The 72,089-nt window shown below is 36.0% G+C and overlaps 2 protein-coding genes across 3 annotated transcripts; both read right to left on the bottom strand.

Annotated features, from left to right (window-relative positions):
* Nucleotides 1-2,621: 2,621 nt before the first annotated feature.
* On the bottom strand, nt 2,622-49,255 carry LOC142345902 (uncharacterized). 2 transcript variants are annotated; one of them, XM_075398352.1, is made up of 3 exons: nt 49,078-49,255; nt 5,257-5,458; nt 2,622-2,899 (listed from the first exon to the last, which is right to left on the bottom strand). In XM_075398352.1, exons 1-3 carry the CDS (start codon nt 49,149-49,151, stop codon nt 2,645-2,647), a joined length of 531 nt encoding a protein of 176 aa, XP_075254467.1. In that variant the 5' UTR covers nt 49,152-49,255; the 3' UTR covers nt 2,622-2,644. The 2 variants fall into 2 exon arrangements, with proteins under 2 accessions (XP_075254467.1, XP_075254474.1); XM_075398359.1 differs by lacking the exon at nt 49,078-49,255 and adding an exon at nt 5,665-5,740.
* Nucleotides 49,256-55,339: 6,084 nt separating this feature from the next.
* LOC142345917 (protein SLC31A2-like) lies at nt 55,340-62,398 on the bottom strand. The gene is made up of 4 exons (XM_075398371.1): nt 61,933-62,398; nt 60,388-60,448; nt 59,704-59,851; nt 55,340-55,657 (listed from the first exon to the last, which is right to left on the bottom strand). Exons 1-4 carry the CDS (start codon nt 62,008-62,010, stop codon nt 55,462-55,464), a joined length of 483 nt encoding a protein of 160 aa, XP_075254486.1. The 5' UTR covers nt 62,011-62,398; the 3' UTR covers nt 55,340-55,461.
* Nucleotides 62,399-72,089: the final 9,691 nt, after the last annotated feature.

A 72,089-nucleotide genomic window follows, 5' to 3' on the forward strand; every position in this document is an offset into this window, starting at 1 on the left:
TCTTCTTGACATACTTCACAATGTCTTATATAAAAAAGTGGTGGTAATTGAAATATATTAATTCCAGTTGTTAATTCCAGTTTTCATATCAAGGCCGTAATTCTGGTACATGATCTTAACCTGATCCTCGCGTATGCAATTTAGAAGTAGCGCCGTCAGGTAGTAGGTGGTCCTCCAGGACTCCGCTGGGCATTCAACCCTTTTGGTAACAATTAACACGTGAACCACGGCTACAAGGCGAAAAGTGGAAGATGAATGACAACATAGGGTCACTTGTTAAACATAGCCGGCAGATTGCCGGAAAATAGCCGCGATAGACGCTCGTGGCCTTCCAGGAATTGAAACACCTAAAGAAATAAGATAGACAGATCGACCACCAGTCCTTCAATAGACCACTAGACTTTTCGGGTTAGCTTCGGACTGTCAATTTTTGACACATACGTTCTATAAGGAAAACGCCCTTAAAGAGCGATTTCAAAATTGATATTCGAAATCAAAAACTCAAGACTAATAATCACAAATTAGGGCATATAAGATTGGCACAACTTAGATGCACACTATTAACTAGTAAATCTTCATTAAAAAGTAAAGTTCCCAAAGTGAGTTCAGAAGTCAATTTTTTGAGTGAGGTAAGTCACGCAATTGACCTAAAAGCAGAAACAACGTCACGTACACAAATTTTAACTGCAAAGCAATAGAAGTCACTGAAGTCAATTCCAAGAAGTCAATTCCAAGAAGTCAGGTCGTAAGAATCATCGATGGAGACGACGAATTAAAAAAACATAGCAGGACAAGTCCTGAAATACAATCCAAAGAATTAAAAGAAAAACAGACCTAATGTACCTGACCAGCAGATCAATTGAACAATCCCAACCTTAAAGACCAAATCTCAAAAGTTGAGAACCCAAAAAAATCAAACAAACTAAACAAATAAATGATCATTGCTAAAACTCTTGAAGCTTTTAACCTGAAGGCCATAAATCACACAATTTGAAATTATCATTAGTTCACGCAGAAGCTTTGAAAGAGATTATTTTGCCACTAAAGATAGATAAACTCGAGAGATATGACAAATGCTTCAAAAAAACTGAGAAAATCAAAATTTAAAGAAAGTTTCTAAATATCGCTGGTTTCTAAAAAATTTCTAGTTTCAAAAAAATTAAAAACCAATTTTTTTATCTCTGGAAGTCTGTCATGTAACACATCTGCAAGACATAGAAAAGCTTCATGGGACAGTAAAGGTCGTTAAACTCAGAAAATGACAAAGAATTCTAAACATTTAAAAAAATAAAATTTTTAAAAAATATTTTTAATATCTTTAAAAAATAAAACAAAATCTTGCTAAAAACGTGATATTATAATCTTCAGAACCCTTTCATTTTCTCCGGAGACTATCCCTTATTCCTATTGCAAGCCTTGAATAGCTTCACTGGCTGAAAAAGGTCCACAAAATTGTAACATGATAATAATTTTCAGAAAATTGAAATTTTTTTTTAATTTTGTCAAGATATTGCTGAAATTCGTGTTATTAACGTTTTGATAACCATTCCATTACCTCTATCAACTATGCAGTAACTTATAATCAAACTCCAAGTAGCTTCAACACTCTAAGCACTTGAAGGACAACTAAACGCGGCTAAGGGACTCTAATGAAACTTGATGCCCGCTGAGCTTTACCTGTTTATCCCGTTTTGACAGCTCAAAGTCAAGAAAAGATGTGAAAACATCTTACAAAAATAAAAAAAAAAGACAGAGCACCAATACAATCCAAATATTGGATTGTAAAAAAAACCACGATGTCCCCAATAATAGCCGCTATCGCTTCGCGGCTATTAATAAGAACAATTATTGAGAGATAATACTTGGGCAAACACAACCCAAATTTTTACTTTGCCAACTTACGACAAATATTTCATTCGAAAACTCGCGTATGCAGTTTGAAACTAGCGTATTACAAAATCAATAAAAAAACGGACTGCTTTTTCACCATCAATTTCAGATTCTGCGACTCTTATAACCCTTTTGAAACAATTCGGTTTTGAGAATTTTTGCGTTTTTTACCCAACATTTGCGAACAGGTCACAAGAAAGGGTTAACTGTCATGCAGTAACTTTGCATTAAACTCAGAGCATGTGTTATATTTCTACTTTATTTTGAAGTTGAAGCACCTTTGATGTCAAATCTGAGAGAGAATTAGGAAAATAAACATACAAAACAACACAGAAATTTAATGAATTTTGCAGGACCTATTAATTTTCTTCCAATTTTTTCAACTTTTTTCATATGTTATAGAACTCGGAACCTCTATCGTTGTTAGATTTTGCAATATTGTGCGAAGTAATATAATGCATATATAACTTTTTACTAACAGTCTTTGCCCGTCTGGATACAAAAGTATTTTAATTGTTCGCAAAAATATTTTATTAAGTTCTTAATTAAGTGTAAATCTTATCTTGTTCATGCCGCTTGTAAGAAGGAGCAAAGATACTATCATGTCAAAAAGTATATTTTACACAATTCTTGTAAATCCACAATATAACAATCAGAATTAAAATTGACTCTTTAAAAAAGACAGATTTAATGCTAATATCATGCATATACATATTTCAAGTCATCCAGTTTTCGCTTTCGTTATAAGCTGTCATCAATATTTAGACCTGTCTTTCCCTACAAAGAACAGAATGAGGATGAAAACGAAGATAAAACCCAGTAAGTAGATGATGACTGTTGCTATATCTCTTTGTACGTTCATTGGAGTTTTACAAAAGCTGTTCTTCTCCAGCGTGTAATAGAAAAGCTCCACAGTATCTGAGCAAGTTGCGTATAATTCGGAGTTGAGGTCTGTTTTATTTTGCATTTCCAAGCACGTCCATTTCGTCAAAAAATGCTGCTCATTTTGCTAAAACAAGATTGACCTCATAAAAAATACAATTCTGTTACCCGATTTGCGAGGTTGGCCTTTTGAAAATACTAATTATGTTGAAATGAGGATAATTTCCCCAACTTAATTATATGGTGGAGAGCGCAAGTAATATCGAACCAAAAGACTTCATACCCCTAGTCGATTCAGGATGGTAACTTTGCAATATCTTTCAAGAAAAACACACTGTCTCGACTAAGGACATCGACCCACGGTCTTTCCATGCCCCCTATCGGTCGGTGATTGTCTTTTAATGAAGGTATATCTCAACCACTGATCAGACCAGATTCGAAGGTTTTCGCACAAAAATTCAGGTAATGCAGACCCTATCTGGACTCTTTTTACAGCCTTAAGATTTATCAGCTTATGACTACTTATTTCTGCGCGCGAAGACTTACTTAACTCTGATTGCAAACCGACTCAGGAACACGCCGAAGGTAAACATCAATTATTTCTGTGGTTAGAAAACACAACACCTGACTGAGTCAATAACATACACGTAGTGTATTCCCAGACACTAGTGTCAGAGCATTTCGATACTGATTCATCTGAATCCAAAGATAAAAAGTTAAATCAGCACTGAATCATGGTAACCTGAGCGTTAAGTTACTTAGCATTATACCCAGAAAAAACAAAGAATCAAATTTGTCCATGAATTTTCTCTGATTAGTTTGATTTTTTATGTTCTTCATGCTGTTAATAGAAAACTCTGAACAAAAATTGATATTTTTGAAATCATTTTTGAAATTTCAATTGAGGCATCACTGTGCATGATATAACTTTCTCTCCCTTTTCAAGGCATTTCAGGTCAAAAACCAAAGAAATAACAGATAAAAAACCTTTAAGATAGTGGTATTAGAATTGTCCATTCACGGTCAGTATTAGACTTGTCCATTCATCGTATTTTTAAAGGTGTGGGAGGTGGGGGGGTTGGTTTTGTTACCACATTCTTTTAATCTTTGGGAGTGAGGGTTGGGTAATGAAGGGCGAGTAGATGGAGAAGTCAACGAGTGGGTGGTGTTGGACCTGTTTCAGAGGTATGGTGATCACATTGGACGATTTGACGAACATACAGGTGTCTGGGCTCGATTTCAGGACAATTTGACAGCAGGTGGTGATGGCTCTGGTGGCCACTGGTCTACTTCCAGCTATGCAACAGGGATTCAGACACCGCAAATTTTCACCAAATAACCTAATCAGTTTCAGTGCAAACGTCAGAGTCTCCAGAAGGTTCCAAATATCCTCTCAGATAGCAAATCACGTTGCAGATCAAGATGGCAGATCAAAGTTGCCAGTTAGATACGCGCGTCAGAGTCTCTTGTTCAGAGTCATCGGTCAGAGTCTCCGATTCAGGTTCGCCAAAAAACTGCTAAAACTTTTAACCAGAAACAAATCCGTTGAAGCTATATATAATCTTGAAGTTTGCCAATTTGAAATTCTGTTTTTTATTGCTTTCAAATAGGTATTCATCATTAGGGATTGTTCTGTTTTTCATCAAAGATGAGTTCCAATCATAATGCTCAGTAAAAATCAGTGAAATTTTCATGTTAATCAGAGAACATTCAGCTTATGAGTCCTATATTTTTAATTTAGCTCAATGAATTTTTTTTTCATACAGAATTAATGCAGAAAGACACTATGAGTTTATCATGATCAGTCCGAAAAGTGACCTGATCAGAACACTTGGCCAAAAAAAATACAGAGCGAAAAGATTCTGATCCATTACTGAAGTTGTCTGGACGAAGGTCCGGGTTAATCTAAGAGACTGAATATCAAAGGGTCTCATGCTCTATTTAGAAGAGAATAGAATCTTCTCAGTCCGTGATTCGTGGAGAATACGCATAAAAGATTTTCATCAGCTGCACAGGGTCTGAATTTCAGGGTTATAATTGGGTGTTTTCATGGTAGTCAAACATTTTTGCAGGAATTTTTCATTGCTATCGGGAAATCACAAAATTCATATATGATAATGTTTGAATGAAAATTTATGAAAAGTCAAAAGGTCAGACAAAAAATCGGTCAAGCGAAAATTTTTTTCACCGCAGGACTAATACAATTGCTGAACAAACTTTGTTTGAGAGCAATTAAACAGCTCTCAAAAATTTCATGGTAGCTGCACTAATTGGTCAGCTTTTTAGGTAACTCGCTAATGAAACTTAAATTAAACACAGACAGCTCAAGAGGACTCGCTAATTTTTCTTGTTGATCTCGCTCATTTGTCTTGTTGAATATCACCGCATGAACAATTAGAACTTCGGATAAAAAGAGAGAATCCGTTGGAAACCTCTAATCGACGAACAATTGCATGTAAGTTAGAATCATACATACGATTTTACCAGATATATTTTAGTTTGATTCCAGCATTCGGGGAACCAAATGGTGTTCTCATATATCATCATGACATTTCTGCAGCAGAGGTAGAACAGTTTCATCTGGTACATCTGCATTTTGGTCGCTTGCTTTGTCATCTCTATCTGCTGCAGAGGAAAATTAAGCAACTCGTCCATGCTCTTCACTTCAGGGCACAATGCTTTAAGGCTAAAATAACTAACCTATGAAAAAAACATAGAAGATAATTATTTGATAAAGTTATTTGGAAAAGCATATCTTATCACAATTTCACAAAATTGTTCAACAATTATCGTCTGTTTCGCAACGACTGTCCAATTTTTTAAAATATTTTTCTCTAGCCCAAAAATGCAAAAGCACATTCACTTTTATTTGATGAAACGTGAACAAGCAACCTTATTTGAAATTGCTTTCCTTTGCCAAAGAAAATCATTAGTAGTCCACCAGATCGCTCAGATAACAGTTGTTCTGCTATTTTTTTCAGATAAACAGATGTTAGAAATAGTGCCTGCAAAATGCCCTTGTATTTTAAGCGATAATAATTCCGATAATATTTTAATATTTTCAAAGAGCAAACTTTACACTGCAGGTCACCAACATTTGCTTAGCAATAGTTTGTTCTGCCAGGTTAGTAAGAGCACAATCAACGATGATGATTTTCTCAACTCAAAGAGAATTAAATTTCTCGTTTAGATCAAGTAACAGCATCAAAAACCTGTAAACGCTACCGAATTATTTTGACAAAAAAAGCATTAAGAAAACGACGATAACTCACTCACAATTTTACCTGTCGATTTAATTCTTCCAATCCACTATTAGGAAGAACCTCGTGGAAGATGACTCAAGAAAAAGCAGAGAAAAATTATACTTTTGAAATTGAGAAATGAAGAAAATGACGCGTCCACTATTTTCTTTGTACCACTATTTATATACTTGAAAAATATTTGCAAGAAATCCTTTGTGTCGTTAGAAGAGTCTAAATGTTTTTTTCTACTCAATTGTTTGAGCTAACGGAGGCTAACCTTAAATAGATCGAATAACAAGTAACTGTATTTTCCTCGCAAAATTTGTGCATGGTTTTACACTTTGATTTAACAACTTTGCTTGTAATTTTCAAAGGATAGCACGCACGCATCGGTCTGTTTAAACAGGCTCATAAAAGTGATAATAAATATTGAAATCGAGTTCCAAAAAATGAAAAACTTCTCTTCGCTAAACTAATTCAACTCTTTGCCAGACGCTTTAATGCAAAAATAGCAAAACTCAATAGCCCTAGACATTTGGGAATATTTATTGTGTAGATCTTATAAATTTCTTACAAAACTGTCGCATAAGTTCTTATAAGATTATGCGTCGCCTGACTAAGACCTCGTAAGACAATTTATCAGGTCTTGCACGATAAAAATTCTGTCTGACAATAAATGTTTATCGTGTAAGATCTTATAAGAATCTTATAAGATCTTGTAAAATAAACATTCGAAAAGCTATGACTCATCTTATTGATAAGAATTTTTTGTCAGATCTCATACAATAAAAATTCTTGAAGTATGACATGTTCCTCATATTGAAGACAATTCAGAGATGCTTTCAAGCAGTAGCCAAAAACCGACAGCATGCAACACTTAAGTGTCAGGGCAACAAAGAGAAAAGTATCTTATATCGTCTTTTGAGATATTGTGATAAAGATTATTCGAGTGTCAGGGGCTTTCTCTGAAGCGGTGATTATCAAACTAGGCTGAAAATTTTTTTCAAAGACCACAACTATCTTTGACTGCAAACTTAAGCCATAGTACCTAGTTAAGACTCAAAATAAAACTGCCGTCAAAATAGAAACAGTCTCAGCTTCAGATACGCAAACATCAGTTAGCGGTAATAATTTAAGACAATAACAGAGACATTCCAATCAAATCGAAAACTTGTGTAAGAACTAACTAATTAAATAACTAACACTAATTCGTACGAGTGTGTAGATCCTCTAAGGAACACCACCAACAACCCTATCGTTAAACAAACTATCAGACAAAACAACAATTTGAACATATGCGCCATTCTTTCCACTAAGTTTATTATTAAGTTTACTCATTAAGTTTATTAAGAATCAATTGGTTGCAGCAAGGTCAGTTGTGATTTTTAGGAGAGTACTCAAGAATTTGTGTGAAAACTGAGGGTTGATGTCTGATAAAGAATTTAGAGCCCATTCATCCTCGACCTGCTGTGTAAGACGAAAGTGTAACAAACAGAACTAATTTGCAAGAGTGTGCAGATCCTCAAAAGAACACTACAAAAAACTCTATCAGTAAACGAACTAACAGAAAAAAAAACAACAACTCCAACGGAAGCGACGTTCTTTTCACTAAGTTTAATGAGGAATGCCTATCAGTTATACCATCCTCGGACAAAACTTCAGTTGTTTGTACTGCGGAAAATAACACGACACAAAAATCTTTTAAAGTGGAAATTAAAATTAATAACACCAAGTCCAGTATCCGTATATGATCAGGAAGTTCGCAGATCATTAACTATTAATAACCTAATCTTGGAAAAGGCAAACGCTAGTCGTACGAAAACCGATCCTGGAACTCCGATGAGAGCATTAAACTCAAATCAATTGCACAAGTTTGTTGTATCACCAGTCAAAAGTCAATGGTGGAGAATAAAATCAGGAAAAATCTAAGTGGCATTAGACTATCATCAACCGTTTGCCGAGCGAGACATAATCCCAAACATTCGAATTCATACATCAGAGATCAAGTTTCAAAATTAGTCCGTATTCAGTATATCGGGAAACTGTTCTTTAGTTTCTCGAATAGGTAAAACAAAAAACCATGTTTTAAAATCCATATTCCAAAGAATTTGCTGCAATGAGTCAGAAAAGTAGAGAATTTTCATCCTTCACAAATTGCAAGTTCAACAAGACATTTCAAAATTAAATGCAGACGGACTTATTGAAAAATTATTATAACTGCAAAGTCGTTCAGAAAATTTTTCTGGCAGTCGTCAACATAATCAAGGTCGACAGATAAGTCGGAAAGTTCACATAATTCTAAAGTTCTAGATAGACCAAGCCGTAAAGGCAAGTGCTAAATTACCAATATTGACGTCCTCACGTACAATATTAGTAATTTCATTGCAATTATCAAAACTGTAAAGACGAGTTGTTTAGTACATTAGAACTGAAACGTGTGTACAGTCCACCTAAACTTGTTCCTAGAACGGCTAATTGCTGTAACTTCATTACTATCGGAACCATTTTCACGGGAACTTACAGATTCAAAAACAAAACTTTACTGTCTCGCTATCTTGCCGACGAATTTCAAACACCAAGGATATTAGATTTGCACTTTTGTATCACATTTTTTTTCACAAAGAGAACAAGTAGTCAAAACCAGATCATTAAAAAGATCTAATCGCGTGCTGGGAGTTGTTACACAATTTGAATCTTGAAAAAAATAGCCAAAGTGTCAACTTCCAGCAATAAATCAAATGGTTAGGTTATTCATTTACTAATTAAAACATCACTCTATTAGCGTCAAAAAATCAACAACTTGGAATCAATCGGACCCAAAAAGATTGAGATTTTTGATGTAATCAGTTCATCGTATCACAGCAGCTCTATAGCATTCACTCAAAACTCCTCCCAGGAACTGATCCAGATAAGTAAAGACAGCTTAAAACCAATTGAATTTCAACACAATTGAGCCGAAAATCTAAAAGATTAGGAAAACGTCTCACTGTGAATCAATTGCTTACAGCAAAGTCAGTTGTGATTTTAGGAGAGTACTCAAGAATTTGTGTGAAAACTGCGGGTTGACGTCTGATAAGGAATTTAGAGCCCATTCATCCTCGACCTGCAGTGTAAGACGAAAGTGTAACAAACAGAACTAATTTGCAAGAGTGTGCAGATCCTCAAAAGAACACTACAAAAAACTCTATCAGTAAACGAACTATCAGAAAAAAACAACAATTCCAACGTAAGCGACGTTCTTTTCACTAAGTTTAATGAGGATTGCCTATCAGTTATGCCATTCTCGGACAAGACTTCGGTTGTTTGCACTGCGGAAAAATAGAACACGACACAAGAATCTGTTAAACTGGAAATTAAATTTAGTAAACCAAGTTCAGTATCCCTATATGATCAGGGAGTTCGCAGATCATAATTATTAATACTTCTAATCTTGGAAAGGGCAAATGCTAGTCGTATGCAAACACATCCTGGAATCCCAATGAGAGCACTAAACTCAAAACAATTGCACAAGTTTATTGCATCATCAGTCGAAATTCAATGGTGGAGAACAAAATCAGGAGAAATCTAAGTGGCATTAGACTATCACCAACCGCTTACCGAGAGAGACATAAACCCATTCATTGGAATTCACACATCAGAGAAGAAGTGCAAATTAATTATATAGGCAAACTGCTCTTTATTTTCCTGGATAGGTAAAACAAAAAACCATGCTTTCAAGCCCATTTTCCAAGGAAGTTGTTGCAATGGGTCAAAAATGCAGAGAATTCACATTCATCACAAATTTGCCAGTTCAACAAGAATTTTCAAAATTAAAAGCACACGAATTTAATGATTAATTATTTCAACTGCAAAATCGTTCAGAAAATTTATCTGGCAGTCGTCACCATAGTTAATGTCGACAAATAAATCGGAATGTTCACATAATTCTAAAGTTCTAGATAGACCAAGCCGCAAGGGCAATTGCTAAATTACCAATATTGACGTCCTCACGTACAATATTAGTAATTTCATTGCAATTAGCAAAATTGCAAAGACGAGTTGTTTAGTACATTAGAACTGAAAAGTGTGTAAGGTTAACCTACACTTGTTCCTAAAAGGGCTAAATACTGTAACTTCATTATTATTGGAGGCTTTTCCACTGGAAACTTACAGATTCAAAAACAGAACTTTGCTATCTCACAATCATGCCGCCAATTTCAAAGACCGCGGATATTACATTTGAATAACACGTAAGTTTTCTCAGAAGGACCACTTGTAGTCAAAACCATATCATTACGAATATCTATACGCGTGCTTAGAATTTTTAGATAAGTTTAATCTTAGAATAAAATTTGCAAAGTATCAACTTGCAGCAGTAGATCAAATGATAATCAGAACCAAAATATTGTGATATCTCATGTAATCAGTTCATCGTATCAGTGCAGCTTTATGGCATTCACTCAAAACTCTACCCAGGAACAGATCCAGATATTTGTCGACAGCTTAAAACCAATTGCACTTCAATTCTCTTGAGTCGGAAATCTAAAATGTCACGGAAACGTCTCACTGCAAATCAGATGCTAACACCAGGGTAAGGTCTGATATTCAGGAGATACTCAGAAGCTGTTTTTGAGCAAATAGCTTCATTAGGTTGGAGAATTATTTCTTGTGCATCTCTCTTTTAGATATGCAAAGAAAATTACAGTATTAATGAACTGTAATATCTTATGTGTTTTCTGGAGTATGGAGCACTATAAAAAGTAATTATATGAAAAACACTTTTAGAGCTGTAACGGAGCATTAACTTCTGTTTTAAAGAGCTTGCAAAGCCTAATAGAGCGCAAAACACATACTAAAGTAGACTAACGAAAAGATTGACTACCCAATCACGTTTCATTTTAAATTTAAAATCTTTTCAGCTTCTAATATGGGATTACCAAACATTAGATCGAAAAATTCATCAGCACCAGTTCCTCAAGTCTCAAAGTACAACTACAAATTTTTGTTGCCTAATTAAATAAATTTAAAGTTTCGGTTAATCGCAAAGTTTCATCTAACGAACTACGAATAAGGTTTTTAAGTCTTGCAAAAGCGATTGTTAGGTCTTATTTACAGGCGCTAAATTGGATAAATCAACCAAACCAAACCAATTTTCTTACATACGGTAATCTTTCATATCCACCTTGGGCCAATTTTCTCTCTACGGTCAGTTATTCCGGAGTTCAACTTCCTTGACAAACAATTTCCTTGACTACGTACTATCTAAATCTAGCATATCACTTAACCAAATTTACTAATCACTTCATTATCTTCTCAATATCAATTCACAGGACGAGCAAAATAACGTTTCACCAATAGAGTCCCAAATCCGTACTCAAGTAACAACTCCACAAAAAATTTACAGTTGAGTGTAACTCTAATTCTCTATGAACAAAAACCAAACTGATAGGTTAAATTCAACATTAAATTTTTCAACAGATATCGTTTTTATTGAAACTACCGATAGTGTGTTCACGAAAAATTTAATTGCCAGCCATATTTCCAAGGTCGCGGTCCCTAAAGAGGTATGTGATGCGTAATTGGTGATACAAGAAAAGTTTTTAAGCCCCATCTGTTTACATGGCTTCATACTGGAGAAATTTGCATGTATCTGAAATGTGTGTCTGCATATGAAAACCTGTGTGTCGACGACAAAGTTGCAAACCCTATACATTTAAAGACGCGGTGGGGGATTCGCTTCTTTCAGCTCAGCGATGAAGCGGTTATATAACGGACATTTCCTCACACGCTTGGTGGCCCTACATAAATCGAGGTTGTGTTAACTAAAGCAAACTAAATGTAGTTTGTGCAATTCACTTGGCAAGATAATTCAAAACCGTCAAAATCATTCAATAATTATTTAAACGCACTTGCAAAGAATCTAACAATGAAGTACAAATAGATTTTGGGGTTCCTATATTGAATGATTCAGGCCAAGATTTTTTGAGCAAAATTTCACTGATCGGTTTAGTAATGACCCCACATTTAAAATCTTATGCCAGTTCCGAGTGAAAATAAAACAAAACTTATCAAAAATTGTTTTAAAACACAAAGCTGGCCACGAAACAAAGTTTTGACTAACCACCTGGCGTCTCGAGCAACCAGTTTAAACTGTTCTGCAAAACCATAAAACAAATATAATTGAACACCCACCAAATGACCATAGGGCAATCGCTCTAGTTGAACGCTTCATTCAAACCTTGGAACTTAGATTATTTACTAAGCGACAGAATTAAATGTTTCAAGAAGAAAACGCACTCTTCAAATTTTTTAGAGACAAAACTTTATTACCTTAAAATTTGCAAACAGCTTTCTGTTGTAATATCACATTGAATGACCATTTTCGTAGACCAGCTAACGCACCACAAAATAGTTAATCAAATTTACCCGATATTCATATCCTCGATTTTTTTCCAAACATGTAAATTAAAAATATAAATGAAAGATTAAAGTTTACATGCCTTCAGAATAATCACGAATATTTATTGAAATAATCAAAATTATACATCAAACTTCTGGTTATTAATTGATGTTACTCATTAAGCTGTTCGTTCTACTATATAAAAAATAAGACGCGAATGATCCTAACTGTCTTTCTATTGGAAAACTTTCAATCTGACGTTGCAAAAACTCTGTTAAATTTCTTTTGAAAAAAAGTTTGTTCTCCGTCGCTCTTACTTTGGAGGGTAACTTATTCCATTTTTGTATGCTCTTCAAAATCAAAAATTTTTTAAACGGTCTTGTATACATTTGCGTTCTTATTATCAGTTGTTTTGTCCGTTTGTTCTGTTTTAACTGACAAACCCGGTCAAACAAAACCTTTTTACCTGGTGACAATAACATCAGCAAAGCTTCTGAATGATGACACACTGAACAATTTTGACCGGAGGAGTGACGAGAAAGCTGAGGCTAGTACTGAAAGCATTTCGAGTAAAAGACGCAGTTGCTCAAAACAGCAAGACTCAAGCATCGGTAACCATTGTGTATACTTCTTGGACAAAAGTCAATTCAATACCAGTACCAAACAAGGAGGCTCGGTAATGTGCGATAGCACATAAGGTTCCGATCCCGCTCATCCACAATTTTGGCATAATTGTCTACCAAATGAGGAAAAGATAGAAAAACCCAAAAATTCAAGTATTTTTCAAAAAAAAATTGGTGTCTGAACGAAAAGATAGCCTCCAAAGCAAATAACTCAGTGGAGTCAACTATGACGCATCAAGGCATCAATTCTCATATAATGCAAATAAGAGCATACGACGCAATATTAACAAAGCGAGTCAAGACGAACAGCAAAATCAAACAACAACAACAACAACAACAACAACAACAACAACAACAACAACAACAACAACAACAACAACAACAACAACAACAACAAATGGTGATTACATCAAAAATTTTATGTCCGTTTTAAAAAACAAAACTTAATAACAGAGTCAAAATAGCGTCAGATAAAACTGAAACTAAGAAAAATCTTTCCAGAAAAGTAAAAAACTCACCAGAAAAGATATGGGACCAGTCCATAATAAGGCCTCGTAACAATTAGACAATAAAGAACAAAATCAGTAAAATTGAAAAATTCGCTTAATTCTTTAAAAACAGTTAATTCAAATTAATGAAAACCATTCGAAATCAACTAAAAAATCCTAAAAGTATACAATTGCCAACGTTGCTATAAAAAGGAAATAGGAACTGTCGGCATTCCATTTTTTATGCGGTTACAAAAAGAACAACAAATAGATAACAAACAAAAAATCAATTAAAACTTTTCGGAAAACGCTTTCAAAGCCTTAAAGCCATACTTTGGCTCTCTAAATATGTTTGAATGCACCTTCTTCAAACACGACAAAAAGTATTATTGGATCTCTCTTTAATAAAACTAGGTAACACGTAGATAAAAAAGAAAAGAAAAGTCAAAATTAGGCAATGATTGTTTTTTTTTTCGAAAAAAAATTATTTCCAAATACATGAAAGCCATTAATAACAAAATTTAATAATTAAATAGGTTCCTTTATTCTTCCACAGGAAGCCTTTGAGACCCTGCATTTATCCAGAATATATCTTATGTCTACAAAAAAAACGTCAAATTAGACAAAAGCAAAAATTAATTTACTTTTTTTTTGTGAATAACTCGTGTCGAAGCCAGTAAAGTTATAATGAAATCTAAATAACCATTAGATTTTGTGACAGCAATCTCTCTTGACACCGTCGCTTAACAACTCTAATTAACTAGGTAACAAACAAACAATAAAAAGTACAAAATTTCGAAGTGTTTTCTATTATTTTGGAAAACAATTGTTTTCAAAGTCATAGAAGTCATCAACTGTCTACTAATATCAGAATATTGGCTTATCTACTCATCCATGAAAAGCCAATGGAATCGGATCATGGTACATGAAATTTCAAACGACTAAAAAGACAAAGTAAAAACGACAGCTAGTGATAAAATTAAGAATTTCACATAAATTTTTCGATAAAGTAGTGTCGAAGCCGTAAAAACCATAACCTATATCTTTAAGGATTTTAATATTATCAATTGTGGCTTATTTTAATACTATCAATGAACGCCAATAATGTTATATATGAAATGTCAATAACGTGATAATGTAACAAAACTAGAAAACATGAAAAGGGGCAAAGACCTAAAAATTAAAAGGTGTGTAAAATCTAGTAGCATTAAAGCCAGAAAACAATAATTTAAGGTTTAAAACTGCAAGAGAGATTAAAAATTAAATCAGTAGAGAAAAGAACTATTCATTCTTTGCTGACACTAAGCTTCAAGTTGACAAAATTAAGAAAAATAGCCTAAGTTCAATAAGCCATTATTTCAATAAGCCATTATTTCATTATTTAAAAGTCAAAACAACCATAAGCTTTCAAATAGAAATCTAGTTGCATTTGGAGCTGATTAAGAAGCCAGTTGGACCAATCACTACTCAGCTTTGATTTTAAAATATTCTGTTCTTTAATTAAAATAAAATATCGACAAATTTAATTTAAAAAAAAATACAGACTGTGTTACGTAGTAAATATTAGCCAATCAGAATCGAGTATTTCTAAATAACAAATACGCAAATAAATCGTTCCAAATAAGATTTAAATACGTTCTAATATACGTAGAAAGTTCTGAAAAAGTTCATTTAACCTAATTTTAAGTAAATATAACCACTATACGTATCGATTAAGCTGGTTTTCGGCTTAATATATTTTAGGTTTTCTAGACAATTGTCGATTGAATAGGAACTGATTTGACGTCAATAACATCAGACAAAAAACCAGTAAAAGAGCATCAAAAAACCTTGCCGTCTAAGCTTTCACTTGTTGCTATGATCATCGTTAATGCTTGTACGTGGTCTTGATCGTTACTTTGTACGTTTACAGCTAATCCGTTGCTTGATATCTTATACATGATCTGAATTAAAACTTTCCGAACTACAGTTATTTACTGAGTTTATATTGGTGCCGAAACCCGGGACCGGCTTTTAGCCTAATTTTTGTGATAAACCTATTAAATAGATTGTGCTGAACTCTAAATTACTGCGCTTGAGACGAATAGCGAGAGAAAAGGATTCACCCGTGATAAGGTGTCAGCGACCTGTGAGAAGTTTCTCCTGTTTAGCGGAACAATTGAAGTCCTGCCTTGGAGGCGATACCGATCGCTGGACACCAAGCAAATCTGTTCGATATCAATATGGCCGCAACGAGAGCCATGTTGTGCATTCACCCTATCCCTATTTCGTTGCATTTCCTAATTTAACGCAGGAAGTTTCAAATATTTTGAAATTATTCAACTAGAATTTGATAATTGTGGTACCTTTTGGGACTGGAACGGGGTTGGATGATCCGAAGGCGGAGTGACGTCCCGAGCATCAAAAGAGACCCAAACTTTCTTTGAGCACAACAAATATGGCCGAAATAACCGCTTTGATCGTGGAGGATTTCGATGTTACAGTTCAACCTGGCAGCTGCAGGGTTGCGTGCAACAAGGTTTCAAAACTGTAAGACAGAACAATAGTTTTCAAAATATCGAGCCATAAATTAGATATTGGAATTTAGACGACAATAAACCCAACCCGTGAGTTATTTTTTTGACATCGCAGGGGGGGGGGGAATTAGACAATTCTTTGTACAAAATATTGGTACGGGGAGTCCGCAAACATAATTTTTGATACAAAAAAACATGGATTTCGAATTTTTTGGGTCGAATTGTCGAAAACTTGTAAAAAGTGATAAAGTCGGTTCGTATATCAAAAACAATTTCTGATATAGAGGAAATTGATAGAAAATAATTCTAAATTGTTCAATTTTGAAAATTTTTGGTCAATTTTAAGGCAATTCTGAAAATTTTAGAAAATCAATAAGGAGTATTGATAAACCGTGTTTTCGAGATTAAATCCGACCGCTTTACTGGATTACCGTTCCGTAATCAAGAATTTGCAAAAAATTGACCAAAACATTAAAAAATTGGACAAAAGCATAAAAATTTTGACAAATTTGTCAAAACAAAATGAATTTTCCAGCAAGATGGTTCGTAAATTGAGTGAAACTCAATTAACACAAAAAAAGTTGTGAAAAATTTCACAAGATCCGGCCTGCGAAAAAAAAATTATCGAACTCCCATGATTTTTCTTGTCAATCGTTTATGAACCGTTTTGCCCGCGTCCTTTTTCGTCCTTTCGCTCTTCAGTTTTCCGTGTTACATTTTTTTTTCAATGACGTCGCTCTCCCAAAACTTCGCCATTTGTTTTTTCCGCTACTTTTCCGGATTTCAGTGTAGTATGTCATATGTGATGAAGCATGTTGCTGTTTTGCTGTAGTATGTTGAGTATGCTAGTATGCTGGTTTGTTGTTTAGGTCTTATAGCTTTCTAGGGTGTGACTTAAGTTTATTTTCGAGTTACGGCTGGATTGTCTTTTGACTTTTCAACTTTACTGATTTACTAGCCTTCCTGTTGTAGTATATTCATTTTGCTGCAGTATGTTTGTGTACCTGTATGATTGCTAGATGGTTTGGTCTCGTTGCCTTCTAGGGTGTGACTTAAGTTTATTCTCGAGTTACGGCTGGATTGTTTCTTGACTTTTCCAACTGTCTTCGTCTACAAAAACACTATTGTAATTTATTTAAATTTGCTGTAGTTTGTTTAATACCGTTAGTATGCTGATTGTTTGTTTTGGTTTTGGTTTTGATAGGATGTGACTTAAGTTTATTCTGGAGCTACGGCTAAATTTTTTGACCTTTGCATCCTTTTAGTGTACTATTGCATTGCCGTAAATTATTTTGTCGGTAAATTTGTCGTTATAGCCCCATAATGAACTATATTAGATTCTCGTGCAGTAACTCTCCTTCTTCCTAGGGTGTGACTTAAGTTTGTTCTGGAGTTACGGCTAGGTTGATCGGTTGAGTTTTTGCTGTGGTCTGCTAAAATAGTTCTTTGCAACCTCATTTCCCGCCCATTCTTTCCCACAGTCCCGTTTCGTTTCGTTGCGTGTTTTTCGCTCGCTTTGCCGTATGCCCGTTTCCGTTGAGTCGCGCGTTGCTCGCTCGACTTCTCGTCCGTAAGGTCTCCGTTTGGTCGCGCGTTGCTCGCTCGACTTCCCGTGTGTCCCTTGTCTCCCTCTGCGTTGAGCGCATAGCGTTCAGCGCTCCACTTCTGTTTTTGTCGGGCACTGTGTGCTCGACTACATTTTCTGCTCTTTGGGCGGTTTGTCTGGCAGACTGTATACAGTGTGCTGTGTTTGGTGTCTTTTGCGTTGGGTTTAATTTGCGTGGGTTTGATTTGTTTGGAGTGTGCTTACAAAGATAACCATGTGCAGTGGTAGTTTTGTTGGTATTTTGAAATAACAACATCGTGATGTCTAATAGTCTTGATCAAAAAGTCAAAAAGTTGTACGCTGCCAGGTCAAAGCGTGAAGCTGAATTGCATGCTATACATGAAGATATTCTTCATTGTATAAATAGTCAAAGTAGGCGAGTGAAAGTTGAACGCCTAGTAACAAAGTGCAACGAAGCATTTATGACTGTTTTAGACAAAAATGAGGACCTAATTGCATTTGCTGGAAAAACAGAGGATCCAAGTGCACCTGTGCCTTCATTAGAGTCTTACTTGGAGGCAATGACAACTAAGAATGACAAGATACTCACTTCAGCACGAAACTACATCAACTCTGCTGATGATAAAGTGAGTGAGTTCCAGGAACCAAGGGCTCCCATTCTTTCTAGACTTCCCTCAATTATGACCTCGTCAAAAACATCTAGTCAGCGTAAACATGATTACGTAATTGCTAAAATGAAGCGCGAAGAAATTGAAAAACAGAATGAGGCAGCCATTCGCCTTGCTAAACAGAAAAAGCAAATGGAATTAGATGAACTGGAGGAAAACAACAGGAAACGTTTGGCAGAGGCAACTCTGCAAGAATTTGAATTGCTGGACGCCGTTTCTAAAGGTAGCCAATCTGAAAAACCTGCAAGTGCTAAGAGCTCAATGAGAAGTGAAAAGGCTGTCCAAGACTGGATCAACACCTCACTTGCTTTAAGTTTTCACAATGAGGAGAAAACTAGTGAACCACAGGTTATTATTGACCCTCCAAAATGTCCTAGCCACAACAACGACAAAACAGTGGAAGATCAGCACACTGAAATTTCTATTCAAAAAAATTGTCGAGGCACTTACATTTTAAGCAATGAGACCTTGGAGCAACTCGACCCCTATTATACTCCACCTGAAAATTTTTTGGCTGCTGCTAACACACAGGCGTTGTACCAGGCGCACCTAAGGGCGCAAACGAATCAAACAGGCCAGCAAGGCACGGCGTTCCCAAGCATAACTAACCAAGGGACCGCGGATATTCAGCCGCCTTCTGTACACGCCCCAGGGGCTTCTCCACCTCCCACTCATCAGCCCATTCCACCACAGACGTTCGCACCACAAGAAAATCAGAATATTGCAACCGAGTTTTTTCCCAACGCACAACTTCAAATTCCGCAATTCAGGGGATCTGAAACATCAAGTCTGCCCGATAATAATTCGGCCCAGCGTATATGTTTACGACAACAATATAATTTTGTCCCCCGAACACCAAACGCCACTCTTCCTCCTTTTCCGACAACAAATCATCCAGCCCCCGCAATAAACGTTCCCTTGCACCCAAGCGCCCCACCAAGTCCAAACATTCAACAGCATAACTCCGAACCCGCTCATCCTAACGTCCTTCCCATTCCGAACCCAGTCTTCGCACCTAACCTCACTCCTCCAATCCCACACGCCCCTTTGATTAATCCTCCTCTCGTCAACAACACTTTCCAGAATAATAATAACCCAGTACACAAAGCTGTACGTTCCGTTGCTGCTCCTGTCCCAAAATATGCACAATATCGCATTTGGCCAAAACTTTGTGCCAAATATGAGTCATTGGCGGTTTCCACAGCAAAGACCGTCAATAGTCAACCAAGACACAACCACCGTGAATAGTCTGCCTCCAAATGTACACACCCATATCGCATCATCAAGTACTTATGTTCCACTACGAATTTATCAGAATTCGCCCTCTTTGATTGATATGCAATCACCATCGTGCAGAGCAGGAAAACCTGATCGCGACTACTAGTAATGTTGTACCTGGTTTAGCCACTCCGGTTTTTCAACCAACATACCCCTATGTTGGTCCCACTCCGTTGAGTTTGAGCGGTCCGCAGGTGTCTGCACCTGCCCCTCCGATACCGGACAATGCGTCATTTATTAAGGAATTAGCTGATGCAATAACAAGCAAGAGAAACGACCCTTTGCCCGAGTGGAAACTTGCAGAGTTTAATAGCGACCCATTAAAGTGGCATGAGTGGTATGGTCAATTCAAAAGCGCGATTGACTCGCAGTCGCTCACTGATGACGTTAAATTGACATACCTTAAAACACTCGTCACCGGTAAAGCAAAGATTGCAATAGCCGAGTTTGCTTACTGTGGTTTAATGTACAAGGATGCACTAAGGACTTTGGAACGTAAATTTGGCCAGCCACAGGCAGTCGTAACTGCACACTTGGATAAACTAAGCAACTTTCCGCCTCTTAAAATGCACAATCGTGATAACATCATTAACTATTCTGCAGCCATATCCAGCCTCGTTGGGGTTTTCAAGTCACTATCATATGATGCTGACTTGAAGAGCGCTTCCCTACTTAACCAAGTTGTACAGAAGTTACCACCAAACATGAAAAAGCCATGATCACTCTTTACGGTTAAGAAGCACTGGGTTAAGCTTACCCTCCTTGACTTTAACGATTGGCTTAAAGAAAAGGCTGAGGCCCATGATCTTATGAAACAAAGCGCAACCAAGGCTAAACCTGAAGAGAACATCACTTCAGTAACAAAGATCAAAACAGCCTCAAAAGTGTTTGCATCAAACTCACAACAAAGGGACACAAAGAAGCAAATTCCATCTTCTTCCACAAACACTAACTCTTTGTGCATTGTATGCAAAGGTAACCACCGGCTATGGGAGTGTCGAGTTTTTAAGGAAAAGACTCCAACCCAGAGAGCTAAGTTGGTGGCGGATAACAAACTTTGCTTTTCGTGCTTAAGGGACAAGTACACGTTCCGCCAGTGCCCTCAGCCAAGAAAGTGCCGAGCAGAGGGGTGTAATAGTTCGCATAACTCATTATTGCATGGAGCAGATAGGGTTTTCCCAACAAAACAGTCAACAAATCCCAAAACTATCCAGTCTTCTGGCAACACAGGTCAAAGTAAAGCAACTACTAGTGAACAGCCGTCTAATAAGACCACAACAATGTCATCTGTTACTGATGTTAAGGGGCTCCTTCAGGTAACGGAATTTCAGTTGGTCAACTCGTCCGGTTTAGATACCAAGGCTTTAGTATTGTGTGATACCGCCTGCAGTAACTCTTGGGTGGCCGGTAGTCTCGCAGATAGACTCGGTTTGCACAGTAAAGCACTAAAGCTAACTGTCAAGGGTATTAATACCGAAGAAAGAGTTGACACTAGGATTTTTGAAGTTACTGTGAAACCAAGAGAACATCAAGATTTCGAACCATTTACCATCAACCCTTTCGTTAAAGAGAGTCTGAACGTCGGCTCTGATATAATTAATGTACAGGCCCTGCAAGAGACTTACCCACACTTGGCGGTCCTTGATCCCGTGACATATTCCTATAAAGACATTGAGATGATACTCGGACAAGATGTCTATCATGCAATCCCCCCGTTAGAATACTTCTCTGCCGATGAGAAGCGTTCACCCGTTGCCGTACGCTTACCCAAAGGTCTTACCCATAAAGGCTTACCCATCAAGTTCTTGTTTAACCTCAACGTGCTTTAAAGTGAATACCGAACATGACAATGAGTTAGCAAGCCAAGTAAAATAATGGTACGACATTGATTCATTCGGGGCAAACAAGCAGGTCGACTCCAGATCTGCAGCAGACGCAAGGGCTCACCAGATCCATGAAAGTACCACCATACACAATGGCCTGAGATACGATGTCGGAATGCTGTGGGCAGCAGACAACATCCAGCTCCCAAATAGTTACTTCTCCTCCCTTGTGCAACTGAAATCGCTCGAAAAACGTTTGGCCAAGGATGAAGACATCAGAGAGAAGTATACTAGTACCATCAAGGAAGACCTGAAAAAGGGGTATGTAATTGAGGTTCCGGACGCTCACAAGGTTGAGAGCCGGTCTGATAAAGAGTGGTACCTACCCCACCATCCGGTTGGGTAGGTACCAGGTAAGAACAAACCAGGTAAGGTGCGTAGGGTGCTCAATGGAGCAGCAAAGTTTCATGGCGGCTCACTGAAAAAATCTTTGCTCACTGCCGCTGATCTGCTCCAAAATCTTATTTACGTACTTCTTCGCTTCCGACAACATCCATATTCCGTCTCCGCCGACATCGAGGGAATGTTTCTATAGGTTGGCGTGTTACCATCAGATCAACCATCACTTCGCTTTCTGTGGCGGGAGGACCTCACAACTAACGTTGTTGTGTATCAATAGAAGCGCCATATTTTCGGGGCTAAAGACTCGCCCACATGCGCCAACTATGCATTACAAAGCACTGCGAGAGACAATGCTAAGTTTTACCCCGAAGCTGCAAAAGCCGTCTTTGAAAATTTCTACTTGGACGATTATCTTGACTCAGTGGAGTCTCCAGAGACAGCCATCAATAGATCGAAGGAATTGGTACATCTTCTCGGTGGGTTCAAGCTTACAAAGTTCGTAAGCAATGTATCAAATCTGGCTGACCGAATTGATGGTTCCTCTCAATCTACTGAGCCCAAGGTTATTGTTTCATGTCAGGAGGATTCATCGCATGTGCTAGGGTTAAAGTGGGATCACACTAACGACACTTTAGTTGTGAGTTGCGCTATCACCAAATGACACTCAAGCTGCGCTATCACCAAGTCCCTCACGCAACGCTTGGTCCTAAGTCCTGTCTCGAAAGTCTTTGACCCCATTGGTCTTGTCGCACCGTTTACCGTCGGTGCGCGACTGCTCTTAAAAGACATCTGGCGTGTCACAGGACAACAATGGGATGACGAGCTCTCACAGGACATGGTTCAAAGTTTTTGGTTTGGAGTGCGGATTTACCAACGCTTGAAACCATCAAAACTCCCCGAAGTTACTTTAGTGGACCCTTTGATAATATAGAGTTGCATATGTTCGGTGACAGTTCGCAGGATATTTTCAGTGCGATCGCATTCTTGCGAGTCCGTGTAAAAACACCTACGGGCCAAGAAAAAACAGAGCTTGCGTTTGTTTTAGGGAAAACGCGCGTGGCGCCAATGAAAATAATGACTGTCCCAAAACTCGAATTACAAGCAGCTCTACTTGCCGCTCGACTTAAAAGAGAAATTACACAAGCAATTACCGTAATAGTTAACCAAGTATTCATGTGGACAGATTGCACGACCGTTCTCCAATGGATTAACTCTAATGAAAAGCAACCAATATTTGTTGCAAACCGCGTTTGTGAAATTTTCGAGTATACCAGCGTTGACCAATGGAACCACGTCACAACTAAGGATAATCCAGCTGACGCTGGCACGCGTGGAATGTCCGCTGAGGTGTTGCAACTAAGCAGTTGGGTCAATGGTCCACATTTCTTAACTAACTCAAGTTTCCCTTTCGTGCCGAACAAAGACGTCATTAATAACATCAAACTTGGCGTCAACCAAGCAGTCATTATAGAAGATACTGTTTCTTTTGCTACATCTGTTAACAAACAGGCAACTCCCATTCCGTCGTTATTCCCATTTGATAAGTTTAGTTCTTATCAAAAGTACTTGCGCATTGCCGCATACGTTCTCCGGCTTTTGCCGAAACATGCCGGCTACCGTAACCCCGATTGTAGCATTACCGACCCTACTTAGCTTGACGAAGCCGAGCGTCATCTACAGTATTTGGTGCAAGGAGAGTCTTTTGAAGCCGAAAGAAAAGATCTTCTTGACAATAAATTCGTTAAACGGAGTAGCCGAATTGCTCCACATTCACCGTTTATTATTCCAAATGGGCTAATCCGTTCCTCGGGCCGCATCAAGCGGTTAATTGAAGTTGGGTTTAACGTAAAGTACTCAATCATCTTAGATGCACGTCATCCGTTTGTAAAACTGTTCCTTGAACCAACGCACGTAAAGCATTATCATCAGGCCATTGAATACCTAAGATCAATTGTGCAGGAACACTACACAGTACTGAAACTAAGATCATCCTTGCGTTCCATCAAAGCACACTGCCTGAGATGCCGAGAAATCCAAGCTGTAACTATGCAACCAATCATGTATGACTTACCTTAGGAGAGACTTGCTTACCAGTCTCTTCCTTTCAAGCACACTGGCGTTGACTACTTTGGGCCATTCTATGTTACTGTCCGCCGCACTACTGAGAAAAGGTGGGGCTTCCTCTTCACCTGTCTCACTACTTGCGCTGTCCATGTCGAGATAGTTACATCCATGGACACCAGTTCTTTTGTTATGAGAGTTGAGCGGTTTGTGTCACGTAGGGGTACACCTGCCACGATTTGGTCGGACAATGGCACTAACTTTATTGGAGCGGAGAAAGAACTCCGAGAAAGTATTGAAAAGTGGAACGTTGTCAACATTGCAGCTGAGCTCGCTCACAAAGGTATTAAGTGGAGGTTCAATCCACCCAGCGCACAACATCAAGGTGGTATCTGGGAATGGTTGGTACGCAGCTTCAAACCCGTGTTGTATACTATTCTTGGCACGCGTCGCCTCACGGATGAGGTACTGCATACTACCTTTTGTCTCGTGGAGAATGCTCTCAATCGCGTCCTTTAACACCCGTAAGCGCTGATCCGTGCAATTTGAACGCTTTAACGCCCAACCACTTTCTTTTAGGAGAATACTCTACCGGCAATCCGTCTGTTGTCGGCAATAATGAGCCTGACCATCGTAAACGTTACGCCGGTGCGCAGTCGTACGCTAATGCGATCTGGTCCCGTTGTATCAGAGAGTACGTGCCGATGCTGAACCGACGATCTAAGTGGCAGACGCCTGCCGAGCATTATCTTAAGACCGGTGACTTGGTTTGGATAGTTGAGGAAACCAACCCTAGGGGTTACTACCCAACCGCTCAAATTGTGGAACTCCGTTACGGCTACGATAGCGTCGCGCGCTCCGCCGTTTTACGTACGTCGACCGGTTCACTCGTCCGCCCGCTTGTAAAATTTGTACCAGTTTTCCCAACATCTTCTTCCGGGCCGGAGGATGTTACGTAGTAAATTTTAGTCAATCAGAATCGAGTATTTCTAAATACCAAATACGCATATAAATCGTTCCAAATAAGATTTAAATACGTTCTAATAAACGCAGAAAGTTCAGAAAAAGTTCATTTGACCTAATTTTAAGTAAATATAACCACTATACGTATCGATTAAGCTGGTTTTCGGCTTAATATTTTAGGTTTTCTAGACAATTGCCGATTGAATACGAACTGATTTGACGTCAATAACATCAGACAAAAAACCAGTAAAAGAGCATCAAAAAACCTTGCCGTCTAAGCTTTCACTTGTTGCTATGATCATCGTTAATGCTTGTACGTGGTCTTGATCGTTACTTTGTACGTTTACAGCTAATCTGTTGCTTGATATCTTATACATGATCGAAATTGAAACTTTCCGAACTACAGTGTTTTACTGAGTTTATAGACTGATTGCAATCCGAAAAATTTTTTGATTGTAACAGTCCAAGATTGGTCCAAAACTAGCCCTGCTAATGCTGATCATCAATTAGGAACACTTAGTTTTTTGAATTTCATAGATATAGATAATTTGTTTGTTAAAAAATCAAAAAATTGCTGTGTTTTTGATAATCAACGAGTAAAGTTGGCAAAAAACGGCAAAATTTTAATTACGGAGCAATTGCAACGGAAGTTGAGGTAGAACTGGCCCCTTTTTGAGTCTCCAAAGTTTGTGTTAGTGTTGTTTATGTGTGCACTTCCTGCAAATTTAACCAAATTGGACTAAACAAATTTATTGCGTGCTGTTTTTGATGAAAAAGTCTGAATTTTGAAATATTTAGCCAGAATTGTAGACAAAAAAAATTAAATAAAAAGCGTCCACAGTATTTTTTCTCTCTAAAACCAAAATTTTGGAAAAGTTGAATAAAATCAATGGAATTCATTCTATTTTGTCAAAAGTTTAATCCTTGATAACTCCCTGTAAAAACTAAAACAAAAAAAAGCTTTTTAATTCCATATTCTACACTAGACAAGCTTTCTAATGATACCAGCTTCGACTCTCTACTATGAATGTATCGATTGGTCAAAATTGTCTGAACAAAAAACTCAAGAGGGGTCGGAACAATTATCAGCCTGCATTTCAGTTGAACGTAAAATAAACTGATAGAGGGGGAGCATCAAACACGTAAGTAGTAACATTTACACCATAGAAAATGGGGGGGGTGGTCCTCCCACGTAAGAGATAGGGTTGTCCTGAGGACAACCCAACCTTTTCCATTGGCAAGGACAACCCAACCCCTTACATGCGCTTTGACAACCCAACCTTTTGCATCGGATAGGACAACCCAACATTTTACAAGCAAGGACCGCCGAATTATTATTCAAACTTTTTCCCCTCCATTTCCCGCTTTTGAAGGAATTATTCAGTTTATGCCGAATTATTATCCAAACATTTCCCCTCCTTTGAGGGAATGATTTATTCTTATCACAGAGTGAAATATTTAGTCTTATCAGAAATACTGGATATAAACTGTGAATTTACTGTAGAACCAAACCACGAAATTTGCTCAAATCCAGCAATTGAAATTTAGCTAAACAACACAAACTTGGGTTGAGAAATTGAAACAAAACTTAACACAAAATCTGTACAATCGAAAGGTTACAAAACACGATAAAAAGCGTTGTTTCTGAAGCCAGTGTAAAGCACGGGTAGGTTAGAGTTTTAAAATGGGTTTTGAACAAAAATTGAGCAATTTTTAACAAAAAAATACAAAAAACTTAGCAGGAACTGGAAAAAAAGTTCAAATATTTAAATCTCTTCAATTGTTTTAGGGAAAATGTATACAAATGGGGATATTATGGAGTAGGTTAAACAGTTTTAATTGAAATATAAGACATAAAACACAATTCTTAACAGTTACAGACGTAAATATAAGGCTGAAAATTGCTGTTTTTTATGTGGCCCCCTTTTAAGCACCCCCTTTTACGCGGTGGTATCGCTTCTTCCTCCTCCGAATCAGTTATTTCCATTCCGTCCTCAGATCAACAGCTTCATAATCTATGAATGGACAATTGATTGGAGATTCTTCGTCAATTACAGCTTCGAAATCGACATTATCGTCACTATCCAAATCCGATTTGTTTATTAGTCTGTTCAATCCGGTATTAGGTGCCTCCTAATTTTCAAGGACGTGATCGGGTGGCTGCCAACTTTCAGTGGAGGCAGTGAATGTGCTGTCCGACTCATTATCAGTTTCCCATTCTTCCGCAAACAGATCCTCGATTTCATCTTGTGTCGGTGCATCCCACTCTGGATCAGTTTCGAGATCAGTGGCTTCAATTGTTTCTGCATGACCGTACGGCAAAGTTTTTATACCGCCCCTAAGAATGAAACGTTTGTCATCGAAGGGACTCTGTTACAATTCTGTTGTTCTGTGTTCGTAGCGTGGATGACAGGAACAGAGCGTCTTCGTATTTCTGGTCCGCTAACTGTGCCCTGGCAGCTCTGGTAACACCTTTTGCAGAGATTTTCTGGGAATCTAAATACAAAAAAAGTTAAGAGAAGTTTTATCAATTTGCCCCCTGAAAGGTTTTACAAAGAAATGCTTGCTTGCTTTTCTTAAAGTTTAGTGTGATGTATGTGTGCTAATGACTAACCATAATAACACCAAAGTTATAAATGAACGTAAATCTGTTTTACCTGTTGAAATTTTTGACTATAAATTCGGCTTCAGCGAAATAAACTCGTCGATGAATTTTCCGGCGAATTCATCTTTGTATTTGAGAACGACTCGTTTGTTGTTGTTGTTGAAAAGTTGATGCCCCTTTGGGTAATTTGAAAAATCAAACCCCGACAAAATATTGGGTTTCGCTGCTATTTCCTTGTAGAAATCATCAGATTGAATTTTATATAACAGACTGTCTGTGTCCGAATATAGCAGGCGACAATCAAAATGCGGCTTCATTATGTTATTGTGAAACCCATACATTTGCAATTTAGCTAAATCTAGAATTGTTGCGCCAACAATTGTTGGCTTATCCCAATAGATTCTCGTTGGGTCGTGCGTGATAGCAGCTAAGTTTTTGCCGAAAATTTTGAAGGTTTTGAAGGTAAAGCGTGAGAAATTCTGGAACAGTTGATCTGCATTCTGCGCTAAAGTGAGTTTCATTCTCCTTCTTTTGACTCACAGGTTTTACCATAGGCGCTATTGTTCATCAGTTTGAACAAATTTTCTTTGAATTTATTCTTCGCGTTCGGTTTTTCTTCCGTGTTTAGTCTAATATATTGCTCCATCCAGTTTTCTTTCAAAAATTGGAGAACGCGATGTAATCTTTCGACAATCAGACCAAGTTATACATAAAGCTGAAGATTCCTGTAATGGAGCGTGTAACAATTTTTTGTCCGTAACGGTTTGAAGTAACTTGGGGACATATGACCGCGGCATATTGACATTGAATTTCAACTCTCTCTGGTAAGTGCTCAACCACTCATCAGGTACTATTTCCTTTGTTGGCGCGAGAGGGAAATCACGATGGAGGTCTCGTATATTGTGTGGGTACGTCAAATATAGTTCAAGGATGTAACCTATAGGAAAATCGGTTGGTGTATTGAGTACCTGCTCGAGTGGGACTTCCACCAGCAAAAAGTCACCAACGGGTAGATGTTCTCTTTTCATGATGCCACCATACAACTAGTTAGCATCTACCATGAACCCAAAAGTCGACTTGAGCGCACTGTCATAATTCTCCATGTACTTGTTGTTCGCCTTGAAAAAACGTTCATCGTACACCGAGGCGAGACCACCTCTAATCATGTTTTCAACAATTTCCAGATGTTCTTTATTTGTCAACAATTGAATATTGGCCCAGCAAATTTTGAGAAATGCATCACCAGCGAGGTTTGAGGCACAGTAGTGGTGTGCACAGTCCAGCCCATTTGTGTGCATACACAGTCTCCAGAATTCTTCAAACACACACGCAAGCAAAAGTGTATCGCATTTCAGATATAAGTTATGAAAAAGTTACGACATTGGAAAGTATCAAAAACTGTTTTTGCTTTTTGTAGTTTTTCTGTAATTTGCAGTTTTCCATTGTCTAAGCTGTTTTTTCACTTTTCGAGCGGAGGAAGTTCTGTTTCTGCGAACTTTGAGTGGTCAGCCATGTACTAGTAGGGGTATTTTCCTTTCTCTTTGATCAAATTCAGAGCATCAACTGACTGATCGCCATCGAACATTGAATCAAAATTTGCGAAAGCCGAAGTTGGTAGGTTAGCAACTAACTTTTCAAGGGATGTAGTTAAAAACAGGAAATAATCGATGAAAAGTAAATATTCGTATTTTTTCTGACTTTTCCATCTCTCTCCGTGACTGTTTTGATTAGAACACCGAACGTCATTGAAATATACTTCTCATCTGTAGATGGGATGACGCTGACTGTTGTTGATGGTTCAAGTTCTCGAAGTGCAAAGCATACGTGTTGAAGGTCATAGTTAGCGATGTTGTGACCAATTACGGGAGTGAAAATGATTGTGCATCTTATCCAGTTGCACTTCTAATGTGCAAAACCAAGGAAAACCCGCGGTGGTGACAAGGGTCCAAAACGTTTGTATCTTTGGGTCCAAATGGTTCTTCACAAATCCAACATTCAACTGTACCACTTCGATTTGACACTTTTTGTCCCAAATATACTGGAAATCGTATCTTTGCATAGTATACTTCTCGCGCCATCTCATGTAGTTTTTTATTAAAGTTTGTCATGCAGATTTCGGAGCTATCGATAACGAATTCTTTTGGTGTTGAAAAACCGTTCTCAATCAAAGTCAGAGCAAAGCCGGAGGGTATGTGTTGTTCGATAAATTCAGTTGAAGATGCGTCTGATTTAACTGGACAAGATGAGACGAGCTTTAGAAACGACTCAAAGTCGAAGTAAATAGTGAAAGGAGCAAACCATCGCGCCTTGAAATTATTGAACCGAAAAGAATTTTTATCGTCGCCGGGCTTCTTTATTGTTGCTGGTGCATGGTGCGTGAACTCGATGTTGCTCTTCAGAGTGGGAAAAAGTAAAACAGTTCCTGCAAAGACGCAAATTGTTTGTGAACTGTTTATTCTTCAAAGTGCATACCAGTTTAATGAGGTTATTGATGAGAACATAATGATGTACATTTTTGTTGAACAGGAGCTGAATATCCATCGTTGGCTCAATGTTTTTGTTATTAGAAACGTACATAGGAAGGAGGTCTTTCTTTGAAAATTGGAACATGTTGACCTGCACGTCATTCATGATTTCGAACTGATGTATATCGTGAAAGCCCATTTGCATAGAAAACTCACCGCGGGATTTGGTAGCCTCAGTTTCCTGTATATAGCCGGGTTACTCAATTGTGTTCTAATGTCTCGGGAAGGGTCAGCTAAGTTTGGTCCGTGCAGTTCATGGTACCAAGAGGTGTAGATGTAGTTGAAACATTCGAAATCATCATGTTTGAGTATATTCAGTAAATACCGTTGATTACGGAGACAGAGGGGCAGCTCAATAAAAGATGAATTACGTATTGGCGAAAATTTAGCGATTTTTATATCAACCCACAGAATTTTTTGAATAATCCAAACACTTCCATTAGATGCGAACACGAAGAGGACAGTGAACATCTTTTCCATCATGTAAAGAAACGTTTCGTTAGACAATCGATGATGAACCGGTGTTCATTCAGAATTGGCGTAGATATCAATATCCGACGTTTCTCCGTTGTCACGTGCTTCTTTATGAAGTGATAGTTTCGCGCTGAATTGAACTTTTTGTGGATCGTCGTTCAATGTTTTTTGTTCTATAATGTCAAGGACTTCATCTCTCTGAGTAGTCATAAAATTGAGAAGGCCAACTGTGTTTTTACTATCTACAATACGATAAGACTGTATACTCTTTCTAAAGGCCGACTCTGTGAGGGTACCTCGTTGTTGTTGTTGTTGTTGTTGTTGTTGCTGTTGTTGTTGTTGTTGCTGCTGCTGCTGTTGTTGTTGTGGTTGTTGTTGTTCTTTTTGTTGTTGTTGTTGCCCATATTGATGCACAATTGGGTTGATAACTCCAGAGTTGTCAAGAACAGTTACACGTGTTTTTTTCTGATGTGTTCGTTGAACAAGTTTTTGTCGTTGAAAGCAAGATTACAATAATGACAAATATTTGTAAATCTGCTATGGCAGTCAGAGAGGTGACTTTGAATTTCATAAAATTAACGACGAGTAACTGGAAAAATTGCTGTTACACTTTTCTGGCATTTTCAAGATAATTTTGAACAAACGGTTTATCAATGCAAGAGTTCTCAAATGTGATTGATTTCAATCTTAATTTACTGTTATGCTGTGCAAAGTTTGAAAGTTTGCGCGCGCAAATTTGAATTTGAAACTAGCCAATCAAATTGAAGTAAACTTGAAAGCGCACCAAAAAAGAAATTCAAACCCAAAAATGATTATCACTCAGTCAAAGCTGAGACAGAAGTTAAGCAACCAAAAAAATAGCTTAAATGGCATGCAGAGTGGATGTTCCTACCACTTTTTTGATTTTATTATAAAATTAAATATAACTTTGGTAAAAGTTGAAAATTTCGAATTTGATAAAGTTCTTGTTTCATGTCTCGGAAGCATGCACGCTAGGAAAGACATTAAGGCACCTACACTATGGGTCTATATTAATGTATATCATACAAGAAAACAAATCCTGTGGAAAAACAACAGTATTAAAAACAACATTTGAAACTGCATCGAAAGCTGAGTTTTTTAAATGACTTTGACTTCTAAATAAAGGACTTTAACAGGTTAACAGGTGTCCATGTGTTGACAAATATAACTGAGAACCACAAGAGGACCTCTTTGTTGATAGAGTGTTACAGTAACAAATTTTTGTGGAGACAATTGAAAGAAAACATCACTTTTTTAATTTTTTCATTTTTTTTATCAAAAGGGTTAAGGGGATTATGTTTTTTCTCCAAGAATAAAGAAAAAACTTATGCGAAGGTTATTTAATCAGCTCTCTAACAGGTTCCCATTACAGAAAAACCTTTGTTTAGTAAGGGTAAAAATGCCTTCTTCACGTTAAAAAATTGCATTTTTTCACTTTTAGGGATTAAGTGGGATTAACTAAAATAACAAAAGAAAGAATGCAAAAAAACCATGTTGCAGTAACTTTTTGAACCCGGAACTTTCTTGATAGCAGAGACAATTATCCGTCGTATGAGCCGGTCCCCGTTCTTTTGAGATAAGTTTTTCTTTGCTTTTGGATCAATACAAAAAATATTTTGTTGTTTTTGTAAAACTTGTGGAAAAAAAACTGTTTTTGATAGGAAGGTGGTACCTGTTACTGCGATCAATAGCATACTACTCATTGATATCATTGCTAAGTTACTCTCCTGTTCGAAGATCAAGAGTTTCGGGTGATATAAAGTAAATAAAAAGTTTTTTTAAGTTCAAGAAAAAACGTTGAAAATATATATGCAAAAAAAAATATAAAAATGAAGGTTTTAAACATTTGTTTATTGAAAACAGTAAATGAACTAACATTAGAACAATCTCACTAGCATGTCAGTGCTGGCAAAAGCTCCTTGTTTACGACAAGATCACCACAGTGACAATTTTAGTTGTTAACAACATTTTCATGAATTTTGAATTCGCCCTTAATATTCGAAATTTCTTTGCAACATTTTACCCCAAAAAAGAGCTTTTCACTGCAAAACTAATTGGAGCAAAAATTTTTTGGTTTTTTGATTAATTGTCGTTCTTCCTCTTAATATTTATCGTTTGCGTGAATTATTTTACTATTCAAAATATTTCAAAAAATTTCATTTTTTCAAGAATTATTTTTTGAGCAAATCTTAAAATATTAAATAGACAAGTCTTAAAACTGAAGAGCGGTCGAAATTTGCAAGTTGGTTTAAAGAACTTGTTCAAACAAGTTCAATTTCAAAAAAGTGCAGAGTTCATGTGGGACATGATTGAACTTGTTCAATTCATTATGAAATTGTTGAAGATTTTTATTGTGAATTAAGTGTATTTCAAAAATTGTACAATCAACACAATTGAACGAATAATAGATACACAACTATTGAGCAATCTAAAGCACGCATATAATAATAGTTTCAAATTTAGTTTAAATATCAAAGATATCCATCAGGTTGTTTTCTGGTCTTCGTTTTTTAGGAGCCGCACAAACTTGCGGTGTCTCGCCGCTTTCCGGTGTTTCAAATAAGTCTGAATTCGGTTGCTGTGGTGTATGAAATCTTGTCCCGGATAGAATGATCAAGTTGAAATCTTGATTTCCTTTGCAAAACTTTTGTTGATAACTTTTACTGATTTCCGCAAACAGTGATGGGCTAGGAGTCGGTGTAACTGTATGACAAGGGTCCACTGCAGGCGTCCCTGGCGCACTTGCGGGAGTTTGATTGACCGGAGAACCGGGCGCAGAATTGAGTACCCACATAACTGTTAATTCGTCGCATGCCCGATAAACCCTGAGCTGGTTTTCACAAAGAGGAACACACTCAAACCCGTAGCGATAGAATATTCTCCGCACTTCGTCTGTCAAAGTGTCAACATCGTAATTTCCGAAAGACGGTGTACTTTTGGGAGGCAAGAACCCACCCGAAGTAATAATGCTGCTCTCAGAAGGCTCCGTTTTGTTAGGTAGAGCTGCAATTGTGTTGATAAAGAGTTTTCGAATTAGACAATGCTGGTATACTGTCCAAACATCGCCAATTTTTTTCTGTTGAATCAAGACGACAAATTTTGCGTACAATGTCTGATAAACAAGAGTTCGTTTTCGAGAAATTGCAGATTGAGAAAGAATTTTTACAGACATTATAACAATCAAATATAACACAACACTAGTTTCAAGTAGAGATTGAATTTACAACTGTTTAACAAGATGAACCAAAAAGTTTCAAGTAGAGATTGAAATTACAACTGTTTAGCAAGAGGAACCAAAAAAATCAACGCAATAACTTTTGAAGGGAAAATACCTAAAGGTTTTAACACACCGCTTATCTAGGATCACATTTGTTTTTAATTTCTACTTTAGGAATATAACAACCAAGTTAACTTAGATTAAATCTGAATTGCATTTCTTATCTTGGTTGACATCTGTTTTGAATTTTCCGTACACAATTACTGCACGTTCCCACTCAATTCAACGTGTGCTTTTAGTAACGTCACAACTAGAGTCACATTTGTTTTTAAATTTCATGTGTTATAACGGGCCACCTACCATGTTGAATTGCATTGGTCTCAATTCTTATCGAGGTTAACATCTGTTTTGAAATTTTTGTACGCAATTACTTTACATCAATTTGAAATTCAACCTGTGCTTTTATTAATGTCACATCTGTTTTTAATTTCCAGATTTTGTTGTAGAACGGACCACCAAACATTTTTAGTAGGGAAACCATATCTAAGGTCACATCTGAAATTAATTTTACAATCCAAATCAAATGCAACAGACAGAGACAAGAACGCCATAGGTGTACTTGACTCTGTATTCACATGTCAGCAGGATTTAATTGGAAAAAAAGACTACACTGATTTAATCCCAACTTGCCGCCGCCATTAGTTTGAATCTTTACTCATCAGAACACTTGAAAGTGATAAAAACAAGTTGCACACTATGCCCTTCACTTCCACTAAAGATACAGAATTTGGAGATTGCTATTTTGATATTTCCAAAACTGATAAGCGTTTAATAAGGGAAACGCTGAAAACTTATGAAGGGACAGGAACGTATGTGTTTCTGAAACTGTTTAAAAAGACAGCAGAAGAATACGAGTTTGAACAGAGAATTTCGTTAACTCTGCAAGCATTTGGGAACTTGGTCAATGCGGCAGAGAAGATACTTGAGTCAGAAGAAAAGTCAGCAAAAGACTGTTCAACAAAACCGCCACCCAATAAAAGGCCTAAACTTCAACACGAGAGCAAAGATAGTGGAAGCAATGTATGAACGTTCTCCAAGTTATTTCAAACAATTTCAGAAACAATTTAGATTCAAAATGATTGATCAAAAGCCAACACACATTACGAGTTTGATTAATTATGCAGGTTGTCCTCACTTTGAGTCTGAGTATTGCAAAATAGCAACTAACCATTTTCAACTTTTGATTGATGATTCAACTGATATTGGGTCTGCAAAGCAAAACAAATCGTTTGCTGTCCCCTGTCGTTTCGCAACTTTCAAACACCTATTTTCAAATTCTTCAAAACTGGAAACGAATGGAGACGTATTTACAGAATTGAAGTTAACCATTGACTACAATGACAAAACGGGAGAACAAATTGACCCAGCAACGGTTCACATGCGACTTCCAATTTCAAACACAGCAAAGATGTTGGCGACAACAAAAAACGTCAGCAACGAAATCTACAGGAATGGCATAGAAAACAATCCACAATGCTATCTCAACAGCAACCAGCCATGAACAAACTCAAATGACCAAATTTGTACAGAAACTTTAAAACGAATGGAAAATGTTTTAAATGGTCCTCACTCTAGTGGTTTTTGTAAGGTTATGGACATATTTGTGAGTGGTTATGGAAAAATAGATATTGATTCTGAGTTACTCTTTGTTCGTCTTGTATTTGAAGAAATCATTAAATTTTAAAAAAATATACTTTATTCAACAGATATTAAAACATCATATGAAGTGCGAAGTGAAGCAATTGAACATCATTAATTTTTACAATTTCTCTTTCACTAAATATAACATGCGCAATATAAATACAAAAAAGTCCACACAGTTCTGAGTTTTGACTCTGAATTTTTTGATGTTCGAGAGTTTGACATTTTTGTGCATTAGTGTCAGAGAGTCGGTGATATAAGTCTTTATAGGCAATAATTGATTGCCCCAAGGGGTCCGCAAAAATAATTTTTATTGTTTCGATTACACAGAAGAAGCCAGTGTGTACCAGGGCTGTTCGAGGGCAAAGCATTTACGATCAGAAAACTTTTTCGGACTTTTTGCGGAAAGTTGTTGGCAGCGAATACACCACGAATTTTGTATTTCAGTTTTCTACATTTTTGAATGAGGTCATTGATATCATCTTCTTCCATTATTTGATTAAAATGTGATTTTTCGAAACCCGGCGTGCAAAAGCCAAAAAATGGTGCTAGCTTTTTCGCAAATAATGAATATTTCAATATTGTTGTGCCAGGCAGCCGAAAATTTCAGCTCAAACGAAATTGAGCAATTTGTTAGCTCGGGAAGAATAAAATTGTGAGAAGCTTGTTGAGTACTGGTCAAGTCAAAAACCATAATAGAATGGTTTGGGTAGTCTGTCAAACCTATACCGTGACCATTGTCATTATAAGCTAAGTCTGATATTGTATTGAAGAAAAGACGCTTATCATCATTTGTTGATATTGGACTATCTGCGACTGGCATTCCATTTCGATAGATATAAATCTGTTCCAAATCAAATTTTCGGAAATGAAATGGATTCTGTCTATTGTTACCGAGAAACGCTTTGTTGGTGTTCAGACATAAAGCCAATCTTCGGATTGTTTCGCTGGCAAAAATGTCTTTTTGTTTCCAGCTGTGAAGACCAGTAGAAGCCAAAAATGTTTTTGTAAGGGATTCTGTCTATTGTTACCGAGAAAAGCTTCGTTGGTGTTCAGACATAAAGCCAATCTTCGGATTGGTTCCCTGGCAAATATGTCTTTGTGTTCCCAGCTGTGAAGACCAGTAGAAGCCAAAATTGTTAAGTAAGGGTGTCAAGGTATGGATAGGAACCCGGGCTAGTAAGCAATGTTTTTTCAATGGCCTACGCAACGTCATCGTTCAAAGTCATCTAGCGCACTTACAAATTTGCTTCGACAATTTGCATTTTATAATGCTTAGCAGCATCATCTGAAATAATAACACAGTCATCAATTGATCTTCGAAAAGCAATCCGAAGATTTACACCACTCATAAGATAACTGTCATATGTGAAAAAGTCTACTGCAACCTTTCTGTAACACGTGCAATCTTTTGACTGTCTGACCAAAGTTTTTCTTCCATTTACGTCAGTAGTTGACAACGTTCCAAGGTATTCCTTATACGAGTAGCCTTGACAAGCTAACCAAGTCTTTTTTGCGTCTTTGTTGTGTGAAAACTCAGTCTCAAAAAAATTTTTGTGTGCTTAATTTCCAATTGCATTTGATTTTTCAGTCTGTTGGTTGATACTGTGCAGTCAAAAGCATGGAGCGTCAGCTTTAGTCACATCTGCAGCAGCTGTACAGTCATATTTTAAGTTTTCTTCGGACGACTGGACAATTTTACATTTGACTTCCAGGAATATTCTCTTTAAATCAATGAAATTATTTCGATCGCCAGCGACTTCAAATTTCAACATTGGACCGTTGGGGCTTCTACCAAATGTTACTAAGGGGGATTGTTTTTTCAAACAGATTGAAGGAACTGTGAGTTGCCTCAGTTGGTAATAATTTAGCGATCATCTTTCACCTTTTGCAAAAAAATCTGATCGACTTCTTTTTGGAGCTCTTGACTTTGAAATGAAAGAAGTTTTGCGCTTTTTTGTTAACTTATTGGAACGGCTTCCAATTTGTTTCCTTGGTTGTTGTTGGAGTTTTTGCGTTCTTCCTACTGTCTGTTTTTTATGGTGTTTGAGACTGTGTTTTTCAGGGCCTGTTTTGGTGACTTTTTCTTTGAGACTACATCTACAATTTCGTGAACACCCTGTTTTAGAAGCTCTCTTCCGATACGTTTTGCAGTCGGTGGAATAAAGCGTCGAGCCAATGGTAAAGCAACGCTTCCAATTGCCGCAGCTAAAGCCCCAAACCCACTTCCCCTTTGGTCTATAGTGTCCGGAGAAATGCCGCAATGATGTTACCTGATTGGCATGATAGGAATCCATGCTAGTCCGAAAACTTTTTGAATTGTAAAGTTAAAATAACTTTACCTGTTCCTGAAAAAGGAACTAATTGTCCTTTCTCAGTGCGAAGCTCAATTGAAATTGATTGTATAGTGTTTGATAACAGTTTTTTTATAGTATTAATTTGAAAAAACAATTCGATGTGTTGGTTCAAGTTCACACACGCTACTGTTTTTCAGACGTTGTTTTGAACCAATGACACGCAATAACGGACCTTTTGCGTCACCCACATACTGATACTCAATAACGTTTGTGTAAATGAATATTAGGTGCTTTCCCGCGCATAGATCAGCATGGAATTCTCCAAAGTAAGCTTTTGTTTCATCACTCTTCAGTAATTTATTTGATGTAACTGTACCCATTTTGCAACCAATGTGTACACCGCGTCCATTTGGAATTCCTGTAAAGTCCACAATGCTAGGTATTTCCTCACTACGAGAAGTGATTCCTTCATATTTACCAAAACTTATTTCGTTTTTTCCAGTACTCTTGATTTCTCGAAACAAAAAATTGGTAGTCCAACTCTTCGCTTGCTAGTACCAGTAAATTGATTAACATTGTCAAAATTGCCAGTCACCAGGAAAAGTTTTTCTCCATTGTAAGGCCGAGAAATGACATTAGAATCTGACGAATTTTTCTGCGAGTCTTCGTATCCCTTAAGACTGTATGCTATTAAATCTCCAATAACGACGTGCTCAGTTTTTGTTGGAAAAATTCTATCACTAAGAGCCACCCTCTAGTCACCAGAGAGCTGAATTTCATCATTTAAAAATTTGCCAAAAGAATCCAGAGTGTTTGACCCAAATATTTGCATAGAAGTTGATGAAATAACATGCACAGTGAACTCATCGTGAGAATGATTTCTACTCATTTTCTTTTTTCCGTTCACGAACAAGCTGCAATCTTGATTGATGGAATTTTCCTTCTATTTTTTCGTTGTTTGCATCAAAGAGGGAATATGATAGCGGAAATAATATCGGAATATTTGTTATCTCCTAAAGTTGGTCAGTAAACGATTGTTCGTAGCCCTTTCTAAAAGCTTTGTCTTTTTTGACAATACTAACAAAATCTCCGACAAAGAAGCGAGGTTTTTGAGAAACAGTTGTTTCAGCGCTCAAGGACACAAGCCGCGGTACGTTTTTTTGTAACTTTGTTTGGCGCAACTTTAGTTATTCGGTTAACGCGTGAGTTGATTGTTTTCACAAAGTCATCTAATTTGTCAATGTAGGAATAAGTCCATATTTCTTCAAGGTACCTATGGATGATATTTTTTAGTGAATGAATATTCCGTTCCGCAAAAACAGACCTTTTTCACTAAAAGTGCTATACTAATGAATTGCTCATGAGTTGCACAGTCTTTTGAAAGCTCCGAGAAATTCTGTTCCATCATCAACCCATACTTTCTCGGGTTGTTTATGTTTGATCAATTTTTTTGAATGCATCAGCTGCGTCTGTTGCATATTTTGTGTTCATTGGCTCTACTCTAAGGTATCGTGACAGGCAATCAACTGCCACCAAAAGGTACTTAACTTCGCGATTGTATTTTGCAAGGTTGTCAACGTATTCTAAATCCAATGGCCAAATTTCATTGTTATCTTTCACAATCACTTTAAGTCTGGAAAATTTAAGCGGTATTTTGTGAAGGACGGCTTGGCATCTAAATAAGACTTGATTTTTGCTAATGACAGTTTGTTGTGTTTTTGTAATTGTTTTGAGCTTCCAAACGATGCAGGAACTCTTGAGTAGAGTTGTTCCAAAGTTTTTGTTTCTCAGAAGACGAAACGAGACCACTTTTTTTGGTTGGCCTTTTTTTTGTTTGTCGTTTAGTTTTTTTTTCTATTTTTCTGTTGTGGTTGGTTTTGAAGTACCGTGTCCTGTTTGCGGACTTTGTTGCGTTGGGAAGAATTCTTGTTCGCTCTCATAGCTTTCCAATATTTGCTTGGCGTAAGTGTTTGAGACGAGATCCGGCTCAAGTCGAAGAACTAACAAAGTTCTCGAATATGCCTCTTGATCAATTTTTTTGGTTGGTTGTTTCAAATTACACAAAAAAGATGAAACTTGTACATCCGTGAGTTTATTGTCAATGTAAATTTGTTTGCTCTCTTCCCCAATAGTGATTTGGTTTGATTGAAGAATGAAATCAAGTACTATTTCCGCACGTTTGATTTTGTGACTTTCTTTTAATTTAACGTTTTTCATTATCGACTCAAATGATTCAACTGTTGGTTTTTTTTTGTGACAATTGAATCTATTTCACTGTCATCACTAGAAGCCTCCATTTTTTCCTGCTCTTCAAATTTGGTTGAATCTGTTTGGACCACTCTTTCTGCTTTATCTATATCTCGTTCAATAATTGATGGATCCGTTTGGATAACTCTATCCGTTTTTCTTCCGTCCTCTTCATTTATTAGCTTGTTTCGTTGCATGAGTATTAACTGAATAGCTTTGTTTTTATATTGTAGGGTGTGCAATAATTTCGCTCTTTTGGGGTTGCTTCGTTATAAACATATGTTTTGGAATTAAAACGAACTCTTCTGTATGCATTATGATTCCATCAAGTAGAAACAACACGAAAGACTAACCGTTTTTAACAGTTCTGATTCTCTGCCAAGAATTCTTTTCTTTTCCTTCAAACCTGTTTGTCTGGATAATATTTTTCGAAATGATTTTCTGTGAGTTTCAATTAGTTTTTTTATTATTCGCAACATTACTGTTGACTACGTTGAGAAAACATTCACAGAGAAATTGAATAAAGTATTTAGAAGCTGTCTTTATTAGTTTTTTAAGTTGATGTCGCTTGACTGAAGCATTTAACGCAGCATACATAGTACTCTCTCTGGTTCTTTTGTTGAATTTGTTATTACAGCTTTCGCAGACGGTAAGTAGAAAATTGATGGTCCTGGTGGCACAATGTTTGAGCAGTATCGTAAAATGTCCGACGTTTTTGGGTCTAAATCAAATAATAAATGACTTTCTTTCGTAAATCTTATCTTTCTTTACAAAACTGTGTTGTTGAGCTGTCGACCAATTGAACCAATTTGTTGAACGTCACGTGGTGATTTGAATGAAATAATGTGTGTTGTATTCAAGTCGATTGTTCTCGACCACTTGCCTTGTTGGAATAAATTGTGCTTAACGTAAATAACACTCTTTATCGTTAAAAAGTTCTTCGCGTGAATCATCGAAAACAAGAAGACAGTCTTCTAACTCTGAGACAATTTCAAAACTTTTAAATTTTTAAAACTGTATATTCAATTTTCTCTCAAAAGACTCCAACTTTGGTTGCTCGTGCTGATAGAACTAAAAAAATTGATTGTAATTTAGGTGAGAAAGTGTTATGTAGTAAAATTTTAAAAATCAATTTGGTTTTGCCACAACAAGTTGGACCAGACACTGCCCTAAAGAGTCGACCGCTGGTTGAAACAATTTTATTCACAGCTTTGGGTTTGGAAGTGCGTAACCACGAGTGCAAGAGAGGAGCGAAAACCAACCAAAATGTTGATTCCTTGCAATCCAATTCAAAAAACACCAACTTGATTAGAGATACTGTAATAAAAAAACTATAATGAAAATTTGAGTAAAATAAACAACTTCTGATCGTGGCACTCTTAAATTGCAATATCTCCAAGATCTCCTTTCCTGTTGATTCTCAGCAAAAACAAAGTCTGTTATACCAGCCCCCGAATCTAACTGATCCGCAGTTGAACTCATTGTGAAAACGGTGCTTCGAAATTGAATTAACAAAATAATTAAATTTTCAAATCAACATGAATATTAATTTTGTTAGTCAACTATAAGAAATTCATAAGTTGTATAATGACAGTTTTCGTCCTTTTTTTGTAATCAAGTGTATAACTTGCTTTCATGCCATACTCCATCCCGTAATACGTAACTCAATCCAAACATCCTTGTTCCAAAAGCTGCTTAATTTCTTTAAGCAGATTTTTCTCGTTCAGAGGCACTTGCAATTGAACTGACCACATCGGCATAAATAAATAGGGTTAGATTTTATCTTTGCATTTTCTCTTTCACAGACATGATACAGTTGAAAATATTCTAAAAGTGAGAGATATTTTTTGAAGGATTCTTTTTCGGCTCCAGGGCAAACAACTTGCTTTTTCTTCAATACAGTTTGTCCCCGACTGTCAATTTTTTCCTCCTTGACTAGTGTAACAGTCAATTGATTTTCAGCCGGTAAGCAACTGTAAGTGATCAAATTTGGAGACAAATTCACTTGGAGTACAGATGGGGCTGTCTTTTCCAATCGACGGTTGTTCATGGATCAGCCAGTAGAAGAACAATTAGGCCTTCTTCTACGCACAATGTTTGTTTTTCTGTCGATTTGGGCAACTTGTTGATTGCAATTCATAAATTGGGGTCTCCCGATAGAAACTTAAATGTTCAATTCTGGGGCATAACAAATCCTCAAGGTTTGTAACTTTTCTCTAATTAAATTTTGCGACGTATCAGTTTTCTCTGCACCCTTCGCATAAAAATCTGATAGAGGAAATCGAAGAACTACACTCTGAAGAATTTGTTGTAGATAGCAATATGGGTAATCTCCCTTCTCCCAATCCAAACCATGAGGATAATTTAAACCCACTGATAAGAATTTTGTTCACTCAAAGTAAGAGAATTGAATGAGTGCGGCGGTGAGAATGAAATTGTATCCGTGTAGTTATTGCAATTTATGGCTAGTTCTTTCACAATAAAACCAGATTTTTTTGCTTCGAAAGCCTTCAAAGTCAAGAACAACCACTCTTGCCGTCAACATTCCAATCGATTGAATACACGGTTTTTGAAAGTCTTTAAGTATAAACAAAAAGCAATACTAGTCACAAGACCCACATATTCATTTGTGACTGGACAGGGTAAAACGTATGAATAACCGGGTCCCTTTTCACTGTACTCATAAACAAAAAAACAAGCGTCGTGAAGTTTAGCACGCAAACGCAAAACTTTAAAATTTTTAAAATAAACGTCTAACGAAGAATTGTCAGTCCCAATCAATCCACCATGCGGTCTCAATTTCAATGCAATTTCCAAATCGAGGTCATGATCCAAATATAAACAAGTTGCTAAAAAGTACAAAAATCTTTCACCGTATTGTGAATATTCTTTTTTCACTTCCTTGTATATCTCATGAATCCTATCCAAATCCACCGTAGCTATTGTTGTCATTGCGCACTATTAAAGAAATAGTTATTTCTAGAGAGTAACCCAATCCCCTTAATCCTTTTCGGTCAAGTCTTAGTAATAATTCCCTCAACGGAGGGGGGAAATGTTTGGTTAATAATTCGGCTGTCTGCGCACGTAAAAGTTATGGCTGTCCCTGCATGTAAAAGGTTGGGTTGTCCTATCCCATACAAAAGGTTGGGTTGTCATAGCGCATGTAAAGGGTTGGGTTGTCCTTGCCAATGCAAAAGGTTGGGTTGTCCTCAGGACAACCCTATCTCTTACATGGGAGGACAACCCCCCCCCCCCCCGATCCTCCATGGTTTAAATGTTACTACTCACGTAGATGATCGATTCGAAGTACTGGACCCAGGAGCAACAATCAAATTGACAGCAACATGTTCTAAAAATGTGAACGCGGCTTACCATTGGTAACAGTCAGAGTTAGTGATACTGGCACTCGGCAGGAACGATTCACAGATGGTTTTCGCTAATTGCAAACTTGAAGCACTAGGGTAAATTGCCATCAACACTAGAGTAAATTGCTTAAGGAAGCTTTTTACGATACTCCATTGCAAAGCCAAAGACAGACGTTAAGCAGATCATTAAATCCTGCGCTGACACAGACTATGACGTTCAACTGACAAGGCTGTCACCACATGAGAGTATCAAAGCTTTGCGAATCGAGAGTCATTTTTGTGACCCTGGAACTAGTCATTATTTTAATTATACTAATGTCATTGCATTTTTATGGTTAGGTTTAGTGCTAAAGATGTTGCAGATCTACTACATAAATTCTTGTATGTTAGACTTACAAATTATTCTTATGATTTGGATGCTCTGTTGTCACTTCATTCTCTTATGTTTCGACATAAACAACGGACGTTAATTAAAAGCTGTCATTTTACTCTTGTTTTTCCCATTAGTTCTAGTTCTGATCGTAGGATGTTACTGATATTAGGTTCACAGTACAAAAAATTTAACTACATAACATAAAACGTAAAAAACAAGCAGGATCCATTCAATTGGTACAAAAATGATTAATTACAATTAGAAATAGAATGAATACGGCTCGTTCACGTCTGTTAGTAGCGCAGAAAGTTTCAAAAATACAACTAAAATTTGCTAAGCGAAGAATAAGTTTTGTTTCATGATGGAAAGTAATTTTCATTAACAAAATAATAGGTAATTATTGCTACTCAACTTTGTAGCCAGGAGGAAATTCTGAAAGAGAAAACCGAAAAATATAGGAATCCTTGTGAATATCATCTAAGTTTATGAATACATTCTTTTAAATCGAAACGCTTTTATTTCCAAACCTTTTTGTTCCAAAAGTTGTATGCTAACTCGGATCTATTCTGTTTTGCTCCCCCCGCTTAAATCTAGCCATTGGGAAGATTCCAAAAAAGCAGAAACCGAAGAAATCGATTATAATCGTTCCGTAGTTTAGAAGGAAAATTGAAGAGAATGTTCGTAGTCACTAGCTTTTTCATTTTTTCACCTGTTTTTTCTTTTCTTAGAGGGATTTTTGTATGTAATGAAGATAATAATTATTAGAATTGACAGATAAACTTTAAGAGAATAGCAGAATTGATTTTTCTAATCTATTCTGTTTTGCCCCCTTCCAACTTAGTGAGCTTATATTTTTTACGCCCCCAGTCGCACGTGCTATTTTGTGACAAGGTAACGTGCTATATGACAACATATGATTTGTAACTGCGGGCGTAAAAAAACTGGGGGAGGGCAAAACAGAATAGATACAATTTTTCATGTAAAAAACAAATTAGAAAAAAGAACATAATCGATTATCGTCGGGAAAATTGCTCTCAAACGACCGGCGAGCGGTTGGCTTTGTCTGGATTTGACTCTTCAACTTTTTGCTTTCTAGCCTTGTTAGTAAATAAAATCAAAGAAAGTTTAGTGAGACTAGCTTTAGTTGGATTTGACTCTGCAAATTTTAGCTTTCTATCCTTGTTAGTAAATAAATCAAATAAAAACCTGATATTTTAAAAATTTGCAAAAATTTGCAAAATTTAAAAAAAACGCATCCAGAATTTGCAGCGAAAACGTTGAAAACATTTTTTGTCTCTTGAGTTATGTCAAGTAACCCATCTGCAAACCTTGAAAACTTCGTTGGCCAGTGATGATAGTTAAACTCAGAAAAAGGACAAAACTTCTGAAAACTGTAGCAAATTTTAACAAAATCTTGCAAAAATTCGAGATGTTAAAATTTTTAAAACCATTTCATTGTCTATACAGAATCCATCTATACAGAATCATTGTCTATCAGAGACTATACAGTATCCATATTTCAAGCTTTAAATAGTTTCACTGGCTCATAAAGATCCATAAACTGGGAACATAATAATTTTCCGAAAATTTGACAAAAATTAAATTGCTAGAAAACTGTTAAAGCTGGAGTCATTAAAATATTGATTATCGTACCATTAACTCCAGAAACTATGCAGCAGCCTATAATCAAACCATGGATGAGAACTAGGACCCTGGTGCCGAAAAAATGATTTAAAAAATTCAAAAAGATTCAAGAAACTTGAAAAATTGCAAAATTTTTTTAAAAATTGTTCATATTAAAATCTTGAAAAACATTCAATTACATCTAGGAGCTAAGCAGTAATAATCAAACGCTCGAGGAGGTTCACTGGCCCTTCAGGTTGGAGAAACCTAAAAAATGACTAATTTTCAAAAAACTTGAAAAAATTGAAGATTTTGTCAAAAAAATTGCTGAAGTTCGTGATGGTTAAATGTTGAAAAATCATTCCATTACCATCCATTAGAAACTATGCAGTAACCTATTATCAAACCCTGGTGGAAGTTTGGTGGAAGTTTGGTTTTTTCCACACTTTTTGTGGAAAAAAAAGAAATCGATATATTTCTTTCCACGGTAATTGGTCCCTGCGATAGATTGTAATGTTAATAAATTCGATCCTGAATTGAAAAAATTCTTATAAACCTATTTTTCCAAAAATAATTTCTCCTTCACATTGGTCTAAAACACATCTGATGATTCTTTTATATTCATTTCATTTCTATATTGCATGATTTTATCTTAAATTGATCCCATTACTTAATTAAACACTTTTTTCGGCAAGTGTGTAGATTCGCGCTTGTCACTGTTGTCTGCGACAAGTTTTAACAACACGTTGAATAGGCATAAATGAAAGAACATAACCAACTAACATCAAGCGAATTGCTCTCAAACGACCGGCGAGCGGTTGGCTTTGTCAGTAGCTAGCCACAGTTTAGTGAGGCTAGTTTTAGCTTGATTAGACTCTGCATTTTTTAGTTTTCTAGCCTTTTTAGTAAATAAATCAAATAATAAACTGATATTTTAAAAAACTGAAAAAAATTGCAAAATTTTAAAAACTCTTCCAGATTTCATAGTGAATAAATTCAAAACTTTTTTTCTCTGATTTATGTCAAGTATCTCATCTGCTTGACTTGAAAAGCTTCGTTGGCCAGTAATGATCATAGAAGGACAAAAATATTCAAAAATTTTGAAAATAGCAAATTTTACCAAAATCTTGCTGAAATTCAATATAGTAAAATCTTCAATACGATTTCATTGTCTCAAGAAACAATCCAGTATAACTGTTTCAAGCTTTAAATAGTTTCACTGGCTCATAAAGATCCATAAACTTGGAACATAATAACTTTCCAAAAATTTGAAAAAAAAATAAAATTTTGTCAAAAAATTGCTAAAACTGGAGTCAATTAAAAATTGAAAACCCTTCCATTAACTCTAGAAACTAAGCGACAGCTTATCATCTAGACTAGGAGGAGGTCCATGGGACCCTGGTGCCAGGAAACTGATTAAAAAATTCAAAAAAACTCGGAAAAATTCCTTTTTTTAAATATTGCTAATATTAAAATCTTGAAAAAAATTCCATTACATCTAGAATCTATGCATTAACCCATAGGCAATTCTAGAGATGCTTATGTGGCTCTTGAGGCTGGAGAAATCTGAAAATTGACAAAAGTTTCAAAATACTTGAAAGAAATTGCAAGTTGCATAAAAAACTGCTAAAATTTGTGATAGTAAAAGCTGAAAACTAATCCATGGCCAAAACATATTTTCCAGTTACTTATTATCAAGTTCTAACGGAGATTTTCTGTTGGGCTGCAAGACCGAAATAACGACAATAAATATCATAAAAGTTTTGAGTGGTGGGGGGGTCAACAGTGGGGGTGTCTCTTCAACCTCTAGGAACCGCCCTTCACACCATAAGAATAAGTGTCTCCAAAACAGTTTAATCAAAAACAGAGCTGAAAGGCTCTAGGAACACTTAATGCCAGCTGAGCGCTACCTGTTTATCCTGTTTTTGAGGACCAAAAGTCAAAACCGTCAGACCAAAAATCGGTCCAGGGAAAAATCGCATAAAAAAGACCGACAGGACTAATATAATTGCTACAAACTTCGTTTGAGAAGAATTAAAGACAAGGTGGAATTGAAAACATAACACGTTTACGTTCCAGCCCTCAAAAATGACTTTTTTTCTGCGTGTTGTAATTATCCTTTCAATGGTCACTTCAATTAAGTTTTTTTAATTTCATTTTTTTTAGAAACCCAATTAATAAAGCAATAAGATTCATCAAAAAGTTTTTTAATTGAGCTAAGAAATACAGAAGATTTCTACGGCCTTTCTATTAGTTCAGTTTACTCATCAATTGAAAGGCACTTCCGGAAAATGAGGGTTGAAGTCAATACAATTATCGACAGATTCAAAAGAAGATTTAGTTAAAAGTTTAATATTTTGGATCTTTTCCGTTTGTGTCCCCCAGCTTATTAAGTGCATATTATTTGCACCCCCAGACGAACGTGCAATACTTTTAAATGGTAATTTACTATGTAATGGCACGTGTTCTGTAACTGGGGGTATATAACGTACTGCAGGGCACAAACGGGAAAGATCCAATAATTTTTCTCCAAAGTAATGCTTTTTCCTTTGTTCCAATTTTCAATACACTACTAGAATTATGTTGGATAACAATCACACAAAATTGTTTCACAATTCGCGTGGGGAACATCGATAAGCTTCGACTGAAATTTGGCTTAATCGGAAGGAAGTTATTTTGCTCTTTTCAAGAAAAATTGTGAAATCCGGTTTTTTATATATATGAAAAAGAACACAAAAAATAATTATTTCCTGGAAAAGTTATTAAATCAAAAAACCTGGGAGCCTTAAATTCAAAATCATTTTGTTTATTTGCCAAAATAAGACAGAAGTAAGGAAGGCAACAATATTTTTCTTTGGTTGACTTTTAAATAATTGGATTTTTTTGACGATTTCATCTCATGTATTCAGGTATAGTCCTGTTTTGTCGATTATTAGTCAAATCCATTCTCAAATTTACGAAAGAAAATGAAATTCGTGATCAATGTAAGGATTCACAGAAAGTTCAATAAAAAATAATTTAAGTGTAAGTCAAAAAAATAAAATTTCAAAGTTTGGATTTTAATGAAAGGCAACAACATTCGAACTAGGCATCAAAATTTTTGGCCGTTTTTCTAGCACGAGAATTATGTGAAACAAAACAATATTGTTTTCTGGTGTTCTGTTGATCAAGTGTTTTAGTTTGTATTTCTTGCTAACGTTTTTTTTGAAAAAGACTGATTAAATTATTTAGAAACTATTACATACTTTAGAACCTAAAGACATTAGACATACTTTAGAACCTATAGACATACTTTTAATCTAAAGTTCAAAAAAAAAAGGAAAAGATTATATAGTTTTTTTCTTCAGTTTTTACTAAAACATTATTTTCGGCTATAGAGCTTTGGGTTATCATATCTAGCGATAGATTCTATTTTATCTACAAGAGAACGGCAAAGAAAGTGAATTTTTGAATTAAGTACTAAGATTTTCTGTTTCAAATTTTTTATGAAGATTTCTTTGTTTTAATTGCTTCATTTAATGAACTATATAAGAAATCCAATATTTTAAAACGAAAGTTAAGAAATCTACGATATTCGCCCTCAATCTAATCCCTGCAAAATAATAGAAATTTTTCCGTTTCCTTTCCAATTTCTTCTACTATTCCTCTTTCTCAACCTAGAGCAAAATTGGCAAATTCTAGCTGAAAATCAAAACTAGCCTCTTAGAGCTACAAAATGATATTTCTCTTTTTCCTCTACGATGGGGGGTTTCATGGAAATTTGCTTCCCCAAAGTAAATTTTTGTAAGTCAAAAATAAAAATATTTCAGTTTGTTGCAATATAACTCTAACAACTGACTGTACTAACGCTTGAGCGTTGCTGTCTTTATCGGAGAAGACAAGCCGAAGTGATGTCACATAGAAGAGTAATGTTGGTATCATTTTCAGAAGCTTAAATGTAAACTGAAGAAATGAAAATGAGAAAATATGTTTCTTTCTTGGAGAAAACTGACTGACCAGTAAAATTCACAAATATGGCCAGTACCTTTAGCGTTCAAAAAACAATAATTTCTCTAGTGAGTGCCAGCTTAAAACTACTAACAAATGAGCAAATATAGTAATATTTCTCTATACTCTAATAAATACACAGCTCTCATGGTCTCAAACGATTTTGCCGTCCTCTAATAGGAGTTCTCTAAGTAGAGCACAAAAAGGTAAAACGATTTCTCTTCGATATTTGGTTGCATTAGCTAAGAGTAAAAACTCTTGAGATGTGGAGCGATTATGACACTTTGGGATTTCGTGGAGGGATAGTGTTGACTTGCCCTGTTGAATTTGGTTTTAGTAATGTTTCTGCTTCCAAATTCCTCATCCCGCGAAAATCAATAGGGGATTAGATCTGTATAACCAGGTGACAACTGAACGTTTCCATAAAATTTGTTAACATTCCAGTTCCTATATGGACGTTGATTAAAAAACCTACAAGTTAAAATGCTAATTAAAATCGATTTTTTGAGCCAATCAAATTATGCAATAGGTAATTTTACTTTCCATTTTACGCTGTAATTTATTACGCAGTTCAGTGCTCAGGAACAAATTCAATAAACCAACCAAAATATTCAAACTTAAGTGACTCTTTTGCTTAGTTTGTGTAGATCTGATCTTTTTACAATCAAGCATTTATGTTCTGTTTTTCAAGAGCTATGATTTTTTGGGGAACAATGAGACTAGTATGATATTGTAGAAAAGCAGAATCTGAACAAACCTGTTTATATGAAGGCGTTCATCTTTTCACTACCCTTTTAGTTTTCTGCAATTTTCTCACCCTTTGACTCTTCTCCTTCAGTTTGAATACAGATTTTAAAATCAAAATTATGGTTTCCGGAGCCATTTTTTCATCTAATTTCTTCAGAAATTAACCAATAAAGTGTTTTCCTGGAAGTCATCACGTTTCCTCTATTTGGATATCTGGTCTAAAACAATTAGAGAACTATTTTTGATGCTTCGTTGATTAAGACCGGGCTTCGTGTCCAACCGGGTTGCCTCGTCTGAACTCTACCCGGTACACCAATCAATTGGTGCGTGCAAAAGTTTCTCTCTGTCTTATGCCACCTATCAACAAGGTTCTTTAGTTCTCTAACAAAACAGCGCATAGCTCTAATGGTACTCCCAAAACATTTGAGACTTCTAAAAAGCTTTAATTACTTTAACCTAAAGAAACTAAAAGCGACAAATCTAAACTGCAAAATTTTTCGAATGCTTTGTTGTGTCCCAATCGTTTCAGCAAACAAGAAACTTTTCATCTTTTCTTTCACTGTATTTTATTTTCAAACACTGAAGTTTCTTTGGAGAAAAACTAATGTTAATGCGAGATGTAGGTGGTAATTAGTGTATTAGTTCGGATTAAATTTTTTAAGAAGACCATTGAAAATTTATTTTCAAGAACGACAAGGCCCTTATCGGCAATGATATTCAATCTTAGAGATGACGAAAACAAGCAGACGCTGAAAATGTTGTACTCATGAAAGTGTAATTTGATATAAAAAAGATTTTCTGAATTCTGTTCTACGCTTTGAATGCTTTGTTTAACTTCTTGCAACGAAGGATTCTGGGTTTACCTTAGTAGTTTTGATCAAATATTTTTAAATTTTACCAAAAAAATAAGTTTTCTGTCCTTTAATTTTATTATATAATAAGCAAACTATATTTGGATCTTTTCCGTTTGCCCCCCCCCCCCCCCCAGTTCATTTACAACCTCCAGGCACACGTACTCCAGACACACTCTACATATTGATTTACTATGTAATGAATCGTGCTCTGTAACGGGGTGGGGAGGGCTCAAACGGAAAAGATCCCTATACTTGTTAAATCATTCATTAGGTTTGGACTTCGTTTGAACTTGGCTTCATCTCGCCTCAACTCTCTCAACTCTGCCCGGTACACTAATCAATTCGCATATGCAAACAAGTTCTCTAATTATTAATTAACACGCCAGATCTAAAAAAACAATCGGATCTTTTCCGTTTGTGCCCCCAGTACGTTATGCGCCCCCAGATACAGAGAGGACGTGCCATTACATAGTAAATCATTTTGTAAAAATATTTGCGTCTGGGTGGCGCAAACAAAATGCACCCACTAAGCTGGAGGGGGGGGGGGGGCACAAACGTAAAAGATCCAAATAATCCATATAGCAAAGCAATCTTGAATTCTTTGGTAAAACCGCAAGTGAAGCAAAACGTTTCACCTGAAACCTGGTATATTTTCCGCCAATCTGTTTTAGACCCATCTGTTAAATTTTTGACACGAACTAGAGTTTCTTACATTATTTTGAAAGGTGAATGAAACTGTTAGAAATGGTAAATTTTCAAGTAAACACAGATGGGGCGCTGCAAGGTAAATTGATTGGTGAGTCAAGGGTTACGAAACTGACGTTTACGTGACTCTAACCAGAACTCACTTCGAAATTTTGGCAACACCCCTCGAAACGCTAACCGAATTTCTATAAACACCAGAAGTTCTCTGTGATTTCAAGCAGAGTCACGTAATATATACTTAAAAGAGTCAGACACGGACAACTAAGAGGCATCTCAAAATAGTTAAATCTTTACAACTACATCCCAAATGCACACGTGTAAAACACGAACTCAATTGATATCTAACGCTCTGTGACCAGCACTCGATTGCAAGCGCCCTATTGTCAGAGCGCTAACTTCCCTGGTCGAATAAGGTTTATTTAATCAACACCTGTTGCGATAATAGCAGTTAAATAAAGTGACAGTGTAATAACTTTTAATGCCCGATCGACAGTGGAAAAACACTTCTGCATTAGACTACGAGTTTCTCACACTCTTTTCTCGCCACTGTTACTAAGTAAACAGTGGCGATAAAAGAGTGGTGATAAACTCGTAATCGAATGATGGAAACAGTTTGATAAACTTGTAGTCTAAAAAACAAACAAGAGTACAATCAAGCTTTTGGTTATTGGTTAACTATATGAACAATATAGTTTTTGAACACATTAATTTGTTTGGAAGCTTATGATGTGGGAGGTGCGCAAATATTGGGGATCTGGGTCATTTCATACTCCAAAGTGGAGTCCGAATCAAAATCGTCGATTGGTAGTTGGGACATTTGAAGTTCCATGGAACCATCGCTTTCGAAACCATTAAAGTTAGAGTGCTCGGTCCGGCTAATGTAGCACTAATACGTTTCTTTGCTTTAGCGGATCTTTTATACACTCTGAGAGCAGTATCACTCCTATGGCCCAAGATTTGTTTAAACTCGCTCTCTGTGGCCACCGTCAAGGAGCGCTGTTACTGACGGCGCTCTAATACAATGTCCTGACCAAAGTAAATTTGTATCCCAACCAGCAGCTCGTGCAATTTCGGACATAATTTTTCTCAAGAAATTGATTCCCATTGGCTGATTGTTGTACCAGCGGTCGCCTCCTTTACCATTGATACGATTATAAAATTTTTGCGAATTTGACGGAATTTTGGACATGTAAAACTCCACATTTTGAACAGGACAGTTTTCTTGAAAAGTGGGGTATATAAAAGCTTGTTTTGGTTGCGAGTTTTTAGTTCTAATTTCGCCACTATGATTTTTTGACATGCGTTCGTCATTTTGAATGTAGCGGTATTGTCCCATTCCAATAATTTTATTTTGTGGGTTATTTCCCCATGCTAGTTCATGCTGCTCTTTGCCTCCGCGCAAGCAGAAAATTTTGCCAACCAAATAATACACTGTCCATAATAGCTGTTGAGGAGAGTTTTTACCTAAAATTTTGCGTTGCCATAAATCTTTCTTCATATCTTCGCTCACTGACAAAAAATGGTTTTTTTTTGACAATACTAGGAAAAACATTCAGTTGTGAGTTCTGAAAATTTTGTATAAAATGAAAGAAACTTTTGACAAAATAACGCGCAAAAACAACAGTTGTTTGTACATAATCCGTCCAAATATCTCTGGCAAAAAGAGCAGTTACAAAGGTAGAAAACAATTGGACAAATTAAACAAAGAGCAACAGTTGTTTGTGTTTAGTTTGTCCAATTGGTTGCAGCTTCTGAAAATGCACCTTTTTTACCGAGCTCAATTACAGATGCAAAAAAAGTAGTTCATTGTTGTATGTTGCCAGAAAAACAATATCCTGATAGCAGCTTGTCGTGGGGGCCCATTAAAACCCCTAGCTGATAAGTTTTTCATCCGCTTGTCAAGTGCGAGTTGAAAATCTCTGTAATTTGCGTCATGAAGAATATCGATTTCTAGAAAAAGTTCCAATTTATTTGAGGTTTTCAGAGAAAGGATTGCACCCCCTGAAGTTCATGGTGTGTGGATCAGTCATAATTTGAGATTTCACCAACTTTTTCTCCCCTTTTTCACCAACCTGTTTCCCCATCCACCCATCCCCCCTTAAAAAAACAACCATGAGTTTATCGAAAGTTTAACAAAAACAAGAAAGCAATTAAACATTTTTCCCTTTGATTGGTCCTTCAAATACATTTCAATTGTTGCTGCAATGTGGTATAAAGTTCTTGGTGAAAATTCGTCACCAGTGCTAGTTTTGACTTCACTAATGAACATTTTCAAATAGTTATGTGTGGCTCCTGGAAACGCTATCCAATGACACTTTCAAAAGTGTTTCATCAGTTGCAGTTTCGAGCCATTTATTCCAGAGTTTACACACCCATGAAAATTTACGCAGGGAATTTTTGCTCAAAATGAGTCACTCATCTTGACTGTTCAATTTTCAAATGATCGCAACAGGGTTTGATTAAAAAATTACCAAATGGTTGTTATCGCCCTCGAAGTTATCATAGCACCTCGGTATCGCCTCGGAGTTTGATAACTTCTCGGTGGCGATAACAACCGTGTGGTAATATTCATGAACACATACTCAGACAACCTATATCAAATTCTCTAGCAAGTTAGCAGCTCCAAAGATGTTGCCATCCTATATTGAAATACAACAAATTTTGCGTCATAATAGGTTTGCTCGAGTACATGCCAGAGGAAATCTTTCAGAAATGCAGACTTTGACTGTTTTGGGGCTGTAGTAATTGAATTGCGCTGTTTAAATTGGCTGCTCGAAGAGCTTTTACTCTCACAAATTTAAAATCTGTCCTAATTCAAAATTTACTTTATTTGAAGAAATGTTGTTATTTGTTGGAAAATAACAACATAATTGTTCTTCATTTGAACATTTCTTTATTTGAAGAAATGTTGTTATTTGATGGAACATACATAATTGTTCTTCGGGGAAGAAATGTTGGAACTATAATTGTTGCTCTTTTCGTCATTTTAAGATTTATATTGGTAAGCCTATATCTAGTATTGTGTTTACTTTATATTTTCAACTTAATCTGAAAAGTTTTACTGTCTTTGTTGTTTCTTACTTTTTTTCAATCAACATATATTGTCGATGGTTTTTGGTGTATCATCCCTTGTTTGGTCTGGGTTCATTCTGAATTTTATGTCATTTTTGGCAGCTTCCAGCTTGAACTGGACCGTTCAATACTTTTTTATCCAGGTTCATTGTCAAAAATCAGAGTCAAATTTTAAAGTCACGCGCACAATGGCAGACTTTGATAACCAGTTAGATTTTGATCAGTACTGATTTTGGGACGGGGTCGTTATGGGGTTTACGGAACACATCTCAAAAATTCCCTCAAAATTCCCAACCTCTTTTGAATCTTAGTTGGATTTTTTTTATGTTCTGAATACTTAAAATCTTGCAAGATTACTATTTCAAGTTGTCAGGAGGGTTTGTTTGCATGTTGAAAAAATTTCAATTGCATGTGCAAATCAAAAAGATCAATCGCCTCGCGTGTAAATTTGAAAAATTAGTGCAAGTGTCGAAAAAGTTCGACAAGAGTTCTTGTATAGGTGTTATTATGACTTGGGTTAATGAACAACAATTGAAAATTATTGAGCTATTAACAGCTGCTTCAAGAAGTAGGTCTTCACAGTGTAAAGTGGCTAACTACAATAGAATTTTCAGTCTGCTATTTAGGAGCTGAAACTTCTGCCATTGAATTTTGCGCCCCGATAGTTTCAAGCTCAGGTAGACGAAAACTTGGTCACCGTAAAAAAACTATTTGTTCATTTAAAAACTTTTCTAATAAAAAATATTGAATTTATTAGAATTTATTAGATTAAATATAGAATTTAATCAAAATATAAAATATAAAACGCGAGTGAAATTATGCTTAAAAAACTGTCCATCAGTTTGTTGTTCTGTTTGTTCAACTTCTCAGGGACAGTGATCTGGTTTATTTCCTTCAGTTTTCCATTGTCCGAATAGGAAATATCCGACTGTGAGTCCGAGAATGACAGAGAAGAAGAGCCACATGTTGAATGTCATCACCACTAACATCAGAAGGTAGCTGATTGACGACTGGAGGAAGTGAAGGAAAGTCTGAATTAGATGTTCACCAGACAAATGATGCCTGGAACAAGGAAGAATGGAAACTATTTGCCTCAACACCCCCTCAACCCTCCCGCTCAAAGTCCATTAACATGTATTTTGCAAACTAATGCTTACCTTGTATATCAATTGAATATATTTTAGATGCTATACCCAGCTTATCAATCAGACAATTAAAAATGCTCAGGGGATGTAAAGTGCAATTTTACTACACGGCCGAGCTGACTAGTAAAAGTCTGCCTAGAGCCTGATCATTAAGCTGCCGAAATCTGACCACTCACGATCGAGCTAATGATTTTGTTCAGTACAAATGTACGTGTACGACTTGCACTATAGAGAAAGTAGTTAATTGTAGCTCTAGTGAGCAAAAACCTAAATTTTGTCCCCAAGCACACACTAAAGTGCAATGCGAAAAAGTTTTTCAAATAGTATTTGCCATGTGTTTGCGAGCACCAAAAATAGCAAAGAGTTCACATGATACTACACAAAGTCACAAAATTTTGCAATCTGTAAGGTGAATATGAGAAAAAGTACTGTTTAAAATCTCATAAAATAAGTGAATACGTTATTGAGGTTCGTCAGGTCTCTATTTTCATGGATTGACAATATGGGTATCTCAAAGAAAAAAAATTAAGAACGAGAGACGTTTTAAAAATGCACTAAAAATTGAGAGATATTTTAAAAACAAATTGCAAATTTTTCAAAACTAGCTAAATTCTGATCTTGGGGAAATTTTTTGTCTTGTTTAATACAATAATTGTGAGCCCCTCATCTTTCGTTAAAATGATTAAAAACTTCACTGCTTCAAAAAGAAACTAAGGATGGAACTATTATTTCCCACTTCTTTCACAAAGTATAAATTTGCCCTTCTATGTTACACCTGCTATGTTGCACTTCTCACCGTGGTGACTTGATTTTTTCACTAATGTTCGACTCTACTTATCCGTAGAGCTAGGACCCAGCCACACCATGTTCACTCAATTCATCATTCGGTTAGATTGTGCTCGTGGGTTCCAATAAAAATTACAAAAATTGATCTTACAGCGTTAAAGTTCTTCTTCAGTTGCTTTAAAATTTCCATATTTGGAGCTGAAACCAAAAGTTTATATTTGAGTATGAGCGATTTTCTTGTAAACAACATTTGATCTTGACAGAACAACACGATCGATGATTCACTGATGCGATAGAAAGTTATCGAAAGTGCTGTAAGAAAATGGGTGTCCTGTTTTTTCACCCCTATTCTTTTAACCCCCTATATTTTAACCCCGATTTTTTAACCCCTATATCATTTAACCCCTCAATTATTTAACCCCTATATTGTTTCACCCCGATTTTAAGCTTCCTATAATTGAGGATAATTAAGCCTCAATTATTTCTATTTTAATTAATGGAGATTAAAATCGGGGTGAAATGACTGAGGTGTGAACATGCTTTTCACACCTCAATCATTTCACCCCGATTTTAATCTGTAAATTCATGGATCATAATTGTCAGGGACATAGAGCAAACGACACAATAGTTTAATGCAAAACTATAACAATTAGCGAATTAGTTATCTCAACTAATCCTTAATGGGGCAATTAAAAGCAATTGAAAACTGGATTTAACTCAAGAACATTTCTTGTTTTATTGCATTTTGAATTCAGCATGATAACTGCCGACTTTGAGTTTACTATTCTTCAAAAAACAAAGAAATATTAGTTGTAGAGGGGCATGAGTTTTATGTTAAAAGATTAAATAAGTTTACCACTGCCTGGAATTGCTCAAAATATCAAAGTTACAAGTGCCGCGTTTCCGCTTTAACAAAAGATGACCAACTCATTCGCGTGAACGGTGAGCACAATCATAGTGCTTCGATTGGAAAGCCGGCCACACGAAAAGTTATAAAAGAGATTGAAGCCCTGAGTGAAAACCTAACACCCGCAGCAGCCGTAGCTTCCGCAATTTTACCAGTAACTGACGTTCTTTCGACCCAGTATGCGTTGCCGTCAAAACCAAATTTAATACAAACCTCGCAGCGCTTAAGAAAGGTTATACAAACAGTGTCAGTTCATGAGCCATCGGACCGGCATTTTGATATACCCGATAAGTTTCAAGAGTTTTTGCGGTATGACACCGGAAAAGATGACAACGAGCGTATTTTAGTTTTTGGCGATCCCCATATGACATCGGTTCTCGAAAGCTCCAAGTTTTGGCTTGGGGATGGAACGTTTAAACTATCGCCCAAAAACTTCTATCAAATATAACTTTTGACTAATTTACAAAAAGACGCTGCGGTGCAAAAATTAAACTTTTTGAATGCCTCATCCGGTCACAAATTCCCAAAGAAGAAGAAGTATGAGAATTTGAAAGGGAAAGTGCAAAACTTGATGCAAATTTACAGGGATGAAACTGATATCCATTTTTTCAGGTCTATTGCCAGTTTGACTTAGTTGTGTATTTATCGTGTATTTTATTATGTTTGTTTTTGTGTTAATTTAAATTCGAAATCCATCTTAATATTTTTGAGTTGGCGCCCTCCTTGCGTCCTCACGGAGTTACGTCGAAGCCTCATATCGTGACTCATTAGGGAATTTGATCCCGGGCGTTAACCCTATGATGGGACCCCTAATTGGGAACACAGTTTTGCAACATTTAGATATGAAGCTTGCACAGCGTAGCTGCTAGCAAAAATATCAATCTGGATTTCATTGGAAATTCTGTTAAATACACGGTTGAATTTTGTTTTGAATTGCTAATTTATGCCTGCTCAGAAAGTACGTTTTAAAATTTAGCTTTCATCCTTTCATTTGAAAAGTACCCGTTTTTCCGTCTTCTAGACTAGGACAGTTTTTGAACTTTTTTGATTCAAATCAAAGTGCAACATAAAAGAGGTCAGACTTGTCAAGTGTTCTTTTTCGATCAAAGGCATTGTTCTAAAAAGCAGTCTCGTCATTATTCTTTGATTTGAAACAAACGCAAGCTGTTCAATGCCGCACTCTTGAAGGTCAGTAGTTTTGTGTTATTTAAGTCCTTTGAACTTTAGCTTTGCTAATTGTTCTTTTGGATGCCGAAATAGATAAAAGATTTCGGTGTTAAACCGATTTCGGGGTGAATAAATTGCGGGGTTAAATGACTGAGGGGTGATTATATACGGGGTTAAATTATAGGGGGTTAAATAAATCGGGGTGAAAAGAAGTAGAATCAAGAAAATGACGGAATGTGTTAAATGATGGACTGGCGCTATAAGAAATATTTGCAAATGAACTGATCCAGGTGGAGGCCCTCGTTCAAAATTGCCCTTAATTAGACCATTTCATACTATAATTACGATCTTCAGACCCACCCAATCGATGATCACCCATGATCAGACCTTTGTTCGTTCAAAATTGTTGGCGCGTTCATGTTTTCGTTCAAAATTAGCAATAATCAGACTTAGGCCTAGTTCACAATATTGGCGCGTTTTTGCCTCGCTCAAGATTTTTGGTTGCGTTTTCGCCTCATAAAAATTTCTGGGGTCATGTTTGGCTCAACCAAAAAATTGGATACGTTGTTTTGGCTCGTTTAAAATTATCTATGATCAGACTCTGCCACGTTCAATCATTTTGCCTTTTTAGAACACCCATTGCAATTAATGCGGTAAAATTTACATTTCCTAATAATTGTGGTATTTAGCGTTGCATGCGGCGATTGCAGTGAAAAAACTCACCTATCAAAACCGCAAATCTTACACAAATTCAACGCTTAAATGCACCAAAAATCGTCGGAAAATTCACCGTTCTCAAGAGTTTTAAAAATACTCATGAGAATTGCGGTGAATGCGATGAAAAAAATTTTCAATTTACTTTGTTGAAGGGTAAATTCTAGTGCAAATCTAGAAAAGTGTGTCCTGTAGTAAACGTCAAGATTCATGAAAACACAGTCCCCGGCCAAAATTGTCCATGCCGATTTGACCTTTTTGCACGAGAGTTCCAAAATTATTATAGTGAATTGCAGATTTTCTTCAAAATGCTCAAAAATGCAATCTTCAAGGCTCCATTCCCATTAAGCGACCGGGATGGGGCTATATAGATATGAAAGTGCGCATACCGGGTTTGGGGGCAACTGTCACCAGATATGTCTTTACTTCCAGTGGGTTTCACTCTTGACATCAGTCGGGGCACCAGATCTCTGCCTGCCTTCAGTGCCTCGTATCCCACAGCGACGAAGCACCAGAAGAAACAGGACAACACCAGCTCTGGATTAGAAAACAAGAAAATAATTTGTGATGAGAATAATATTTATAACTAGTCAACATGGTTCGGCGATGTAATTAGATTTTCTTAAGCATTTTTGTCGAAATTGCTCAGGAACCGAATTTTTCAAGAATTTTTCAAACCAAGCAGTTTGATGCGTTGAAGGAATTGTTCGACAGTAACGAAATAAACCTACTTTCAAAGAACGTGTTTTCGACTTACAAGCCAATCGAAAGGGTTAGGAATAAGTTAAGTAGAGCCCACTTTTACAATGTATTAAGAGATAAAAGTAGAAATGATCTTCAAAAAGTGAAACTACTCAAAATTTAGGTACAAGTAAACGCTAGTAATGCACAAGTTTAAGTACAAAATTCAGACTTCAAAAGTTCAAGACATGTAGATATCAGCATTTTGTTGTTCATATGTATGTCTAGATTTTTTTAACGTCCGCTTGTGTTTCACCTTTTTGAAACTCGTTGCAGTTCTGTAAATAAGCTTCCGAAATTTTTTGCTTAAATATTTAAAATAATGAGCATACCCCAAGTTTTTGTTGTTTCCCAACGTTCCCATAGGATTGTGGCCCTCTTCCCAATGTAGAACTGAAATATATTAAAAATTTATCCAGAGAACATCAAGATCTTTTTACACGGATTCTTTGCCTTATAATTGGGCTTGCGTTTTTGACGTGCTCGACTATGTGTACCCCTACCCTCCCCTGCACCTAGATTTAATAGGTCTTTTTATAAATTTGACCTCAGGACTAGGGTGGAAAGCTGAACTATATGTATAAAAATTTATCACAAAGTTGAGAGAATTGGGAAAGTTGAAAACATTGATAAGAGGACAAAGTCAAGTATGTTGACATAATTGATGGAAACTGACTTCACCATTCTATCAAAATGGTAGTAAAGCCAAAATGGTAGTTTTATAGCCAGATAAGGCTAAGGAGCAATTTTCTGCTAATCATATCTCTTGAAATCAGTTAGTCTATGCATAGCTATTGCAGAATTGCTGAAATGGCGAATGATATATACCAATTGCTGATGCGTCTCTTTCAAACTGCTCAGGACAATTAAGTTCAATATTGATGTCAAACGTACAAAACAAAAATGTTAAAATAATAGCCTCTTAGAAAGATTGAATAAGCAAAATAAGTGTTAGCGAAAAAAAATTAATAGACTGATGAGGTTCGTTAAATTTTCGGCGCCAAGATAGAAACATCAGGTGATAAACTTGTGCCACGAACAAAATTGAACAATCTTATTCACTCAATTAAAAAAGATCAATCATTACAGTTTCCATACAATGACCATTTGCACTTGAATTTAAATTAAGTTCCAGAACCTTTTTCCTTTTTTTTTTAATTCAGCTGCCCATTGCATCTCTGATTAATACAGCCTGAATTATTACAGCTACAAAATTAGATAAGCGTTTCCAGAAGTTTCAACAGTAAATTAGACTTATCAAAAACATAAAACGAATTTCAGTTAAAGTTTGAGCAACGTAGGTTTAAATTATTTGCTGCAAAATTTCTGCTAAAATGTTTATATTGAATGATCTTGGTCTATTTACTTTGCTGTTAGGAAATCTAACATCGACGTCTTGTGCGAGCCTTGAAACGAACTGTTCAGGCGAATTTTGCTAATTGCTCTATGATTTATAAATACACCAATTCTAAAATTAATTTTGTACGGTAGAAGAGTATCGGTTTTGTCGTATTGTTTGGCTTTGAATAAAGTTCTCGTTTTAATAACGAGAAATTGAAACAAAACGCCGGCAAGTTAATAAATAAGTAAAAAAAATCAGCGGTTGTTAAAACTAAACAGAAAAAATTTTAGAAACATGCATAAAAATTCAAGAAGTATAATACGGAAACACTTACAATAAGACGTTCAGAATGGATAGAGAATTCAACTTGTTTCATGGTATGTCCTATAAGTAAATAGAATGTACTGACAAAACTGTTTGCCAACCCGAGCAGAGAGACTTTTATCATACATGAGAAGAAAGAGCTTTGGTAGGTTTCATAGGTTTAAAAATTAATTTAGAAAATTATTAAATCATTATTAAATTTGAAGTGTACCTGCATGAGATGGATGTCGGAATCCGTGTGATGGTCGTTCGTATCGACCTGATGATTCATTCCGCCCATATGAGCCATTTTGATCACTTTTTATGTTTTGCGTTCAAAAATCACACGAAAGAACAGTAATTATACGGTCAAGTTTACACGAACAGTAAAAGTGCAGTAAACTACACTAAAACTGCATAAATTTAAGTATTGTCGACGTCAGCTTTTTATAAACAACTTTATCTTCCACTTATTGTTATGTTTTGCAATAATTTAGCGAAGTCAGGCTTCAAAAACGAGTCTGAATTTGGTACAATAAATGTTTGCTTCAGAGCTCTTTTCGGCAAATTTTGTTCAAATTAATCCAAACAGCGGTCAATTGAAAGCAAAATGTCTGAAGTTTGAGCACTTTTTCAAATGATGAGACTGCACATTTTGTTCACGAATATAACGAGATGAACAGTGACGTCTTATTCGCTCGCCTTAAAAATGCGTCTAATTCGGTTTGAAGCCAACAAAGGCTGAGTTTGCACAAATGACTTTTTGTCTTTGGAAGTTTTCAGTCTATATAAAGATAAAGATGGTTCTTTAAATATCTAATTATAAAAGAAAAGTTGAAAAGTAGTCGAGATTGTGCTCCAAGTGCATAGTTGGTTTTGGATTCTGTCATCTTTGTCGGGGCGTGAGATTTGTACTGATACTTTTATTTGGCAGTTTTATTTGGGAACTTTATTCCAGCCAGGCTTTATTTGTTTCAATTTTTGTGAGGTCAAAATAACCATTTTGCAAAAATACAAAAACTAGTAGAATTGAAAAGTCCTTGCATAACTGAAACGAATCGTTAATAACAACTTTTCCATTTTTGTTTTCTCGAAGGAAAAACGGGGAACTTTTTTTAGAGCTCTTTGCGCTATAAGTGAGCTTAGGCGTGTCCAAAATTACAACAAAAAATCACGCACTTGAAAAACTCAGTATACACACATTGTGATTGATATCTAAAAGCGAATGACCTTTTCTGTTAAATTAAGCCAGACATGGTAGCTCCACGGTGTAAAGAGAGAAGTGTACAGAATATCAGCAAAAACACTAGCAGAAATAATCCATATTTATCTTCCAAAAAAGGCATCAAAAAATTCATATGCTCAGCAAGAAACGTGAAACGTCGCAACTGCTTCGGGCTGTTAAATCGTGGACACTTTCAAATTTTCATAAAAATCGCGTTTCTTGACTGTGCCGTCACAAAGGTAAAAAGTTGTTAACAAAGACCTTCTTAAGCGAGCGTGTTAAATTTTCGCAATTTAATGAGCAATAGGAAGCTATTGTTAGAATTGGCGGCAGACAATGATTTCGACGCAACGCAACCAATTATTTCGAAAGTTTAGATTTGAAAAAAAAAGATTTTCAATTTTTTTCTGGTTTTGAAAATTTCATAATTTTATCAGTTTTAGAGTTTTGAAAAACAGGCATAGTTTACGAGAGGAAACTGGGAACTGTGCATTCGCAACTAAAAATCCAACCTTAATCATTCTTATTCTTGGCATAAATGTCCACCAATTGACTCAAATATAGACACCCTTCAGAATATAAACAATAAACAACGAGGCTCGGTAATGTGCGATCGCACATAAGGTTCCGACCCAGCTCATCCACAATTTTGACATATCTCTCCAGCAAATGAAGAACAGATAGAAAAACCCTAAAATTCAAGTTTTTTTCAAAAAAACTTGAATGAAAAGTTAGCCTCCAACTCAAATAACTCAGTGGAGTAAAAAATGAAGCTTTAAATTACTGAGATATGCCAATTTTAAGAAAGCGAGTCAAGACGAACTGCAAAATCTAACAACAACAACAACAAACTTTAATTACATCAAAAACTTTATGTCCGTTTTAAAAACTAAAACTGAATAACAAAGTCATAATATACTCCGATAAAACTGAAACTAAACAAAATAACTTGTGGTTTGCCACAAACGATACGGGATTGGTTGATTATAAGGCTTCGTAACAGTGAGACAATAAAGAACAAAAACAGTAAAGTTGAAAAATTCGCTTGTAATTATTAAAAACAATTAAATTCGAAGTAATGAAGACCATTAGAAATCAACTAAAATATCCCATAAGTTTACAAATAACAATGCTTCTATAGAAGGGGAATAACCACTGTCGGGATTACCTTGTTTATGCTGTTACAAAAAGAACAAAAGATAGACAACAAACAAAAAATCGACTACAACTTGCCAGAAAACGCTTTCGAAGCCGTAAAGCCATTATTTGGCCCCCAAACTATGTTCGATTGCACCTTCTTCGAACAATGATAATTTACTATGAAACTTGTATTGAAACTTGTAATTTGCCAGAAAAGATATGGGACCAGTCCATAATAAGGCTTGGTAACAATTAGACAATAATGAACAAAAACAATAAAATTGAGATATTCGCTTATAATTAACAAAAACAATTAAATTCAAAGTAATGAAGACCATTAGAAATCAAACAAAATGTCGCATAGGTTTACAATTACTAATGCTTTTATAGAAAGGCATTAACAACTATCGGTATTACAATGTGTATGCTGTTACAAAAAGAACAACAAATAGACAACAAACAAAAAATCAATTAAAACTTGCCAGAAAACGCTTTTGAAGCCGTTAAGCCATAATTTAGCCCCAAATTTATGTTTAATTGCACCTTCTTTGAACAATGATAATGTATTATGTGACCTCTCATTAATAAAAACTAGTTAACATGTAGACAAACTTCTTTAAAGTTGAATTCTTGAATTCTTCTAATGAATTCTTTAAAAACATATCGTTTTTGACAACTTCGTTTGACAACAATAATGTTAAATTTGGCTTGTAATTAACGAGACCAGGTAACAAAAAGACAATAAAAGGAACCAAATTGCGAAATTAATGTTTTCTTTTTATTAAATTTTGGAAAACAATTGTTTTCAAAGTCATGAAAGCCATCAGCTGTAAGCCTATATCATAACATCGGCTCATCTGTTTTTCCATGAAAACCAAAGAGACGGGGTCCTTGTACAGGAAATTTCATACATCTAAAAAGACAAAGTAAAAACGACAGTTAAAAACAAGATTAAAAAGTTGAATTATATTCTTCGAGAAAGTAGTGTCGAAGCCGTTAAAACCTTAATCTAAATCTTTAAAGATTTTGATATTATTAATTGTGCTTTATTTTGAAAGTCAATAATGTGAAATATGAACTGTCGATAACGTGATAAAGCGACCAATTTCGAAGACATGAGAAATGGGCAAAAAACTAAAAATTAAAAAAAATTTAAAATCTATAAGTTACAAAGCCAGAAAACCGTAACTGAAAGCGTAAAACCTCATTAAAGATTGAATTTGAATTCAGTAGAACAAAAAGACATTCTTGCATTTATGACACATTGCTACAGAATGACAAATTAACAAAAAAAATGGGGCAAATTTCTTTAAGCCATTTTTTATTTGTATCAAATAAAATTTATATCAAATACTTTAAAGTCAAAACGACCATAAGCTTTCAAGTAACAAATTAGATACAATAATTTAGAACTAATTAGGGACCAATTGGATTTATCTCTAGTAAGCTTTGATTTGAAAAGTCCTGTTATTTAATTAACATAAAAAAGATCAGTTTTTTTTTTATGAAAACGACCGACTGATTGCAATCCAAATTATTTTTGGATTGTAACAGTCCAAGATCGGCCCAGAGTTAGCCCTGCAAATGCTGTTTGTCCGTTCAGAAAATCTAACTTTTCGAATGTCATATATATAGATATTTTGTTTGTCAAAAAATCAAAAATGAATGTTCAGTTTTTGATAATCAACGAGTAAAGTTAGCAAAAAACGGCAATGTTTTAATTACAGAGCTTTCTTAACGAAAGTTGAAGTAGAAATTGTCCCCTTTGGAACCTACAAAGATTGTGTTAGTGGTGTTTGGTTGTGCACTTCCTGAAAACTTAATCAAAATTGACTGAAGAAACATATTTCGTGCTGTTGTTGATGAAAGAGTCTGGATTTTGAAATGTTTAGCCAGATTTTTTGACAAAGAAATTGAATAGAAATAGCTGACAATATTTTTTGTCCCTAAAATAAATTCAACAAGACTTTCTTTAAAAAATTCCAACGAACTTTATCAAAATTTGCTAATTTTTTCTATCAAAATTCCGAAAAAAGTGAATAAAATCAACGGAATTCACTCTATTATCTCGAAAGTTTAAGCCTCGATAACTCCCTGTAAAAACGAAAATTAAAAAAATCTTTTTAATTCCATATTCTTCGCTGGACAAGCTTTTTAATGATATCAGTCTCAACTCTCTACAATGAATATATCGATCGGCCAAAATTGACTGAACAATAAAAACCCATTTGAGTATATAGTTCCTCCCCCCTCAAGAGGGGTCGGAACAATAATGGTTCATATAGTTAGTTAATTAACAGTTCTTACTTAATTCATTATTAACGTAAAAGTTAAATAAATAGTTTCATATCATATGTTTTGATCGATGGCATCAATTCCACAAGTTAAATCCAAGACATCAGCGAAATGTGGCCGTTGCAATAAAGGAGTCAGGGATGATTGTCTTCAAATTGGTTGTGAGTCCTTCCAACTTCCTCTTCACGGAGCATAAGTGCACTTCTCTCAAGACGATGTTAAATGGTTGGGATCAAATCGAAATTGTCTGTGGCTCTGCAACTCTTGTGTTGAACAGAATAACACGTTGAACAGAATAGTAATTCCGTGATTCGAAAACCAAAGCTAAGTTAAATTGTTTATTAAAGTCAGTGAGCGATAAATTGTTATGGATTTTAATCCAAGTATTTTATACAATAGTTTTTGAAAAGCTGTCCACTAAAACCTACCCATTTAGAGTGATATGGCCTCAGGTTGTTTTCAAGTCCTATAAATGCTTGAGATACAATTGATCATGAATGGTGTTATCGAGTAGGAGGACACTTACTTGAAGCAAATTGAAGTGGAATCTAAAGAAGTCCATAATTTAATATCTCTTACGGGTTTGACTATTGGGGGAAACGCATTACTGGGTTTGAATGACTTGGATTGAAGGTCAACCCATTGAAAAAAGCGAAGAGGAACTGCCGCCATATTCCTATAACGACATCATATTTGCTAATTGTTCAGAACTGTTTCGCGAGAAGTCAGTACAAACCATAACATTCAGCCACAAATCTGCAAAAAAGGCACGTTTCTGAGGGATCGAATCCTGTTGAAATTTGATTATTCGGGTTACTTGAATCCAGTTGAATTTTGATTATTTATCTGCTAACAATTGGGCAAAATTTTACGCTAATTACGTTTTCGAGGGATCTAATTCGTTCGAATATTGAAATCGGACATAGATTACCCCCACTCGGATCAGAACCTTTTTACAAGAGTAAAGAATCAACTGCCTGTCTCTTTTTTTAGTGTCAAATTACCGTATTTTGTTTGGAGAACTGATATAAATTACGCTTTGCCTTATTGTAGTGTGCAATCACTGCTGTGCTGTTGGTTATTTCATTAATTTAATGTGATCGGACAGAAAAACAAAAACTCAGGCGTGCTTCTTTCCTCTGGTCGCATCAGTTATCAAGTTAGAGCGGAACGCTAACACAATGCAGGATCTTTTTATGTATGCCAATCTAACTTGAGAAAAGATGTAAGAAATTGAAGGCAAAGAAATATGTCTATGACATGTTTGAGTTATAGGTCTCAATATGAAGATTGGGGGGCTGAGAATGTTGATTTACAAAAGAATGGATGTAAATGTACACGCTTACTATTTACCAGTTGATCCGACATGAACTGCTTTGTAGATGAATTCAATATTTGTCCGGATCGAGCTGTCAACACTGTTTCAGGACATTATCTTGTAATAAATAAGCAGAGTTGAACTTATCCGAAATTCTGCTCAAAATTTGTATATAATACGTTGAATTGTGAAACCCTTTAAAAAGTGCCCTCGAATTTCGGAGCTTTTCTTTAAACATTTTAGTGCTTTCAAATCACCAAGAGCGCAGTGGGGAATTGGACAGCGGATAGTATTGTTCGCGACTCATTTAACGTGAGAACAGTTTGGTAGATGTCAAACGGGGCATAAATTTTTCACTAAACCTTAAACTGAAAATTCAAGTCATTGTAGCGCAGTTCTTTCTTTTCATGATCTGGTTGTGAATCAAAGTGAAGTGCAATATGATGAAATGAAAACAAAACGTTTTCAGCACAGTCACTTGCATCATCAAGTAAAATTAAATTGAATTCTACTTTTAAATTAAGTTTCCAGTGTTTCAAGAATTAGACTTTAAAACTTACCAAAACTAAAAATTTTGAAGTGTACCTGAAAAAGGTGTATGTCTGTAACCGCGCGATGGTCAGTCGTATCAACTTGCTGATTCATTCCGCTCATGTTAGCCATTTTGATCACTTTTTATGTTTTGCGTCAAAAATTTACTTGAAAGGAAATAAATATACGGTCAAGTTTACACAAACAGTAAAATTGCAGTGAACCACACTTGAATTTTTTGTTATCTTCCCTCTGTTGTTATGTTTTGCAACAATTTTGCAAAAAATGCGCTTCGAAAACGAGGCCGAATTTGATACAAATATTTGCTTCTGAGCTTTTTTTGCGAAACTGTGTTCAAATTAATCGATACAGCGGTCAATTGAGAGCAAAATTTCTGAAGTTTGAGCAATTTTTCAAACAATAAGTCTGCATATTTTTGTTTACGTGAAACGAGATGAGCATTGAAGTCTTACTTGCTTGCCTTAAAAATGTTTTTAGTTTGGTTTGCCAACAAAGACAGAAATTGCAAAATGACTTTCTGTCTTTGGGAGCTTTCAATCTATGTGAAGATATTTCGTTGATGTCTATAGTGTTTAATTATAAAAAAAGTTGAACATTAGTCGAGAAGCAATATAATTCGAGTGCAAAGTTGGTTTTGGATTCCGTCATCTTTTTCGGGGCGTGAGTTTTTTTCTGATAAATTTAATTTGCAATTTTAACTGCAGAATTGAAACCATTTTTTAAAAAGAGCGTTCGCATTATTGTTTTCAGGATGGAAAAACAGGGAATTTTTTTCGAGCTGTTCCCACTATGCGCTATATGTAAGCTTAGCTTTTTCACGGACTTGAAGAACTGAGTATACACACATTGTGATTGACTTCTAAAGCGAGTTGTCGTTTCTGTTAAATTAAGCCAGACATGTTAGTAGCTCCACGGTGAAAAGAAAGCATTTTATAGACCGTCAGCAAAAAAATTGCAGAAATTATCTATATTTATTTTCCATAGAAGGCAAAAAAATGCATAAGCTCAGCAGTAAAGGTATGAAACGCATCTGCTTCTGGTTGTGAAATCGTGGATACTTTCAAATTTTCATGAACTTCGCGTTTCTTGACTGTGCTAGCCGTCAGAATGATAAATAGTTGGAACGGTAAATGGGTCGATGGTTATTATGCAATTTCATTTCGTCCGCAATTTTCGTAGTTATTAGTTGTTCTGTTTTTAGAAAAAATTGAAGTTTCGATTCTGATATTGTCTTAGTTGTTGTATGATGCCTTGCAATTTGTGTTCTTTGAGTTTGAAATAGTTTTAGTGCTTTGTTAAGTTGAGGGGTTTCGAGGTGAATTTGAGGGAAACTCTTTGTGTGTTTGAAGCTCTCATTTTTATGTGTTTTGCTATTTCTAATACATTTTTCTTATTTTCGGTTTTTTTTCAGGAATCCCTTTTGCGTCTCATAATTTAGCATCCTTGTTATGAAGATCTTCCTGATTATAGTGTCGTCCTCGTCTTCCAGTTAGCAGTTTTTTATTGTTCCCTGAATCTACCGAAAGCAAGCTTCCAACAGACTGCCCTTTTTGTTCTTTCATTGCGAAAAGAACAAAATTGCGGTACGTGATAATTCTACTTCGGTAGAACGCTTCATCTTTCGCTGCCGAAAATTCGAGTTATCAAATTTTCTAATATTACTGTTCAATATACTTCTGCAATCTGTACCAATACTAAAACATCGAGGAAATTCCATTGTCTCAAGAGGACCACTGCTTGTCTCCGCACAAGAGTCTAATTTGGTCTGTCTTTCATCAATATTTCTTCCAATTTGAGATACTCCGTTTGGTTAGTCTACTAATTGTATTACAATTGCAGTTTAACTTAAGTGAAATCGATTTGTGACGCGAATCCACTGTCGAATGTGATAATTGAATTCACAACTTTTTGGATTGTTGATGGAATGCCGTTGCAATTTCACTAAAAATAAATTTTTTTTGAAACACAATGCCTTTACACTTAATTTGCTAAGTGAGCTCAATGAATAAGCGAGAGAAAGAACAAATGGTTTTCACTACATTTGTGAACAGAATGAACAGCTGCTTAAAAAGAGGGCGGTGTGACCACCGTAATTTCTCTATCGCAAAAAAAAATTGTTTTTGTAATTATATCATGCATAGCGATATAGGGTCATAATTTAGTACAGATTTCCCATTTATCCCACATATGTGCCGCTTTAACAATTTTTTGAGCACCTCAATAGTTTAAGTTAACAGAAATTGATGGCATTTACAAAGCGTGATGCTTTTTACAGGAAAATTCCATCAATGACTAAATAAAATATGCATAGATAATAATACCAAAATCTGCTACCATATCTAAAAATCTATAATTGCTGATTAATATTGCTAGTAAAAATAAAAATGTCAACGAATTGCATTTGACGCAAATTTAAATAAATGAAAAATTGAAAAGAGAACACATCTTGTCACTTTGATAATCGGATTGTGACAGATTTCTACTATGTATGAAATAAAAAATAAATTTCAATGACATTAATTAAATTTTTATTGAGACTTTTAAAAAATTGTAATGAAAGAATATCGCGAAAGTGGAATAATTAAAGAGAAATGTTAAACAAATTAAATGAAGTTCATTTCCCTTTCGTAATCAGAGTAGATATAATCCAAGAGAGAAGCTTGAGCACGTCGGATTTAAGGATCTAGCGGGCTGGCCATTGGGAGTTCAAAATCAGTCTCTACTATAGATGGTTGAGCGTCTCCCTCTTGGTTGACAGTTGCTATTACAGAATTGTGCGTAGGCTGACGTTTGGGTTTAAAACTAGATTTGGCTTCGCTTGCTGAGCAGACGGAGCCGGATGTTCCAAATCCATTATAGGATGGAGCTCGTTGATTACTTTTCCCGTCGAAGTGAATGGATTGATGAAGAAGACGCTGAAGTTTTGGGTGTCGCATCAATTTATCACGAGTACTCTATGGCTATGGTTGTGACGGTTTTCGTGCTGACATTGACTGAAAATTATTGCTTTTTACCGACAGAATTCCTCATATACTTTCGGCTTGACGATGTTGGATTTCTGTCTCATAGCGGTATTTTTTCTTCAGACCCTTCTGTTGTCTTTTCGTTTAATATTGGCCTCTGTTGAGCAGATATTCAGCGTGGTGTATTCCGTTCTGCTTTTGTACCCAATTTTCAAAATCAATATTGCCTACTCTGACCTCTTGTAGTCCTGGTTCTTTGATTACTTTAGCTGTTTGCAAAGTACCGGAAACTACAGAGTATGGTGCAAGACATCCCCCAGGCCGCAAAGATTCTTTTGATGGATACCCAACCGTGTCGTCAAAAAGTGGGCAACTGGACCTGTCTCTGCGTCTCAATAATGGTTGCTTAGTGGAGTATATGATTTTCTGCAAAAGTGTGCTTGGAAGGCTGATACGTTTTTTATTTTTCAGTTTACCTTTTCGTAATTGGTATACTATTGACTTTATTGATTCTTCAATTGTGAATGCAATAGAAATACATTCAATTTACATAAATTTTAAGGGCTTTTTATTGGTTTGTATCAAACGTTAAAAGTTTGTATCAATTTGCAACAGCGGTGTTTAAGTTCTTACTAATAAATTTACAAAAGTTTTTAATTATATTTCATATCTGACATCTTGCTTGATCTAAACGGATGCTTTGCGGTCCTCCGTGTATGTGAATTTATTGATCCAGAAGGGCCATGAAACGTACATCTTGATGGTTTCGTTCATAATTGGTCCAATAAAAAAAGTCTTTTTATTTTTCTCCATTTGGTTCAGAGCAATTTTCATGAGATTTACACTCTGATGCCGGATTTATGGTTTAGGCGTTGCACCAATATTGGCAAAAGGCT

This window comes from Convolutriloba macropyga, chromosome 1 (genome assembly GCF_964194025.1).
Source record: "Convolutriloba macropyga chromosome 1, txConMacr16.3, whole genome shotgun sequence".
Classification (NCBI taxonomy): domain Eukaryota; kingdom Metazoa; phylum Xenacoelomorpha; order Acoela; family Convolutidae; genus Convolutriloba; species Convolutriloba macropyga.

Coding starts and splice junctions, on each gene's coding strand:
- LOC142345902 (XM_075398352.1), bottom strand. CDS start 49,151: ATGATACCAACATTACTCTTCTATGTGACATCACTTCGGCTTGTCTTC. Junction 5,459..49,077: donor AAAGACAGCAACGCTCAAGC/GTTAGTACAGTC, acceptor TAGTTATTTTAG/CCTTAAAGCATTGTGCCCTG. Junction 2,900..5,256: donor ATCAAACTAAAATATATCTG/GTAAAATCGTAT, acceptor ATCTTGTTTTAG/CAAAATGAGCAGCATTTTTT.
- LOC142345917 (XM_075398371.1), bottom strand. CDS start 62,010: ATGGCTCATATGGGCGGAATGAATCATCAGGTCGATACGAACGACCAT. Junction 60,449..61,932: donor CCGACATCCATCTCATGCAG/GTACACTTCAAA, acceptor AATATATTTCAG/TTCTACATTGGGAAGAGGGC. Junction 59,852..60,387: donor GGAAACAACAAAAACTTGGG/GTATGCTCATTA, acceptor TTTCTAATCCAG/AGCTGGTGTTGTCCTGTTTC.